The sequence below is a fragment of the Silurus meridionalis genome, chromosome 9 (genome assembly GCF_014805685.1).
Source record: "Silurus meridionalis isolate SWU-2019-XX chromosome 9, ASM1480568v1, whole genome shotgun sequence".
Taxonomy (NCBI): Eukaryota; Metazoa; Chordata; class Actinopteri; order Siluriformes; family Siluridae; genus Silurus; species Silurus meridionalis.
Genome location: NC_060892.1, coordinates 6,975,359 through 7,046,489, shown reverse-complemented (window position 1 = coordinate 7,046,489; position 71,131 = coordinate 6,975,359). Strand labels below are relative to the sequence as shown.

The window sequence follows — 71,131 nt, the reverse complement described above, 5'->3', positions numbered from 1 at the left end:
ACTTTTATTTCCCACTTAAATGCATCCTGGTTAAAGGAGTTTAGCAGTGTGGTGATGCTCAACACACACACACACACACACACACACACACACACACACACACAGAGTGAGAACGAGACAGATAGCTGGAGAGACAGACAAGAAATCAGACAGTAAGACAAACAGAGTGTGAGACTGAAATCATCAAATATCATGCAGAGATAACAGAAAGCGAAGAAAAGATTAAGAGACAGAGAATGAGACAGTGTGGAAAAATCAAGTAGGTCGTACTGATTGAAATAAATAACCCTCATTTTCTAATGAACAATCTCTCACATGCATTTATTGAAACTGTGTACATTTAGAGACAAGTTCTATCAAATGGTTGTGGTAGTTGCATTGAATGCTTTGCTAGCTTTTCAGGAACTGTCCAAAAACAAGTGAGAAATACTGCATTAGTTTGTTAGCTAGCCTTGACTATGACAAGTTTTTTTATTAGTACGCTTTTTGCAAATTTATAGCCTGGAATAGATAAAAAAAAAAAAAAAAAACATTGAGAAGTATATACATACTACAACATACTGTAACTGAGCCGATGCTAGTGCAGTCGCTTTATCATTTTTCCAAAGAATTCGGTGGTGTGCAAAAATATGCACCACATGAAAGGGGTCCAATAACACAGTGTTTTGTGGGAGAGGGGAAGACGGGGGTAAGGGGGGAGAGGCTTTCTACAACACAAAGTCAGGCATGTTTTAATAAAAGGAAAGTCTAAACACTGTTGTAAGCTTCACATCCGGGTAAATGGAAAAAGGAAAAATGCCGGTTGTGTGCATGTGTGTGTGTGAATATATATGTGAGGATGTTTTTTTATGTCTTCTCATAAATATATATTATATTATATGTATATACATTCCTTATTCTTATTAATTAATTATTAATGTATTTAATTAATGAGCAATTAATGAGCATTTAATAATTTATTAAAACACCACAAAATGTAGTAGAATGAATATTTAATCAATGACCGGACCCTGAAACATTGACCCTCTGCCCAATGACCTCTGACTTTCATTCCCCCTCTCTCTAGCATGTACCTCCACCTCTCCAGGCTCTTCCTCTCCATGCTCTCCAACCTGCTCCCTAGCCTCACCACAAATCACAATATCATCCGCAAATAAATTAGTCCATGGAGACTCCTGTTTGAACTCGTCCGTCAACCTGTCAAATCACCACTGCAAACAGAAAAGGGCTCAGAGCCGATCTTTGATACAGTCTCACCTCCACCTTGAACCAGTCTGTCTTTCCTACTGCACACTTCACTGCTGTCACCCTGTCCCCATACTGTCACACTGCCCTCATATCTTGCACCACCCTCACATACTTCTCTGAAACAGCTGACTTCCACAGACAATACCACAACTCCTCTCTACTTCTGACCTTATCTATAGTTCTCAATTAATATTTTTTCCTAAATTAATTTAACAAGCCTATTTTTAAACTTCAGTAGAAAATCAAAACATTGTATAAAAAGTTTCCTTTTTCCACTTTTATAGAATGTTTTAATTTTCTTTTTTTCTTTTTTACTTTTTTCTCAATTCATTACTTAACCAAAGACAGTATCAGAACATTACATTGTTTTTGCCACTTTTTATAAAAATAAATATCTTTTTTTTTTTACTTTATTTCTTTATAACCTACAGCAACCTGCAACTTTATTTGTATTGTTTATCAGTTATATTTCTATTTTTTTCTGTCTAGCTATAGTTCTGTCCATCCATCCATCTACAGCATTAGTCTCCTTTTTCCCTTAGCAAATATACTTACAAATTCCTCCATGTCTAAAGTATTTGTTATGAATTTCTCACGGGCCAAGTTTACTAAATTCCTCTTTCTTTTTTTGCAACATAGTGTGTCAATGGGGTTTAGTATTCTTGACAGTGTTGAGAAGGAACTCTCACATGATGCTGAAGACACACCAATTACCAGGTCTCCAGCCATTGTGGTGTGTGGTACCAGGAAAAATTAAATTAGCAGTATACAATACTGATAGCATGCTTTGGGCAATTAGCTAATATTGGATCCTATGGAGCCTTGATATTAAAATTTCTAACCACCTGAAATGGGGTTAAAACAGCCAGGAGATGGGTCTGCTTTTGGCACATGTTGAGGACTTAGGAGGAGCAGTGCTTGTGGAGAGTAATCTGAAATTAGCCATAGCCTCTTATGTGCTAACAGCAGCATCTCCACAGGCACATGCAGCACTGGGCTTTCATATAGACTTAAAAAAAACTATACACACACATCAAGTTGTAACAGCAGTTGAATAAAGTGTAATGAAATGTAATGTCGGTTAAACGAGCATTTATTAGCTGCTGTACAACAATCACAGACTGAGAAAAGTAGACAAACTTTTTTTTTAAATCCAGTTTGGCTGTAGGCTGCCCACCCAATCAGAACTTAGAAATGATGCTGGTATATTCTTGATTATTTCTTTCCATTAGCTAAAATAATAAAAATCAAACTTTGATTGGGTGGGTAAGGTGCAAATTTGGGTGGGTTAAGCCCACCCCTGCTGCTGGCCCTGACTGCAGATACTGTTTGTTCTGCCAACAGAGCATACAGAAAGGCTGGAATGGGATACCATTTTGACACATATTCTCGTTCCAAAGCATTCTGACCATAGAGGCAAAAGAACTTGGACCTGGATTGGGCTGGGCTCTTTGTCAATTCCAAAATCTTATTTGAAACTTGAGCTCCAGTTTCTCCTCTTGCTTCGGCTTCTCCACCATGCATGTGGAGGACTCTTCCTCCGGATCCTCCAAAATGTTTATATAGTAAAGCATTCTAAAAGCAGATATTAATTAAAGATTTATAATATAGTATGGTATGGTATGGTATGGTATGGTATGGTCAGCACTTTTTGTGTGTGATTGGTGGGTGTTCAGTTTGTGTCTGAGCAGGCTGTAAATAAGACAGGCCCCAAGCTCTACTGTGATCTATTAGATGATGTTTTGTTTTTAATCGGTTTCTTTTTCTCTTCATAAACAGCTCTTTGGGAAGCAGATCCTTCATACTGGAATGAACAAGCAAGGAGAATGCTGGATGGGGCACTTAAACTTCAACCACAGAATCACAGGGCCAAAAATATTATCCTTTTCCTTGGTGATGGTGAGTTATGATGTGTAAGTTTGGCTAAGGGGCGTTAAAACAAGGTGTGGCTTGTAAATGACTTTATATGAAATTGATCTCAATCAATGCATGATCTGAAAGCTCTGGCCCAACTTTCTCTGATTCATTGTGCAAAGGTCTACAGCAATTGGGTTGGAGGCTTTGGAGTCTTTTTGCATGGCATGGGCCTTTTGCTCAGCATTAAGTTTCTCTCTATCATGCTTTGCCCAACTTGAAGTTTCTGGCCAAAATATGGCTTTTCCCAACATGAAGCTTTTGCTCAACATGAAGCTTTGTCTAACCTAAGAATTCTTAACTTAATTGTGTTTTCTGAACCTAAAGCTTTTGTCCAACATTGGGTTTCAGTCTAACACAAGGCTCTTCTAGCTATGAGCTTCTTTCCAAAGTAGTCTACCCAGTGAAATGGCTTTCCAACAAAGAGCTTTTGGCCTAAATGGGGCCTTCGCCAATATGGAAGTTTTGAACAACTATAGTTACTATAACTTTGTCTAGTCACAATAATCTGCCCAGATATTTGCCTAAGGCATTGCCCAGCTGGATTCTTTGTTAAATTTAATTAAATTCCATTAAATTCAATTCAATTCAATCCATTTTTAATTGTATAGCGCTTTTAGCAATGAACATTGTCTCCCCATAGATTTGTTTGTCAATGGTATTATAAATAGCAATAAATTATTAATGTGCATGTGTACATCACAGTGTGTCTCTGCTTAGGAATCTGTATTTATATGTAAATAATTTGGTAAAAAAAATACAGAAACTGCTTATATCTTTCTAGAATTTATTAATTCAGACATTAATCATATACTGTATTTGCGTATATGTTCTTGTATAAGTAATTATTATACATCCATGTCTCAATGATTTGTCAAACAGGAATGGGCGTGTCCACTGTCTCAGCTGCACGAATCATGAGAGGACAAATAGATGGACAAACAGGGGAGGAGACTGTCCTCGCCATGGATAAGTTTCCTTACCTTGCACTATCAAAGGTAAAAAAAAAACGACATCATCATGATAATTATCAGTGCATTATCACTATTATCTTTACCAACATAATCATAATCAGCATCATCATACTCACAATTTATTTGTGAGTATGATGTACATCAGCTTCGTGTACATCAGCTGTTTATTTCATATGTCTGTGTTGTTTATTTTTACTGAAAAAAGTAAAAAAAAACTACTTTTATCATGACAAAGATGTGTACACAAGGAAACCCTGAGCACAAATTTACACAAGATTTTTCCATTTTCATTGTCTTAAAATAGCTGGTTTCCAGCTAAACTGAATCAGCTTATTTGTAGAAAAATTAGACTGAGATCTGTTTGACATTAACATGTTTGTGTTTGTGATGTGCAGACATACAGTGTGGATAAACAGGTAGCAGACAGTGCAGGCACGGCTACAGCATACCACTGCGGTGTTAAAGCTAACTCTAAGACGGTGGGTGTAAGTGCAAGTGCTGTCCCCTCCGAGTGCAACACGACTTTTGGAAATGAAGTTTATTCAGTCTTACACCGTGCTAAATTGCAAGGTATGCTAACATGAACGTCCTATATGCGCTGTCCCTCTAATAAACTCGTTTCTAATCGTGTCCATCCTTGTCACTCACAATGAAAATCTCAACATCTACAGCTCTGCTACCTCCAGTTTCACCTCTTGTCTGTTACTCAATGTCACTGTCTCTAAACCATACAACATCGCAGGTCTCACCACAGTCCTAAACACTTTCCCTTTCACTCTCGCAGATACTCTTCTATCACAAATCACTCCTGCCACTATTCTCCACCCACGCCACCCTGCCTGCAATCTTTTCTTCACTTCTCTAACAAACTCTCTATTACTTTGCACTGTTGACACGAGGTACCTGAACTCCTCCACCTTCTCTACCTCTTCTCCCTGCAACCGCACCACTTCACTGCCCTCCCTCTCATTCACACACACGTACTATGTCTTACTCATACTGACTTTCATTCCCCTTCTCTCCAGCGCGTACCACCACCTCTCCAGACTCTTCTCAACCTGCTCCCTACGTTCACCACAAATCACAATATCATCCACAAACATCATAATCCATGGAGACTCCTGTCTGACCTCGTCCTTTAACCTGTCCGTCACCACTGCAAACAGGAAAAGGCTCAGAGCCGATCCTTGATGCAGTCCAACCTCCACCTTGGACCAGTCTGTCGTTCCTACTGAACGCTTCACTGCTGTTACACTGTCCTTATACATGTCCTGCACCACACTCTCATTCTTCTCTGACACACCCGACTTCCTCATACAATACCACAACTCCTCTCAACTCCTCACAAACACACAATGCAACTCCTTCTGACCTTCTCTATATTTCTCCATCAACATTCTCAAAGCAAATAAGGCGTCTGTGGTGCTCTTCCGTGGCATAAAACCATACTGTTGCCCACAAATTATCACCTCTTCTCTCAGCCTGGCTTCCACTACTCTTTTCCATAACTTCATGGTGTGACTGATCAAATTTATTCCTCTGTAGTTACTGCAGGTCTGCACATCTCCCTTGTTCTTAAAGATCAGTACCAGCACACTCCTTCTCCATTCCTCAGGCATCCTCTTACTTCCCAAAATCCTGTTAAACAATCTTGTTAAAAACTCCACTGCCATCTCACCTAAACATCTCCATGCTTCCTTCGGTATGTCATCTGGTCCAACCGACTTTCCACTCTTCATCCTCTTAATTTGCTGCTCTCACTTTCTCCTTACTAATCCTATCCACTTCCTGCTTTACCATCTCCACACCATCCAACCTTCTCTCCCTCTCATCGATACTCCCTCCATCTTCTCAACACACTCTCCTCACTAGTCAACACATTTTCATCTCCATCCTTCATCCTACATCCCTCCCAGCTTGGTCTCTCTGCCTGGCCAATCGGTACAAATCCTTTTCCCCTTCCTTAGTGTCCAACCTCTCATACAGCTCCTCATATGCCTTTTCCTTGGCTTTCGCCACATCCCTCTTTACCTGCTGCCGCAACTCCTTGTACTCCTGTCCTACTTTTTTCATCACTCTGTCGATCTCTATTCTGTTTTGCCAAGCTCTTTCTCCTTATGCTTTACTGCACTTCCTCATTCCACCACCATGTCTCTTTGTCTTCCTTTTTATTTCCAGATGTCACACCAAGTACTTTTCTAGCTGCCTACCTCATCATTTCTGCAGTAGTTGCCCAATTATCCAGCACCTTCTCACCACCACAGAGCCCGTCTGACCTCTTCCATTAATCTCACACTACAGTCTTCCGCCTTCAGTTTCCACCAATCATTCATTCCTAGGTATCCCTTCTACCACTTCATCTAACTCACTCCAGAATTTTTCCTTCTCCTCCATGTCACAACCCACTTGTGGAGCATAAGCACTGATGACATTTATTATCGCCCCTTCAACTTCCAGCTCCACGTTCATCACCCTATCCAAAACTCTCTTCACCTCTACTACACTCTTACTGTACTCTTCCTTCAGAATCACCCCTACACAATTTCTCTTACTGTCCACACCATGAAAGAACGGTTTAAACCCACCTCCAATATTCCTGGTATTACTCCCTTTCCACTTGTTCTCCTGAACACACAACATATCTACCTTTCTCCTCTCCATCATATCAGCTCCTTCTCTCCCTTTACCAGTCATAGTACCAACATTTAAAGTACCAACCCTAACTTCCACTCTCCTACACTTCTCCTTTCCCTGACGTCTCTGTAGACGTCTTTCTCCTCTCCTTTTTCTCCTTCCGCCAACAGTAGCCCAATTTCCATCGGTACCCTGTTGCCTAACGTTACCTGTGGCGGTTGTTGGTAACCCAGGCCTCGACTGATCCGGTATGAAATTCTCTTCCGTTAAGCGCATATTTGATTTGGCGCATGTTTTATGCTGGATGTCCTTCCTAGCGCAACCCTAAGAGTGCACTGGCTTGTGCAACTCTAATTGCTGGGTTGGTAGGGTTAGAGCAGTGGTTCTCAAAATGTGCGGTGCGCCCCTCTAGTGGGGAATAAAAACATGACAGGTGGGGCGCAGGGGACGGAATGATTTTTATATTTATGTGAATTATTATTATTTTAATTTTAATTTTTCTTAATTGATCTTTTTATTCATTTCATTCTTCATTTATGATTTTCTCTATTAAAAATTCAGTTTATATACTCAAAGCAAACACACACAATCAATTAGGTCATTAATGCAAGTAAAAACAAAATCTAAGTAGGATACCTAACACAACTTCACTTTTATTTTTTCTATTTTATAACTTGATAACTTAATATTCCAGTAAATTAGACATTCTTAAACTTAAAATATTTCATAACCATTTTTTTGGGTGATGAAGGACAGGTAGGGCTTGAAAATCCACTTCCCTTTGAAATGGGGAATGAGTAAAAAATTTTCAAGAACCACTGAGTTAGTGTAAGTGATAGTGAGGGGAGGATTTTACAGTCATAGGTGGGGTGAGACTAAGAGAAAGGGATAGTGAGGGAAGGGTTTTACAGTGGTGGGTGCGGTTAGAGTGAGTGGAAGGGCTAGTGATTGAAGGATTTACAGTGGTGAGTAAAACCTGACTCTGAATTAAAAGTTCCTGTTGATAGTGCGATGCCAGTAACAGTAACAATCTAGATGTTGGAGGACAAAGGTGCCATGCTGATGTGTGTTTATACCCAACATTTATAGCTTGCTATCTATAATACAGGTGATTATGTAGACAAATACTGATAAGCAGCGACCAACAATTTTTTTATCTTTTTCTCATGTACATGATCTGGAGTTTTGTGCTCCATCTTCTTCTTTTACTAGAAAAATAAATTGAAACCCCTAATTACACACACACACACACACACACACACACACACACACACACACACACACACATGACTTTCCTAACATTAGGTCTTAAAATTTGCCAACTACCAGCACCACACTGCTATTTAATAATTCCTTCCACTGCTGCACAGTTAGTGTAACCACAAAAACACTGTGTGAGAGAGAGAGAGAGAGAGAGAGAGAGAGAGAGAGAGAGAGCAAGGTCTGTGTGTATGTGTACAGTTCCTCAGGGTGGCCTATGTGTGTATTTGAACAAGTGTAAAATATGTCAAAATATGCCAATTCAGCATTGGGCGATGAAAAACCTTGCTGTGCCTCAAACATTTTCCAGAAAACAGGAAAATGTTCTTTTATATCATGTGTTTGTTAAATAGATTCAGTGTGTGTGCAGTTTAGAAGAGCTAAAAGTATCACTGGTGTAGGAACCCTTGTGCATGGACTTTCTGAGGAAATCTGAAGCACCACCACTTGGTGATCATCTCTGATGTTCCTCTAAAATCACTTAAACTAGAACTTTTAAAAGTACTAGTACTTTTTAAAGTAACACCATAATGATTCCTTCGTTTGGATTATATGTAGACTGGAGAAAGGGTTCAAAACATTTAATTTGATATTAGGCACTAAAAATGATCTTAAAACCCTTTTAAGAACCCCTTAAAGAAGGTCTACCAAGTTCACCGGAAGCTAACAGGATCTTCTGACAGGTTCGTCAAGGCTCCTAAATGGTTGATAGCTTTAGAAAGGTTCCTAAAAAGATTCACAAGGGGTTTTTAATATATGTATGGTTCCTTCATGCAGTAACCTTTGATGTTAACAATCTTTTCTGTTGATTTACCCAGAACTTTTAATTGTTTCCTCATGCATATAGTTTTCAATCTGGAAGAGGGACAATGGCTTGTGTTTAATGACTTTGGTTTTTCGGCAGTTTCTGCATGACACTAATTGTTATTTAATGCTTTATTGTGTGTCTTTGTAGGCAAATCAGTTGGCATTGTGACTACCACTCGAGTCCAGCATGCGTCTCCAGCAGCAGCGTATGCTCATTCAGTAGACCGCAAATGGTACAGTGATGCTTATTTACCACCCCAAGCCCAACAAGACGGCTGTGTGGACATTTCTACTCAACTTATTACCAACACCGACATTGATGTATGACCTCAATGACACCATCATCACACACCACTTTCACCATCGTTACACTTTACTGACACATATGCATCTCATCACCCTGCTTGTGCTTCATGTAGTGTTTTCATAAACAGTACAGCCTGTTATGTTTTATTACATACATAACAGTATGATGTACAATATTATAAAAAAGCAGGAAGTGTCCGTTAGTAATGATGGTAAACGTGACATTTAATTATGGTGTGAGTATTACGAGAATTTTTCTATAATCAAATCAATTTCATTAATTTCTTTTTTTCCTAATCATAGTAAATTGCAATTGATTTTTATTATTTATTAAAAAAGCAACCTGCAGAGTGTTTTTTTGTTTTTTACACTTATTTATTGTTTACACTGGCGTACTATGTGTGTTTGAATGTCTGGACATTATCTAAATACCACATCTTAGTTTATAGCTCAATGCTATTTGATAACCTTGCTTCATAAGATGCTCAAAAGCCATTAATGGATCATGTATTACATCACTGCTGAATCCAGTGTTTATTATTTTTAGTCATTTTCGCATAGGCATGTAATTACTTAGGCGTTTAATATTATAATTATGAAATGTTCTTACGGTCTTAAACAAGCCCTATTATTCCTAATTCAATAAAAAAAACTTACTAACCATAAAATGTATTCTATGAGTTCAAACTAAGATCCCTTAGCTATCTTAGCTAATGAACCAGATTTTAAACTGTGTTAACATTTAAGCCACATTTATAGCATGGATCATACCATAGCATACTAATCATTTTTACATATGGTTTATGTGTGTATAAATGTATGAACAAACATACTAATACCAGATTTATATTATTAATAATTTTTTTTAACTTAGGTTATTCTGGGAGGTGGAAGAATGTACATGACACCAAAAGGCACACCAGATCCAGAATATCCCACTTCATCTTCACGGAAAGGTAACCGCTTGGACAAGAGGAACTTGATCGAGACATGGCTGGATGAGCGGAAGGTGAATTACACAACAGGAAAGTGTGTTTAGGTTTCAATCAGGAGAGTTTTGGAGAAAGACAGGATTTAATAAATATAGTATATCCCAGAGCCAGTTACCAAAAGTCTCTTACAGAACAATAATACAAATATATACTTGTTAGCACAATAAAGAATATCTTTCGGTTACGTATGTAACCCTAGTTCCCTAAGGGAACGAGACACTGCATCAAAACGTTGTGGGAAATCAGTGTTCAAACTCACGCCGATTTAGTTCACATTTTGTGAAAGTGCGGGGCAAGAGGGCAAGGCTAAACGGAAGAACTCGATACTAGTAAGCTTCATCCCCGAAAGTGAACCTCAGGAACTTCCGGTGAGAAGGCAGGATGGATACATAAGAGTATGCATCCTTTAGATCTACCGTGACAAACCAATCTTTGGATCTGATTTGAGATACAACCTGTTTGTAGGATGCAACCCTCTGTCCATTTTGGGAACTATGCAGTACCGGCTGTAGAACCCGGACTCTCGTTCTCCTTATAAACGAAATATCCCGGATAAACGGACCCGACCCCAAAAATGCTATTTTGTGTATACAGTACTGTACTGTATTAACATTTTACTGTATTTTCTAATTAACAATTATATTTTTATTATTAAAATTCATTATTTCAACATTCAATTCCATAAAAACAATTCCCTATAGGTTTTTCGGTCTATCGTGCTATCAGTGAGAGACCGGAAAAATCAGCGAAACAAATTAGTTGTGTGGCAAATGCAATTCGCGATAAGCCACGGGCACAAGATTCAAACCGCGGTAAAATGGGGTATTACTGTATAATATAAAAATCACAATTTACAATGATGACAAATTGTACAAAAGCTAATGTAAACTGTAAAGATAATGTGTCTTCTGTAAAGTTTTCTTTCTTTTTTCTCAGGACAGACGCTCTCAGTATGTTTGGAATAAAGAGCAGTTAAACGCAGTTGATGTGAACACTACAGATTGTCTCATGGGTAATGTTTTTTTTAATGTTTTTATTATAGTCTCCAGATATATATATACAGTATATATATATATATATATATATATATATATATATATATATATATATATATATATATATATATATACAGTGGAACCCGGTTATGTCGATGTCCTAGGGGGTCGCCAAAAAGCATCGAGGTAACCGATGATCGAGATAAACGAAAATCAAAATGGCGGCAGTATATTAACATGCTTGAAATTTCTTTATGTACATGATGTGCGTTAATAAATGAGAATGTGCATGCACGTGTTTTTGAAGGTTTTTTTTACACAACAGCGTTGCTGCGATTTGTTTGATGAAGGCATGCTATAAAAATACATACAGTACATGTTTATCTGTCAGGAATCCACCTGCCACGCCCCCTTCGGCCCCCTTCAGCGTGTCAGGTGCTTTCTCGGCCGCTTTCTCTGAAGCTCTCAGCTTCAATCGCGCACATATGGTGCTCGTTTAGCATCATCACCAGCTCCTATTTAAACTTCCACACTCTCACTGTCCGTTATTGTTGGTATATGTTGGTTCACCGTGGTCGTTGTTATCGCTCATGCGTATTCCGGTACGTGCCTTCCCACTGGCACTCTCTCAACGGCTGATCTTTTCTTTCCAAAGCGCACCGCGGATTCCCCCCCGATCCTGCCGGTGTTCATTCTATGCTTTTGCTGCTCATCCCACGTTCCGCGCCGCCAATCGCGGCTTTCGCCTCCCGTTCACCGCATAACATTTAACAACAAAAGGCATATGTGCACTAACTATGAACTAACAGCAGAGATTCACCAGTATACAATACAACACCTGTAGCAGCTGTAAGCCTTGATTTTTCCGCCACTTCCGCGAGTTCTTCTGCGGCTACACCGAGATAACCGACGTTAAATGGCAAATTTTTTCCCCCTTGTGCTCGAGATATTAGATAAAATAACCGATAAAAATGCTTAGAAAAAGCGAGAATTTGGCGGTTCCACTTCAAAAACGTCGACTTAATAGGGTTGTCGAGGTAACTGAGGTCGAGATAAGCGGGTTCCACTGTATATATATATATATATATATATATATATATATATATATATAAAAGAAATCACAAGTATAAATTCAAATAAGATTTTTTTTAAAGAATTTAATGTAAAAATGTTGGTTCAGTGTGCATTATACAGTACTGTAAATATCAGCTATTATTAAATAATAGTTTCATTATATTTTTCAACCAAAAAATTCTAAATTATAATATATGAACAATCAAATATTCACTCATAACAATATTTTTTTTTATTGCTTATGACTTTATTTTATTGGCTGCTGGTATTACTTTCTTCTATTTTATTTAATTTCTTTTACATTATTTACTTTTTAGTGGATGGTAATGTATTCTACTTGTGTTTTATTGTCCATCAAATCGTTAATTTTCAGAAATCACTGTTTCTCACAGGGCTGTTTGAACCAAAGGACATGAGGTTTGAGTACTTCAGGAACCGGACACGTGATCCGTCCATCGTAGACATGACTGAAAAAGCGATTCAGATCCTCAGGAAGAACCCAAAAGGATTTTTTCTTTTTGTTGAAGATGAGTAGTTTTATATAAAATTACCCAAAATAGTTATTGCATCCAAAATCAATTGCGTGTAAATGTATGGTGCAGGCAAGACACACCTTTGACAATTGTGGTATGGCACTTTTAAAAAATTAAATTTTTATAATTGCTAAAAAGTGTGCATGACTTTTGAAACATGATGTCATCACTGCAATTATAGCATGACCCAATTATGCTTTAATTTAATTTATAAATATTTGTTAATGGTTTTATTTCATCTTTAAGTGGCAGGATTGATCATGGCCACCATGCTGGCATTGCCAAACTGGCTCTAAAGGAGACAGTGATGTTCGACCAAGCAATACATCGAGCATCTCAGCTCACCAAAGAGTCTGAAACTCTCACCATCGTCACTGCAGATCACTCACATGTCTTCACATTTGGTGGAAACACACCACGGGGGAACCCTATTTTTGGTGTGTGACTCAGATTAGTGCTGACATTTCTATTTGTAGGAAACTGGAAAGTTGTTGTGATCATGTGGGTTTTTGTGTTGTTTTTTGTTAAGGTCTGGCCCCAAAGAATGCAGATGACAGACTTCCATTCACTAGTATACTTTATGCTAACGGGCCCGGATACGTGCATGTGAATGGGTCGAGAGCGAATGTGTCAGCAGTGGATTACAGTAAGTGTTTTAACAATATTATCTTTTTTTTTTTTTTTTTATATATATATAGCATTGGACACTGTATTAAAGCAGCTTAGAAGAAAAAAATTTAGAACAAAATTTACTAATATTTAAATGTATGTGTATATATCCCAATGAGCAAGCCTGAGGCAACTGTGGCAAGGAAAAACTCCCTTAGATGGTATGAGGAAGAAACCTGAAAGGAAACATACTCAAAAGTATGAGTATCAAACACCCATTTGGGTGACACCAGGAGTGTGATTTAACACATTACTAACACTGGAGAGTGATTATGAGTACCGTCTTTTTACAGTCAGTTTCAGTTGTGGAACCAGCAACTTTGAGCAACTCATAAATTAGCTCAACATAATAACATGAAGAAAAATAAATAAATAAAAATAATAATGATGATAATAATTAACAATATTGGACTAGCATTTATAGCTTAAAAAAAAAAAATCCCTAGATAACTTTTGTAAATTGCCTGACTTTCTGACTACTTTAGTTATCTAAGCCAACTAATGGTTTTACTGTTACAAAGTTGCTAGACTTTGAATTCCATTAAACAAATACAGAAAAGCGTTGTGTTGCAAATAGTGAAATGTACTAGTGCTGTTATACTAAATAGCAGCACACATCATTAGCCATAGTTTCCCTTTAACTAAATAACTAACTCTCCAAAACCAAACTAATGACCTGAAACTAGCCTAAAGCATTCAAGCATAGAAAAAGCACTGCATGGGATAAAAGGTGTGCATATGCAGCTGTCATGACGACATCTGTCGTCGTCAAGACCTTTGAGCAGCCGGTATTGGCCCACCTAAAAAGGTAACAGAACAGCTGCTGTATGCTCTACAGTTTGCCTACCGAGCAAACAGATCATTGGATGATGCAGTCAACAAGGGGCTGCACTACATTCTGCAAAACATTGTTTGTCGACTTTACTTCCGCTTTCAATACAATAATTCCAGGAATTCTCCAGTCCAACCTCCTAAAGCTCACTATTACCTTGTGCCATCTGTCAGTGGATCACCAGCTTCCTGACAGGCAGGAAACAACAGGTGAGACTGGGAGGTATTACAGGAGGTAATACCTCCCAGTCTCACCTCCTCAGGGATTTTTCCTCTCCCCACTGCTATTCTCCCTCTTAACAAACGACTGCACATCAAGTGATAGTGGACTTTAGGAAACACCCCGCAACACTCACCTTAATTATATTCCCTGCTTCATATCTATACTCACAGGTATATTGAAAAACACTGATTACCTCATTACAATGGCACCGCAAGTGGGGTGATCCTGGTATGCAGTGGTTAGCATCCAACCAAAAGTGATCCATGTGAGAACTGGTAAACCAGCAACAGGGTTTATAGACACCCATGCATGTGGAGAGTAATGGTATAGCCCATCTGGTGACTGCAGAGTGGTAACTGCAGAGTGTCAGAGTGCCCATGCTGACTCCTGTCCACCAGAGCTTAAGCGGCTACAATGGGCACTTAAGTATCAGTAATAGTCTATAACGCAATGGCAGAATAGGGCTTGAACTGATGGATCATCTATTCTTTTACATCTTTCAGAAGGCCAGGTGCTTGCCTGAGGAAAAGATGGCACCAGGATGAACTATCAAACAATGCAAGATGGTATTGGGATGTTCTGGACTGTGAGATGTTCTTGTTCTGCTGAAAAACCTGGCTCTGGATTGCAACATTACAAAAATCTTTGTGTTCCCTTTAAAAAATTTTAATTTCACAGTTCTCAATCTGAGCGTCTCTGAAATGTAAACAGGACAAACGAGTTAGATTCACGAGGGAACCAAATTCAAAGTTTAACCAGCTGCTACAGATTAACTTTTTAATTAATGGAAAAATCACGGCACATGATGTGATAACAAGTTTATCAGTTTATTGCTAGTCACATGTTTCAAGATAATGGCTATAAACTCTCATTTAGACTCTGCAGCAGACCATGTGATATCAGTAATCATAAGTGCGTCCTTGGCTGCACTTAAGTGATCAAGATTTTGGTCCACAACTAATTTGGAACTAAAGGTGCTATTATTGGCCACTGTTCATAGAAACTGATTTAAGGCCACTAATTTTCCCTCATAACCAAGGAATTTCCAGAACTAGGAAGTGTACAATATATAGCGGTTACTCGGAATGAAATGATTTGCAAATTTCATAAACCTACCAAATGTTTAAACTGAGAATACATACCATTTTAATATAATCAGGTAAAAATAAAAAGGTAATTTTGAATTTGATGGATGCATTAAATATCAAAGAATTTTGCATGTGGCAAAAAAAGTCTGGAAAACATTAAACAGTTATAAAAATATTTTGCAACTTATTTAGTTACTTGACAACAGGTCAGTAAGATGATTGGGTATAAATAGTGTATCTTAGAGAGGCAAAGTCTCTTAGAAGTAAAGATGTGCAAAGCTTCTGCAATCTGTGAAAGTCTACAGTCGACAGTGTCTACAAATTGTGGAACAATTTCAGAATAATGTTCTTCAACATAAAATTGCGAAACCGTTGTTAATTTATGAGATTTGCAAATCATTGCATTTTGTTTTTATTACATTTTGCACAGTGTCACAACTTTGCTGGAATTGGGGTTGTACACTAATATAGTCTAAAAAGCTCAAATAACATCCAAATAGTACCTCATAGTAGCAGGCTGTGGAGTGCTGCGGAAACTTGCTCGGATTTGTAAAATGTCCTGCGACTGAAAATGATTTTCAAAGGTTTGAACTAACTAAAGAAAACCATGTCTACATGTCGACTTTGCACCGGGGCCATCTTCTGCAGACTTATTTAAATATTGCACCTGAAAGACAGATCCAGATATCAGTTATCTATCCAGATAGAGAAATCAGTTGATGTTGCCAAGTGTAACCACGCCATGTCCTGATTGACTGATGATCTAATCTGCTTCATTGGATAACGGTGATCACAACGCCAAGTGTAAACACAACCTGAATTAAATAATAATGCTGCTGAAGAAGGTTTTGTGTCAATCAGATTAAACAGTATAAGCAGAGTCCGGTATGTACATTAACTATTCTTTCTTTTTTTAACTCTTTAGTGGATGAGGAATACATGCAGCAGGCCGCTGTGCCATTAGATGCCGAGACTCATGGAGGCGAAGACGTGGCAATTTACGCAAAAGGCCCAATGGCGCATCTTTTCCATGGTGTTAAAGAACAGCATTACATCGCTCATGTAATGGCATATGCTGCCTGCCTCCATCCCTACACCGACTGCCCGACTGAGCTTAACCACACCCCCAAACTTTCTCTCTCCCTGTCGCTTAGTTTAACATGTGCAGTGGTTTGGTTTAGCTCCAGATGACAGTGTTCCTTCTGTGCTCCAATACAGACTTTAATACACTCTCATTCACTTCCCTTGGAAAAGTCTAAGTTATCTTAAGAGCTTTTCCCTGTAAAAAAAAACATTTTGACTGAAACCTAATTGTACATTATTCCTGCAGATCAACATGAAAATGCTAAAAGAATACAGGTTTCAATTACACAACATGCAAATTAACAACATTAACTGCCTATATTCAATTCTGCCAAAATGGCAGCCATCTAACAGCAGTTAGATAGCTTAGCTGAGTTAAAGTTATATTTTATGTAAATGTATTTAGCCTAGTTAATTTAGGTGATGTTAAGTAAATTACTATACTGTGTAATTAAAAACTAGAAGCTAGCATAAATTTGCCATTATTTTACCTAACCACATTCAGAAGTGAACTTGTGAGGGGAAGTTGAAAATTGTTTGTTGAAGACTTTATTTGAAACTCAGGGATGATTTTGTAACAGATTCCCTTTTTTTTTTACTTTTTTAGTTTTACAATTATTTCACTCATCCATGATCAGCTATATAAAAAAGTGCCTTAAATGGATGTTTTGTTTAGGTTTGTTTCTTTTAAACGAGAAAAATGTATATGCAAAGTTTCATATGCAAATTTTAAAGTAGGAGTTTAGTTTAGTGTAGAGTTTATATTTACAGTACTGTATAATGCACACTGAACCAACATTTTAAATTAAATTCTTTAAAAAAAATCTTATTTGAATGTATACTTGTGATTTCTTATATATATATATATATATATATATATATATATATATATATATATATATATATATATATATATATATTCAGGATTTAGGAGACTTCGCACTGTCCCCTCTGGTTCTCTCTCTCATATTAGATCATCTTTCGCACTTTTAAACAAGGCAGAAGAATTTGCTGTGAATGTGATGCCAGTCCATTGAGTCACCACAGTTACACACTCATTCACACCTAGGAGCAATTTTCAATTCAATTCAATAAATGTTTATTTGTATAGCACTTTCAACAATGAACATTGTTTCAAAGCAGCTTTACACAGATAATGTGGTGATAAAAAATCAATATGTTCTTTATAAGTGTAAGTTTATCCCTGATGAGCAAGCTGGTGGCGACTAAGGCAAGGAAAAACTCCCTGAGATGGCATAAGGAAGAAACCTTAAAAGGAACCAGACTCTAGAGGGAACCCATCCTCATCTGGGTTGCACCGAATGTCCATTTATTGCAGATATACTATGTTGCAGGGTTCAGCGATGATGATCAGAAGCAAACTGTAGTTCTGAGTCAATGTAGCAGACTGTTAACATCCAAATCCATCCTCAAAGCTCCGTTCTTACTCTGGAATTTTATGGAACCACCCAAAACGTTCAATTTAACATGGCCGAGGCACCTACCAGCAGGTTTTTGGAGAGTAGGAGGTTTTTAAACCCATGTGAATACAGAAAGGACTTGTAAAACTCCACAGTGGACAAAAAAATCCACCACTGTAGCAATGCACATTACCGGAATTTACAATTATCCAGCCATAAATATATTCAAGCAAACATCAGAAAGTTGCTAGTTTTTATTTTATAATTAAATTAATTCAATTAATAAAATCTATGAAGATGATAAATTGTAATGACTTGGTTATTTTTTACATTGTTGAATTTAATTCAACTGAATTGAAAATAAAATTGTCAGAAATCACTTTTACTGATGTATTTTATAGCATGCAGTCATTGGCTGGATAATAAAAGAAAACCTTTGTGATTAGTAATGGGTATTTTAAAACAGACGCATTAGTCTTAAGGTACTTACACAGCACAGTAACAAAGTACAATTGCAATTTCCATTCCTGATTACAGTGCAGTAATGATGTTGGAGATTGCAAAAGTCCAGGTTACACTCTAATAAGTGGCCTCACTGTTCTCATCACCCATTATCAGTGGCTTTCATATCAAACATTTTACATAATATAGTTCTCAATGATAATGTGGCCTTAAAAACTTATAAGTTTGCTTAGGTTTGTATAGTTCCATCAGAATGTCCTTATAATACACACTTGGTGTAAAATTACTGCTCACACAATACACACATTGCAACTATAACAATTCTGGTTCTTACCAGTCCTAACTAACTGACTACAAACATTTGAATTTAATTTAATTTAATTTCTATAGTGTTAAAAAAGAACAATGTCATTAAGAAGCTTTACAGGAATATATCATATACATTTGTCCCTATTAAAAAAGCCAGAGACAACAGTGGTAAGAGAATAACCTGACATGAGAAAGAAACCCAAAGAGTAAAGATGACTGAAAAGGGAACAGATTCTTATTTAAATGGTGTGATTATAAATAATTCCCTTCTATAACTGTGTACAATATAGGTATAAAGTGCAATTGTGTACACAAGAACTTTAATTTCTGAATTCATTATCATATTAAACTTTAAGTTGGTTATGTTATAGTCATCATCTGTTCAGCGATGTACATTTGATTGCAAAACAATCCTAAGGCGTTCCAAGGAAGAACGTAAACAGCTATCTTTCTTTGTGATACCATCCACAGTAATCTCATGGTGATCTTTAGGATGTCCATGTTGCACTAACTTTCTTTCTAGATTAACCTGGTGCAACTCAAGCAATGAGGAGCTTGAGGATCTTTACTGCAGCTTTGGAGGAGATTTTTTGATGAAATATTAGCTCAATTAGCTTCATTTAAAAAATAGCATGGGAATCTCCTCCCATTCATTCACAAGGTTTTTTTCTAAAATCGTCCTTATATTTGGAAACCAAAACCAAAATGTACTTTGCAACGATTTAGGATCGAAATGTGTTAGCATCAGCCATGCAATATATTGGACTTCAATAAAACAAAGTAGTAACAATTTAGAAACATTTTAATCATTTAGATTTTATGTAATTTAATCAATTATCTATTGAAACTGCACACGTTTTATACACTGCTAGCAATTAACAGCAAGTTTGTATGGATAAAGTTAATACCATGCCAGCTAACATTTGATAATAGAGCTTTTTTTGCTAGCGTTAGCTAACAAGCTTAGCCAATGTTTACCCACGTTCCTTGCTGAAAATGATTTCAGTTTGCCATCATTAAGAAAAAAGAGTGTGTGATTAAATTCTGAGCGTCAGTTGTTATTTTTTATTTTCTGTTGCTTAATTGTATCTTAAATTTAATAATCTCTGTAACTTACTATGTTCCTACACTGTTGCCAGTGTTTTCCATTGCATTGCACTATTTACACATTGTCTCCACCTGTTTTCAATTAACCACAGTGAATTTAAGTCCCATTTCTTGACTCAGGTCTTTGCTTGGCTATAATTGTTTAGTGGTCTTTCTTTTGTGGTTTGTCTCCAGCAATGTCTTGAGTTACACTGTGTAAATGTTTTCCATTTTCCTTTTGTGTTTTTGGTTAGGTATTTTTGCTTAAGATCTTTTGGAAGATTTCTGTCATTCCCTTTTTGGATCTGTGGACTATGGCTTTTCATTTGGCCTCTTTGATTTATAAATAATAATTTAAACCGGTATGACTCTGCTTGGGTTTATATGCCCCACTCTGGCATACTGTTGGAGACCCCGTTAGAGATCATGTTTCTCACACAGCAAACCATGGTTCGAGTACCAACCTTGACAAAAATTAATCTTTTCATGTTCTTATAAATGTGAACAGATATTACAATTGAACTGAAGTTTTACAAAAATATATATATTTTTTAAAAAGTGGGAGAAAAAATAGTGTTTTTACAGTAGCACTGGAGCTTTATCAGATTATTCAGCCATAAATTGCAAGGGGGGTCAATTACTAAAGCATTTATCATAGCAGGTTATATGAATGTTGTGTAGAAACTTTTTGATGTGTAAGAAGAAATATCTGAGTTATTGGGTGAAACGATAAAAAATTGTGAACTGTTCGCTTCGTGGCTTAGCAACATAGCTAAAGGTTTAACGTTCCAAAGCTTGTATCATTAAGGGAAACACGGTATGAATACAAATGGGGAAATAAAGCTCCAAAGATGATGGTCTTACTGTTCAAGTTATTAGACCATTAATTAGTGATCTCTCTTCTTACACTCTAAAGTCAATTTATCCCCATAACAGAAAAAAAATATTTCAATGAAAAAGTAATTCTTCATCTCATGTCCATTTATTCTTTTCACACAGAAGCTAACGCTAACAGAAAAGCTACTCGAAGCACACAAAAAAACCCTCCGGTTTATTTGCAGTACAGGCATAAACCCCCTTTTTACATTATCACATAATAGATTAATCTTCATTAGCTAGACACAAAAACTTATTAAACTCTAATTTAGCACCCAACAGACAATTTCTACAGGAATGTGGGTAAAAAAATTCATTTAATCCATTTAACTTAAACACATTTAAATATTTCAATACATTACTAGAATTTACTCACATTTAATAACAATGTACATAAACTTAATAATTTAATGTATGTAGTAATTAATTAATTTAATTCGATATTAAATTCTTGCTTACCTGTTTATTGATTGAAGAATCCTTTACATTTATGCCTAAAGAAAGGAAGTGGGATACATCACATCTGATGAATAACAATCTATTTTATAATTATGTGTGTATCATTAAGCATGCAAATTATTTTTAATCTAATTTCTTTATATTTTAATCCTACATTTGCATACTGTATATCACTGTAAAAAAGAAAAGGTAAAAGTTCTAATGACACAGAAAATTATGGAAGTATTGTCTAATCCAACATGATATGTATAAATAAATATAATTTCGGTAAGACAAAAATATGTACGTTTAAAAACACATTGTTATCTGGAGAAACCGATCTGGGCACATAAAGTTGCCTGTTATAAAAAAAAATTATTTTGTATCATTCATGGACATAAAGGTTAATAAGTGATAAATTCAGAGTGTCCTCAAGTTGGGAATCATTATTGACCTTTGGTCCACAGGCAGGCTATAAACAGGAAGAAGTGGTGTATGTGTATGTCCCTTTATCCTTTAATCCACACCATGGCACTCCAACACACCCTTATATCAGGAATATTGATTTTATTGTTAATTAATGCCTGTTTTTCGATTATTCCAGGTAAGTTTTATTTTTTATATTTTTAATTAGTACAGAAACATGATTTTAGTTTTAGTTAGTACATAACATGATTTTAGTTTTAGTTAGTACATAACATGATTTTAGTTTTAGTTAGAACAGATACATGATTTTAGTTTTAGTTAGTACAGATACATGATTTTAGTTTTAGTTAGTACAGATACATGATTTTAGTTTTAGTTAGTACAGATACATGATTTTAGTTGTAGTTAGTACAGATATCTGATTTTAGTTTTAGTTAGTACATAACATGATTTTAGTTTTAGTTAGTACATAACATGATTTTAGTTTTAGTTAGAACAGATACATGATTTTAGTTTTAGTTAGTACAGATATATGATTTTAGTTTTAGTTAGTACAGATACATGATTTTAGTTGTAGTTAGTACAGATATCTGATTTTAGTTTTAGTTAGTACAGATATATGATTTTAGTTTTAGTTAGTACAGATACATGATTTTAGTTTTAATTAGTACACATACATGATTTTAGTTTTAGTTAGTACAGATATATGATACATGACATTTTCTGTATCATTTCTATTATTAGCATCAAATAAGTGGAATTAAAATCAGATCACCTAAATGACGCAATGCCTTGAATTATTTTGTCCTTATTAATTAGAAAAGTTGTTAAGAATAAGAATTTAACTGCCAATAAAACTTTTATCCGGTGTACATCATATATTGTGTGTGTGTGTGTGTGTGTGTGTGTGTGTGTGTGTGTGTGTGTGTGTAGTGGAAGAAGAGGATCCAAGATTTTGGAACATAAAGGGGAAGGAAGCGATCATCTCTGCTTTATCTCTGAAACCGAATGTTCATCGAGCCAAAAATCTAATTCTCTTCCTCGGAGATGGTAAGACGCATGAAAAAAATTCATAGAAATGAAAGAGAAGCAATAAATGTAACACAATGTATAATTGAAAGAAAGAAAGAAAGAAAGAAAGAAAGAAAGAAAGAAAGAAAGAAAGAAAGAAAGAAAGAAAGAAAGAAAGAAAGAAAGTGAACAAAAGTAAACAAATTGTATGACAGACAACAGCATTAAATAAATGAATAAATAGAAATTGTGCATTGCACCCTGTTAATCATCGTTAATTAAGTCTCTTTGAGTTAATCACCCTAAACACATCAGAAAAGGTGTTTCTGTTAGACATTGGTGGTCTTTTCTCTCTCTCTATCTCTCTCTCTCTCTCTTGTTATCAGTTCTACACCTATCTTAGGTATATGAACAGTGCCCTCAGTTATTTAACAGGAATCTGTGTGTGTGTGTGTGTGTGTGTGTGTGTGTGTGTGTGTGTGTGTGTGTGTGTGTGTGTGTGTGTGTGTGTGTGTGTGTGTGTGTGTGTGTGTGTGTGTGTGTGTGTGTGTACGCTTACAGCCTACACTCTTATCTTTGTAATCAGTCGTTAGTGTTAATCTCTGCAACAGTTCTCAGTTCTTTTCAGGACAGAGAAGATTTACTGATATGGCAATATGCTGCAAGAGTTAACGCTTCAGTTCATAAATAATATGCAGTCCGGCATTCTGGCAACAAAGCTCAAATATTTGTATAATACATTTTAATTTGATTTTAAATTTGTTTTTTCAATTCATAAAAAATTAGCAGTTTAAAGGTGGTGACATTTGTGTGTGTGTGTGTGTGTGTGTGTGTGTGTGTGTGTGTGTGTGTGTGTGTGTGTGTGTGTGTGTGTGTGTGTGTGCAGGTATGGGAATTTCAACAGTGACGGCTGCTCGGATTCTGAAAGGGCAGCTTGCTGGTAAAAACGGAGAGGAGACTCTGTTAACCATGGACAGATTTCCTCACCTGGCTTTATCCAAGGTTTTACACACTTTACAATGCAATTCTGTTTATTTCATTAAATTAGTTAAGTTCAGTTCAGTTCAGTATGTTAGTTTTATTGAGTAAATCAGATCATATCAGTAATTCAGTTTAGTTTTGTCAGTAAATCAGTTCATTTAAGTAATTTAGTTCAGTTCTGCCAGTAAATCAGTTAATTCCAGTGATTAATTTCAGTTTTTGTTCAGTAATTCAGTTAAGTACATTTCTTTTCAGTTAAGTATAAATAATAAAATAAATCAATTTATTTAAGCAATTTACTGTAGTTTAGTTTTGTTCAATAAAATCAGTTCAGTTTAGTTTTGTCAGTAATTCAGTTAATTCCAGTTATTCAGTTACATTTTATTAAGTACATCAGTACAGTTCAGTAAAACAATTCAGTTAAAAAAAAATTATTTCAGTAATTTACTGTAGTTCAGTTCAGTAATTCAGTTTAGTTTTCTTCAAAAAAATCAGTTAATTTGACTTACATACATGAATACAGTTCAGTTCAATAAATCAGTTTAATAAACATAGTAAATTAAAGGACTTTTTTTACAGTTAGCTTTCAGTTTTTCAGCTTTGCATTTATATTTTACTTAATACAAGTAATTGTAATTAATTTAATGAATCATAGAAATTAAGTTTCTTAATTAATCAAATGATTTCCATCCACATGCTCAATAGTGGGGTTCTTTAAATAAAGCCTAATCAATTGAGTTCAGTCTTATCCAGTTCAGCTTCAAGTTATCTAATTCTTTCTTTTTTAGGTTTCTTTTTTAGTAATTTAGGTTTGATGAGCCAGATTTTAAATCGCTTGCCCTGTTCTCTGCAGACATATAATGTGGATCAGCAGATGCCGGACAGTGCTGGTACGGCCACAGCGTATCTGTGTGGTGTGAAAGCAAATTATGGAACATTGGGCCTCAGTGCTGCGGCTCGGCGGAGTCAATGCAGCACCGCCAAGGGCAACGAGGTCAAATCAGTCCTCCACCGTGCCAGAGCAGCAGGTACTGCGCATTTGCTAATAATTAGCTGTTAAGCATCGGGGGTTGTGGATTTAAACATCAAAGCCCAAATGTTATGTATAATATTATAGAATGAAATTGTTATCAGAAATAAGACTTAACTCTGTTTTCAGCTAAACTTTAAAGTCTAAAATCTAATGTTTTTGCTGCCATCTTGAGGATATTAACGGAAACACAACAATGGTGATTTAATGATGATTTTTAAAATCAATTCAAAAAAGTGACTGCTGTAAATAAACTTAAAATAAAACTACAGCATCCTACTTCACCAGTTGTAGCTTTGTTGTAATTTTTTTTTTTTTTTACATATAATTTATTCTAAAACTTTTCTTCACATTTCAGTCACCCAGTGCTGGACATCTTCACACTGTCCTGAACATTTACAACTATGAACAATACATTACTACAAAAAACATTACTATAATATATTTACCAAACCATTTTCAATAATTTAATAATTACTAATAACAGACTTTATTTTATTTATTTTATTAAATTGTTATTATTAATTTATTATTTATAATTTTATTATTATTAATCATTTCTGTTTCCAGTCACTTTATTTTTGCATTTATATTGCTGATGTATTTTATTGATTAAATCATTTGTTCTGCATTTTCAATAAAAAATTTACAATTATTCCCTTTTTATTAATTCCCCCACTTCCTTTTATTTTACATTGACAATACTATATTTGACAATACTATTTTTATTCCACTTTTCTGCGCCAATTGTGATCTTTCAGTTGTGTTCACGTTCAAGCAGCAGCATTTTGTTCCCTTCATTTTTCTAAAGGGAAGTCTGTGGGTATTGTGACCACCACACGAGTTCAGCATGCCTCCCCAGGGGCAAATTATGCCCACGTTGCTGATCGAGACTGGTACAGTGATGCTCAGCTGCCTGCTAGTGCTTCGACCGAAGGCTGCAAAGACATCGCCTACCAACTCGTCCACAACACAGACATTAACGTAAGATCACTAATACTTGTATGTTTTAACTCGATATTATTTTGCATGTATTAATATAAATTCCTCTACAAGTATGAATATTGACTGTTAATTACATTATCACATGGTAGTTTTAAATATACAAGAAGTAACCAAACCATCATAATTTAGACATGTTTAAAATGTGTAGTTGTAAAAAAAATATATTTGTTTTTAGGTGATTTTAGGTGGAGGGAGACAGTACATGCTTCCTAAGGAGACTCAAGATCCTGAATATCCTACAGTCACTGGTGACAGAACGGACAAAACCAACCTGATCAATGAGTGGCTCAAAAACAAAACGGTACAAGTCCTTATTTAACCTTTTTCTCCTCTTGGTTAAATTATGCATTTTAGATGTAACTGCTATGAATCATTTAAACTGTATATGGTCAAATCTGCTCAAAACCAAGCCACAGGCAAATGACTTGCGTAAAAGAGAGAGTGGTTGGATCCAAAGTCTAGGATCACGTGATTTATATTTGCGCTTTATATTGTATGGAAGTTTAGTAGATCAGATTCAGGTGGCAGATCAGGCAGCATTTAGAGTTTTTTAATCCCATGCACATGAATTAAATAGTTTCATGGTTGATTTATGCCATTTGGCAGATACCCGTATCCAGATCAGCTTACATTTCATTTATTTAACTGAGTGGTATGAAGTTAAGGGCCTTGCTCAGGGGCCCAGGTGTGGCAGCTTGGTGTGGCGATGAATTATACAATCTCATGAATCAGACATACAACAGACAGTTTGGTGGATCAGATTTAGATGGGATCAGATAGTTTAATTAATTATATTTGGATGAATCAGACACAAGTTAATCAGTATTTTATAATTCAGATACAGATTAATTGGGCCTTTTAATAAGTTGCAGAAAGATTAATCAGACCGTTCTATGGATTATGAACAGAAATCTAAAATGTTTTATTAATTATATTAATATGAATTACACACAGATGAATCAGACACAGATGAAGCGCTATTTTATGACTTTCATTAATTAGGTGGAGACAAATGAATCAGATACACAGATACAAATAAATCAGACTATTATGTGTCAGATATGAATAACACTGACCTTTTATAAAACTGTTTTTACTGTACATTATTAATTCTGTTCACACACCTGCTAGTTGCACTGCAATGCTACTTGCCTGTGTCAGGTGGAAGAACGTGCCTGAAACCGAAGTGCAATTCACGATGTTTAATGAAGAACAAAAGGGCAAAGGCAGAAAATGGCAAACCAGAACTAAGCCCCAAGTGTAACTAAACCTGGTGAATGCTATGACCAGAGAAAGTGCAGAGAACTCAACAGAGTCCCGCAAACAATGATAAACCCAACTAGACACATAGCGTACGTAGCTTGAGTAGTCCAGCAATGTTCATCAGCCTAAACTGTAGAACGGACAATGAGCTGGTGGGGGGGGAACGGAGGTTATATAGTGTGGAGGCTGATGAGTGCCAGGTGTAGATGATTAGTAGGTAGGAGAGCTGCTTGAAGTGATAGGTGGGTTAGGTGAAGGTGTGGCTGGTGGATCCTTGACAGCCTTATAGCTCAATTTCACAATTGCTCAATGGCACAATGGCACACAGCAGAGGTGGATGAAGTACCCAAACCATGTACTTCAGTAAAAGTAGAGAAACAGTAGATAAAATATTACTCCAGTAAAAGTGTTCCTTTTAAACTTTCTCTTGAGCAAAAGTACAAAAGTATTTGCCTTTAAATGTACTTAAGTATCCTAGGTACTATGATTTAGATTTTTTTTTAATCAACTCAGTTTATGTGAGAAGAATCTAATGTTACTCTTAGCACACCAGTCTATTAGTAGAATGATGTTAATGAGTCAAACACTGATTAATATCTAATAAATTATCATAAACACAAAAGATTATTTTCAACAAATTTAAAAAGAATCCTGCAATTAAGACCACGGGTGATGTGGCAAGTTAGAGCCAGGAGTTTCTTCCATCATTTATTACTTTTAAAATGTTCTGCTTGATGTTGAAATGATGCTGAATTGTATTTTCATGCTAAGAAGATACTAAGGGACAATGGCGGTTCTAGCTTGAATGACGTCCTGAGTGAATCACGCAATTACCCAATGTCTCCCCTATTGATTAGTTTCAGCTTTGAAAACCTCCTCTCTGCTTCAGCTACCGTCACTGAATTAGTAAGACATATTCTCAGAGCAGTCCACAAGTTTGGTAACATTTCTGAGAGCCCCATTTCATAAATAAATATCACTCTAAATGTATTTATTGCACTATTAAATACACGTCATTGTACACAATTTATCAAACTCTTAAAACCAAGAACCATACAACTCTTAAATATAAAATACAATTAGCCAAATAAATTAGCATTTTAAGCTGCACTAAAGATTCCCCTTACTGAACTCAGTTCAGGACCTATTCAGTACAATCACAGAAAACCTTTATAATATCACCTCAATTAAAGGTAACCAAATCAATAAGTGCTATTTTAACTACAATTCAACCAGACTAGTTGGGCTGTAATTGTTTTGTTGCCACACACATTAAAATAAACTACATACTATAAATTAAGATGTTATGCAAGCTAAAATATTGTTGCTCTATGCATAAAAGCACAGCAGGCAACACAGCTATGAATGCACACTGCTATACAGATATTAGCCTATTTCATTAAATGCATTAGCCTTCACTATCCTCATAACAAGATGAGGGATAAAGCTGAATTTATCTTTTGCGTGTTTCCCTCCTACTTCTTTCCTTATTTTCTGATTTGATTAGACCATTTTTGTCATCCATAATTTTAATTTGGATTTAGGTCTCCTTACTAACGTGACCCAAACCTCACCTCTCCTTATGAGTGAGGGAATTTCTCCAGGTGGTGGGTGCACACTCCGAGTCCTGATCAGCTTCATTGAGTGTGCAAATAAGCGGTAAAAAGAATGGCCCATGTCGCCTCTGCCTTAATCCTCCACTGCCAAACGGCAATCAAAACGAGTTTAAAACAGAGCGTATGCTCTACCCTGATTGGTGGATTGCTGCTTGCTTGACCAGTTAAGTTTTTAGCTACTCAAATAAAAAGGATGTAGAAAATGTAGTTGAGTAATAAGTACGATATTTTACATTGAAATGTAGTGAGGTTAAAGTTAAATTCTCCTCAAATGGAAATACTACAGTAAAGTACAGATATGTGAAAAAAGTACTTAAGTACAATAATGAATTACATTTACATTGTTACTGTCTACCACTGCAATACAGTTGAAATAATGATCATCATGGAGATAAAAGGGAGGAAAATCTCAAAATGTGTGTCATTTGTGCTGTCTATGTGTTCTGTACAAATGCTTAAACTATGTTTACTTTTTTTTCCCCTTTTAGAATGCCCATTATGTGTGGAATAAGGCTGAGCTTAATGCTGTGGATGAGAGAAACACTGATTATTTAATGGGTAATTTAAAGATTGTTTGGGTTTTGCTCCATCACTATGCTTTATCACTATCATTATCTTTTCCGAATACTTTTTGTTTATAGTCCTAGTAAAGAAAATCACTTTTATGCTCTAAGCATACAGTGTTTAAACAAATCACTTTTCAGATGATTTACTGATATATATATATATATATATATATATATATATATATATCATAGCTGACTTAACTCCCTTACAAATTAGCCTACTATCATTGTTTATAGGCACTATTTTCTGAACAATTTGTGTCAGAGTATGAATCAGTTAATCATTTGGTGAGCTCCTCTCTCCTTTTGCATATCAGTATTCGAATCAGCGACTTATTTGGTCTGTGTTTGAATAAGTGAATTTATTAATCATAGCTGCCATTCAGCAGGTCACTGTTTGATTCAGTAAATTGTTTGGTCATTACAGAAATTCTCTTCCTTTGTGTGTTCAGGTCTTTTTGAACCAAAGGACAACAGGTACGAGTTAAAAAGAAATAAAGACACAGACCCATCACTCACAGAGATGATGGAAAAGGCCATCAAGATCCTCAGCAAGAACCCCAAAGGATTTTACCTCTTTGTGGAAGATAAGTGTCAATGCTGTATGGGATCATTTCCATGAGCCGCTCAGGGGGAGATATAATTACGATCTGTGTCTTTGAGTAAAACTGATTGGGTGTGCCTTTAAGAGACACAAATTGTGTCTTTAAGGGAAACAAATCAGTTGTGCCTTTGAGTGGAGAAAATTAGACATATCTTTATGTGATAAATGAAAATCCGTTATTGTAAAGGATAAATGGGCTTGTCTTTGAGCGAAACAAATTTGGAATGAATTTAAGTGGTGCAGATTGGGTATGTCTTTTAGTGGGACTAAGGCAAGTGTGTTTTAGACACAAATCATTGTAATATAATAAGAGATTAACATTTATTGAAATACCTTTAGTAATCAATATTTATTTTATGTGTGTGTATGTGTGTGTGTATGTGTGTGTTTTTTCTGTAAGTGGTAGAATAGATCATGGCCACCATGATAGTGAAGCTAAACATGCACTCTATGAAGCGGTAGAGTTTGACCGTGCCATCGCCCGAGCAGCCGAGCTGACCAGTGAACTCGACACCCTGACAGTAGTCACCGCTGATCATTCACACGTGTTCACTTTTGGTGGAAACTCACCCAGGGGCAATCCAGTAATGGGTAAATTTTATACAGCGTAAACACATTTGCTCATTACAGCATGTTTGTGAGCAGACGTCAGTGTATTTCAAGAAAAGATCGATGTGATCAGGAATCTCATTTAAACACAAACTCATTCACAGACAATCCTAAAACATATGCAATGAATGTAACATTCAAAACATTAGTTTATTCAAAAACAATATCATACTAATTTGCATAAATACATTTTATGCAAATTAGTATGATATTGTTTTTGAATTAGTGCAACCCAATTGTATGCAAATTTGCACAATTGTAGTTCTCTTCCCTCCTTTACTTTCTTTTGTTTTATTTTTGTATTCTCTCTATTTTTGTAAAGGTTCAATATCCTCTTGAGTTTTGTTACATGATTAAAACAAAATTATAGCAAAGCCTGGATGTGATTTGACGACCACTATGCATTATTTATTTAGGATTTATCAGCCATGAAAAAAAGAGAACTTGTAAAAATGTGATAAAATTTTTATTATTTATGTTATTATAATGTTACACCTTTCAGCTGGTTATTTTTCAGATTGCATTTACTCTTAATAATAAGCAACAATATACATGTGGGGAAAATTGTCCGCAAAACATTGTCTATTTATGTCCTTCAGGACTTTCTTCTAAATCTGGCACTGATAAGAAACCCTTTACCACCACTCTGTATGGGAATGGACCAGGATATATTGCAAATAAAACACGGCCGGATCTCAACTACACTATTACAAGTAAGATGAGTAACCTCTAATGGCCTTAATGTGCCAAGTTTCTTTTTCACTTTTTCTATCTATCTATCTATCTATCTATCTATCTATCTATCTATCTATCTATCTATCTGTCTGTCTGTCTGTCTGTCTGTCTGTCTGTCTGTCTGTTTGTCTGTCTAACATTTTGTACAAATGGACATTTACACATTGTCTCTCTCTCTCTCTCTCTCTCTCTCTCTCTTTCAGATGAAACTGGTTATGTCCAGCAGTCTGCTGTTCCTCTGTCATCTGAAACTCATGGTTCTGAAGATGTAGCCATTTTTGCAAAAGGCCCAATGTCTCATCTGTTCCATAGTGTTCAGGAGCAGAGCTACATTGCCCATGCTATGGCCTTTGCTGCCTGCATTGAGCCCTACAGTGATTGTTACTTACAGCCGATTCCCGAACCAGACCCAGATCATGCCGCTTTCAACCAGCTCAGTGTCTGTGCCATGCTGCTCAGCCTCTTGACTTTTTTCATCCATTTTCTCTAGGGGCTGCACTTTTACACTGAATGCATTATTTCCCCCAAAGACTGCGTAACATGGAGTAATATTTTACACATTGTATTAAACCAGTGTCCTGTGCATATAATAATATATTCATATGCATATAACGATAATAATATAATAAATGCTTATGCAATGTAATTATATTACTAATAAACCATTAGTATGAGCGATATTAGATGTATCTTTGTTTTTAACACATTGTAAAGAAAGTTCATACATTTCTGTTTAGAAAATTATAGTCTGGTCCAGACATAATTTTTTGAAAGCTAAAAGTAAACACTCCTACACTATGCAACATCAATAGTTTTTATCTGTAAATTAAAGCAAATTTTAATCTTATACAATTATAACAGTTTTTTGAGATGTCAGTATGCTGTATAGTCACTAACCATATCCTGTTTAAATGTGTAGGAATACCATAAAGAATACCATATATCAATTGTAATAAATATGATAACATTTATGAGGTATAAAATCCACTGTTTGGGACGGTCACATAATGCAACCGATTTGGGAGGATCTTCAATAAGAAATAAAATTATTTAATGTGTTCATTTAAGTCTAAAAAGAATAGACATGGTATAGAAAACAATGGAAATCAAATTAAGGACTTAAAAAATCTGTTGTAAATTGAATGTCATAAATGGGTTTAGAAAATAACTACCAATGTAGGTTGAAAGTCAAACTGAACTGTAAAGAAATGGATATGACCTGTCTGCAAAAAGATTAGAAGATTAAAAGGCTTTTATATTAACAAATAAGATTAAAAGAAATGGCATAGAACCTTTGTCTGTTTGTATTAAGAACTTAAGCCTGAATATAATCTGCCTTGAATATTGCTACAAATTATTTATTACCGTCTCTAGGTTATGTATGTAAACGCTGCGTCACAACACTTTGGGAACGCTTCCGCGTTGCTCGCGCTCTGAATCATGTGTGAAATCCGACCACTGGCAAAACGCGAAGTTACCGGTGGGGTGACATCACCACCAGGAAGCTACAAAATGCGCATGCAGTGAAGCCGGCACTAGCTTCTGCAAATGAGAAGGGAAGCACGGCAGGAATGCAGGGAGTGTGGCTCAGAGACACAGTGTCTAGTTCCCTCAAGGAACTAAGGTAAGATAAGTAACCTAGAGACATTCCCTTTCATCAACTCGAGCTGCGTCACAACACTGCGATTGAGTGTCCAATCATGCCACACTGACCAGTCTAGTGTCTAGTGTGTGAGAGCACAACCAGAGTGCAGGACAAAGGAGCTGGGAGTGGCTCTAAGATCAAGGCCGTAAAATCTGACAAAGGTCAGCGGGGTGGACCAGCCAGCAGCTTTGCAAATGTCCTAGAGTGGGACTCCTGCGGACCAGGCCGTAGAGGCAGCCACACTCCGAGTGGAGTGAGCCTTGACCCAGAGAACTCAGATGAAGATGAGATAGCATCCACAATCTACCTACTGAAAGTCTGTTTGTTGGCAGAAAACCCTTTCCTATAGGGGCCATAGCAGACAAACAGCTGCACTGACTTCCTCCATAGACTCGTCCTGTGGATGTAGTCGGTTTTGTTTCTCCTGGTCAGGGGCTTGAAAGGGAGGAGGGTAGAATGCCTGCAGCACGAAGAGGGTTGAGGACCTACAGGCTCTTTCCTTGGCTGTGTCTCTCCTGGAGTTTACCCCTGGCATGGCCACTGCCTGTAGGTTCCCAAGACTCTTCAGGGAGGATATAGCCAGAATGAAAGCAGTCTTGATTGACAGATACCTAAGGGCCACCTCAGCCAAAGGCTTTAAGAGGGGCTCTGACAGAGCTGCCAGCACGACGGCCAAGTCCCACACAGGCGGGGCACAGTAAGCCGTGATAGCGGACACGTAGCCCTTCAGGAGTCCGTGGGCTCACTAGCTTCCATAATCTCTCCCTCCTTGCAGGAAGAAATGTGTAGCGCCGCTCTGCTTGCGCCGGGGGAAGAAAACGCCGAAAGGCGTGCTTCCCCCAGTTAGCGAGCGCTAGATCTGGCAGGTGAAGCGGGAGAAAGGGATGCGCCTGTCCCCATGCTCTCTGTCAGATCAGCTTGCGAACCCTAAAACATCCATGAAGCCACGAGGGAAGAATGTTGTTTGTTGTTTGCTTGGGAGAGCGCATGTAGCCATGGACTTCCTCGAGAGCCTACTGAGCATGCTCCTCTCCCAAGCAAACAACACACAGTATCACCCCCCGAAATGAAACGAGGCAAGGAGAAACACACAGTCGGAAGTTCTGCTTGTTTTTCAATTTCATGCCTGCACAGATTCACATGCAAAGCGCTTACCTAAACAAACAGAAGCTAGCGTCAGCTCCACTGCATGCGCATTTTGTAGCTTCCTGGTCGTGACTTTACCCCGACAGTGACAACGTGTCTTGCCAACGCGTCTTGACTGGATTTCACACGTGATGCGGAAGCGTTCCCAAAGCGTTGTGACGCAGCTCGAGTTCCTGAAAGGGAACTATGTAGAAATCCCATATGTATAATATATATCGTGGGTTATTACATGTTAAGATTATATAGAAATTAATAACGTGTTTAATATGCATTCTAGTTACTCTCTTTTTTACTGAAAGGTTTGTGACAAATTGGAGCATCTATCTTGTACAAACTACAGCTTGTAGTGTCAGATACAACAAAATTTGAGTTCTCAATCTGTAAACCTCAAGTTTATATCCTAACAATGACATTAGCCATTTTATGAAACGCTATACAGTATAAATTCAGAATCTACCCAAACTAGATATGCACACATTGTTAAATGTGAATATTTGCTGTTGTCATACATTGTGTATTACCCAAAGTGCCCTGAATAGTGACTGCATAAGAGAAGTGATTCAATTTGTACCATTCAGATGATTGTGTAATGAAATAAGTCATGAAAATAGTCTCAGAGCTGGAGTACCTCAGTGTCTTACAGCAGGAGTTAATATTTTTAGAGGTCTTGGAAGAAGCATAGTGGGCAGCTGGACAACTCTGCCAGTGACAAGTACAATTTGCTGCACACCATAGACGAATATTTGAAAACGCTAGCATGCCAGGAGGACAACAGTAATGTAATTGCAGCATATTGCAAAAAATTGGAGCACAGAATGCGCACGCTGCCACCAAATTTAGTCACCTTTTCAATATGATGTGGACAACTATCTCTACAACTATTTAGTGGGACCAGAAGCATGTGCCAGCTTATACACATCTGTAGTGTTTGTGGCAACAAAGATGTATAATTTATTCATAACATATACACAAGTAATTCCTGCCCACTTACATTTTGTATAATTTTATACCCAACTCTGTCAAACATATCCATCCATCACTTCTGTTAATTCATGTGTGTATATGTATATATATATATATATATATATATATATATATATATATATATATATATATATATATATATATATATATTCAAAGAATTTTCTTTATTTTCATGACTATGAAAATTGTAGCGTCACACTGAAGGCATCAAGGGCTATTTGACCAGGAAGGAGAGTGATGGGGTGCTGCGCCAGATGACCTGGCCTCCACAGTCACCGGACCTGAACCCAATCGAGATGGTTTAGGGTGAGCTGGACCGCAGAGTGAAGGCAAAAGGGCCAACAAGTGCCAAGCATCTCTCGGGGAACTCCTTCAAGACTGTTGGAAGACCATTTCAGGTGACTACCTCTTGAAGCTCATCAAGAGAATGCCAAGAGTGTGCAAAGCAGTAATCAAAGCAAAAGGTGGCTACTTTGAAGAACCTAGAATATGACATTTTTCTGTTGTTTCACACTTTTTTGTTATGCATATGATTCCATATATAATTCCACGTGTTAATTCATAGTTTTGATGCCTTCAGTGCCAATCTACAATTTTCATAGTCATGAAAATAAAGAAAACTCTTTGAATGAGAAGGTGTGTCCAAACTTTTGGTCTGTACTGTGTATATATATATATATATATATATATATATATATATATATATATATATATATATATATATATATTCCATACTTATAGTCAGATGTTATTTTAATATACTCTTAAACTTATTTCTTTTTATGTTATTTACTCTTTTTTTAATCTTATATTGTCTCATGTTTACAAGTTGGACAGTCAAAAAGCATTTCACTATGTGTCATATTCTGTATGAATGTGTATGTGATAAATACAATTTTAATTTGACTTGCACACTCACTTGTTTGTTCTTTCACTACAAATTATCAGGGCCAAAACAATTCACAATTATTTCACAATATAAACGGCTTTTAGATTTTATTGTTCTAAAGAAATTAGCAGCAAAATACGTTGGTATTTATCGCTGCAGGTTTTATAAACTCAAGCTCTCAATACAGACTACTGCCACCTGCTGGTATAGAAGAGTTATGTTCCCTCATTTAATCGCAGAACGTGTATGCTGTTTAGATGTCGGCTGTAGTGTGTCCAGTGTGTTCTAGTGCAACTTTTATTTTTTTTGGCCCAATGCAGGCAATGGAAGGTCTGCCATGATACAGCGCCTTTGGAGTAGAAAGGAAATACAGCCTTGTTTAAGGGCCCAACAGGCGGTACTGGGGCTTGAACCCATAGGCGTAAATTTCATTTAACAGTAGGGAGGGACAATAAATATAAAATTTCTCATGAGCAATTTTTGAAGGGGACACAAATAATACAGTCACAGTGTCCCCACAGTAAAAAACTTAGCTTTTATCATTATTATTGTAGCATGGAGACTGCGTCATTATGGTTATTTGGTTATTTTTATGGTTAAGTTTTTCTCAGGTTCAATGACAAAGCAGAACAAGGAATTTAAAAAAAAAGGTTTACATTTTTATTTAAAATTAATTAAGACACTTAAGAACAGAATAGAAATTGATTATAAAAAAAAATACAGTGGGGTCAGTTCGGATGTAGCACAGTGATCATTTAGTAAATGCACAGATAAACAATATGCTAATTGTGTGTTAATGTTAAGTTAACATTATGCCAAGTCGCCCCAAACAAAACACTGCATGGGAAAAGGCTTTGGTGTGTTAGTGTCAGTGCTACAAGATATTGTAAACAAGCTAACGTTAACTAGATAAGTCATATTTTAATCGCTAATAGAGCAAATTCATGGAAAATTACATCGCTAATCAGCATTTTTGCCGCAACTAATTTATGAATGAATCTGCATCAACTACATTAAAGAGAATCGCTTTATTTTCACAGTCAAACCACTGTGAGGAAGGAGAGGGGGGAACTCAACTGTTTCTAAATGCATTTTTTTGCGTTTTATTTTTCTACTTACACAATTACTTAGGTATAATACATATATTTGTCACAATAGAGAGTGCGATATTTTTTAAATATTTTTTTTGGGGGGACAACCCTCCGGGGGGGTGGTGGGGGGGGGCATGTCCTCTCCGTCCCTCCCAGGATTTACGCCCATGCTTGAACCACTGAACTTCTGTGATTAGTAACCCAGAGCCCTAACCACACAGACCTGAGATCTTAATCATTTAGAAAAAAATATAACCCCATTAGGAATGGCATCCATTACAATTGCAAGCTGATCATCAGGACTGATTAACTGAGATATCAACCTAATATTAATGTTGAACCAATCTGAGACTTATTTAATGCAGAATATCTTGGTGTTTTGAATAAAAGGTGAAAGTGTTGTTACAGTACTTACAGTAAATACTTCTAAATGCAGGTTGAAATCCTGGAGCTTCTGTGTACTATTTTTTGGGCTGATGAGCAAAATCTCTGTTTTATCGGAATTTAATAATAGAAAGTTATTAGTCATTCAATCTTTTAATTATTTGACACACTCAGTTATCCAAGCCAATTGTGCTGTATCATCTGGTTTCAATGAGATCTATAGCTGGGTATCATCAGCATAACAGTGGATGCTAATCCCATCTTCTAATAATATTTCCCAGGAGAAGCATGTATATTGTGAAAAGCAGGGGTCCTAGAACTGAACCTTGTGGCATCCCATAATTTACTTGCATTGACCTGGCTAGCTCTCCATTTAAGTCTACAAAATGGTAACGATCAGACAGGTAGGATTTAAACAAGCTTGAAGCCTGTCCCTGAATTCCAATGTAATTTTGTAAGCGATCTACGAGAAGATCATGATCTATAGTGTTGAATGCAGCACTAAGGTCTAGTAAAACTAACAGAGAGATGAAGCCTTAGTCTGAAGCTAAAAACAGGTTATTGGTGATTTTAACTAGAGCAGTTTCTGTGCTATGTTGGGGCCTAAAACCTGACTAAAACTCTTTAAATATATTGTTTTCTTGTAAGTAAGAACATAACTGGGCTGAGACAATCCTTTCTAAAATCTTAGACATAAATGGGAGATTTGAAATGGGTATTTAATTTGATAGTGTTTGTATCCAAATTAGGTTTCTTAATGAGGGGCTTAATAACTGCCAACTTAAGGGGTTTAGAAACGTGACCTAAAAATAGTGAGGAGTTAATAATATTCAGAAGAGGTTCACGAGATGTATGTAACACTTCTTTCAGTAGTTTAGTTGGAATGGGATCTAACAGACATGTTGTTGATTTAGCTTTGGTAATAACATCATACAGATCTTCTCAACCAGTTTATCAAGAAATTTGTTATTTTAGGTAGTAGAAATCTACTAATTTGAAACCCCCATTTTCATATTGATTTATAACCACAGACTTTTTGGGTAAAGTTTAGCTCTAAACTGGTACGCTACTTCCGGTGACATACTTCCTGTTCCTTACTTCCGGCCGCCGTAACTCTGCACTTGAAAACCGAGCGACAGGAGTGTGTGACGGAGAGGTGTTGCAACTGTGTTTAGTCCGACATTTCAGTGCAAGACTGAGCCAAATCGGCTATTATTATTTGTGGATCCCTGGATTTGTAATTTGGATTACAGTTTTCTTTTACAAAGCCAGAGCCAGCCCGACCACACCTGACAGAGCGTTTTTAAAGCGTTTCTGAGCGGCAGTAAAGGGTGTGAGAGGGCATGGCAGCTCCACGGCCCATTAAAGGCATTTTGAAAAATAAAGCCAGCACCAAAGTATATTGTGAAGTTCCAGTGGAGAGCACAGAGCCCACAGGATCCGGCTTGACCGAGGATGATCAACAGTGAGTAACCTAAACCTGTCAGAAAAACAGAGGTCCTATCACAAATTTTGCGCAGATTTTCACCTAGTGCACTACGATGTTGTTATATCACTGGATGTCGTAGTGCGCCTACGGAGGGAGTATACAGGTATTTGGGATTAAACCGTTGTAAAGTGCAGTTAGCCACGGTTAGCCGGGGTGGTTCTGTCTTAGCTGACTCATCTTAGGTGTCGTTTGTTTTTTCGCATTATTTCGTACACGTGTAGGGCTTGTCGAGCAGTTTAAGGATGCTCACTGGTTAATCAGGAAGTTTTGGAGGTCATCATGTCAATACGAATTAGCTAAACGAGCCCGCTAACTGTGGATTCAATTGGATCGAGTGACTTTTTGTGACTTTGTGGGTAAATATAACTATTTCAGTGACAATACCCACCGACAATATATTACAATTATAACTATCTTTTTATGATTCAACAATATATGAACGCTAAGAATTTGTGCGGTTTTTGGATCCGAAAATAGGATGGTAAAAGAAATCAGGGCTGGTCGGTATGATTGACCTTTTGATTGAACATATGATATTAATATCGCGATGCATAACGATCACGTGACCAACGATATTTCGAGTTGTCTGGTGTCGCGTTTTTATTGCTCATTTGTGCACTCATTTTATGTAATAGTTTCTGTGCTATTGTTTTGCATTGTAATTAAATTGCGTGAAATTGTATTTGTTTATTTTGGGGGGGAATGTGAGGGTTTGTTGCAGTATTTGAAGGTTCTGTGCATCCAAAAATGGTTAGGAATAATTCTTGGAGAAAGATCGCGATTAAAATATTCATTCATACAAAATATGCGTTTTGGATTGGACAAATTGGATTTGACAGAGGAGTGAACATCTTCCATTATCAATCGATTTATGATTCAAATCCTGTTTCACTGAGTAACAGAGAAAAGTACTTGATAATTGCATTATTTTTTATATGCATTCAGTAGCAAATTGCAATTACATAACTAATATATAATATAATGCAAGACCTAAATCTGTATATTAAAAGACATATCAGGTCAGTGTCATATTCTAAATTGACTTTAAATGCTGCTTTTATTAATGACAGGTAAACATCTGATCTGTTCATTGCCCATGATGTTTTATTTGGGTAATTGTGACAGCACTTCTTCTCTTCCCAGTTTCGTCCATTTGTTTTTCTCTCCCTGAAGTGAAATTGGTCTATTCTTTTAAAAGGAATCTGGGTCATGCTGCAGCACGGTGTGTTTTAGTCTCGGGAGATGTAGCTGCCTTTCCATCTACACCAGAAAATTTGGACATAAAAAGAGAGAGAAGAAATCCTTAGGGCCTTTTTGCACAGCCAAGCAGCGGTGCTTCTGAGGATGTGGTTGATTATGTTTATTTTATAAATCCTTTTAAAGAAAACCTGTTATAAACCTTTCTACTCACTACATCTTATCCGAAAACCACTGCCAGTTTTGATCCATCATTATGGGCATTGTCCCAAACCACCCACTACTGGGCATTACAATGGTAAAGAAGCCTATTTTGACATTGGGTCTACTGTTTATTCAGAATCACACACATATAGAGAGACTGAAACATATACTTACTGTTTTGGTGTGCCTTTATATATATATATATATATATATATATATATATATATATATATATATATATATATACTTCAGTCAGTTCTGTCAATATTTTAGAGTTGAAATATTGGAGTCATTTGAGTGTTCAGTTAAATCATTTCACTGATTCATTCAGGTTTGTCTGGCCTGATCATGTCTGAGCATGAAAAATATTATCTAATTAAAAACATTGTCTTAAACTTGCAAGAATCGCAGACTTAAATCACTGTGTTGTTCCACATAACGACAGAGGAGCAAATGCTGGGTGCCACCAAAAATGTGCCAATTTCAATGCTGATCATTGAAGGACGGAGGAGGGAATCACTTCTCTTGCTGAAAGAGTTGCTGCTGATTCAATAGTCGAATCAACAACCGACAGAAACACTTTACAACAAGAAATGTCTGTTGTAATAACCGATTAACACAATGATTTGCAGGACGAAAGAATTGAAATGAATTTTCAGCCCTGGCTGTCAGATATACGGAAGCTAAGGGGAGAGATAACGGTTGATGTTCTCATTAATGCAGACATGAAGTGAAAATCGAACTGAAACCTTTATTAAATCTGTTTTTAATCATCATGTTTACTAATGCAAGAACATGACTCATTGCATGGCAGCGCCTCAGTTGGGAGTTTTTCGTGTTGTGAGGAAAATATCTTTCTATAAATAGCATGCGGCAGGATTTATTGTCTATATAGGTAATTGACTGGTTAAAGCTTCAAAGTGGAACAAAGAGCTCGTCTCTCGGGGGAATGTTTAGTTTGCCTCACTGCTAATGATTTTTGCCGTATTTGGACATGTCGTTTTAGGAAGAAGTCACAGAAATGGGACGAAATGAACATCCTGGCCACTTATCACCCAGCTGATAAAGACTACGGTCTGATGAAAATTGATGAACCGAGTACGCCGTATAACCGGTGAGCATAAAGAAGATGACATACACTGTCTATACACACACACACAAGGCAATTTATTTAAGAGTGAACATTATTAAATGAGAAATATTGATAATTTTCAACGAGAAATAATAATTTATACACAATAGATACATCATAAATCTAAGAAAAAAAAAACAAAAAAGATTTAAATACTGATTGTCTTAAGTTCTCTCATAATGTTTAATCTACCGACCTAGAGTGGATTTTAAAATGAATAAAAAAACAAAACAAACGAAACTCCATGTAAATTAGTACTGAACTTTTTAATCAAAATAAAATTGATAAAAATGTGCTAAATGAAATAAATATGAATATATTAATAAATATTAAGGAAAATAAGACATGCATTCCAAGTAAAACAGAAAGTACCACACCAAATAAATGAAAACATCACATCTAAAATGAATAAAAAAGAGACACTTTTTAAATAAACAGCACATGGCATTAGTGATTCACCTTTACTGTATAACACAACCTGGAAAAACTATCGGTATGGATTTTTGACTATCAGTGCCAACTAATGAATATAATTAAAAACTAAAACCAATTAATCAGTCAATCTCTATTACACATCATTAATTTCTCCTTAATATACACCCCATAAAATGTGACCTGTTGGTTAAGAATGGTAAGGACAAAAACCAATGTCTATATTCTATTTTTTTCCCCCCCAGGATGGTAGGTGAAGACGATGACGAAGAAGTAAACAGCGATTCAGAAAGTAACGCAGCTCTCACTGTGGACGACCTTACCAAAAAGTGAGTGTGTCAAATAAAAACCTTTTCGGCATCACGTCTTATCTCTAACCTAACACCCCTACCGAACAGAATGGATTGTTCCGCATTTAGTCTGTGATCAATACTTAAACGCTCAATATGCAAGCAAGGTGACATTAGGGTTTGTTCCTGTCCTCTGTTCTCCTTATGCCATGTAATTAAAGCTACTGAATGTACGGTTTGGGAATTCTCGGAACTTCTACTTTTCTGCGAGAGGCAAGTAATACACGTTCAATGAGAGCTTAGGGTTGTGTTCCAAACCACATTAAGTGGGATGCTTAATTGGTATAACACCAGCACTATTTAGTACAGTATGCCTTTTACAGCAGATTCCTGCAGCTCTGTGTTGGGGTGAGCCTTTTGGTTGTACTATATTTGGGCATGATGTAAGAGAGTGCATTTTTTGTATTTGCCAATTTGAGCTTCTTGGCTCTGATTATATCTGTCAGTGGTTATTCTGCAAAGATTTGTATTTAGATCACTTAGAGATATTTGTTTGTGTTTCTGTATTTATGATTTGGTGTATGTATGTATGTATGTATGTATGTATGTATAATTTCCGATAATAAGTATTCCACTGTTCCTGTGTGCAGACTGGCAGCAGCTGAAAGTTCGGGTCCTCGGTGTATGAGGGAGGAGGAAGAGGAGGAGGAGAGCAGTGAGGATGAAGAGCAGCTCAGTCCCGAGGAACAGGGTGGGTCATCAGGATTGCTGTCTCCAGTACCAGTATTGCATTAAATCCCAGTTCTAAACTGCAGGTTCAAAACAGAATAGACAGGGAAAGAGAGAGAAACAATATGTTGAAATAAACTGACAGATTTATGGATGAACTGTGAGCAGAAGAGACAGACAGCGAGAGGGACAAAAGGGACAGACAGGTTGAGAGTGATGGACTGGACAGTTAGGTGCCATAGGATAGACAGACCAGGTAAATATATAAATAAAGACCCCCTCTACTGTCTACTACAATCGAGGCATTTCTGCTGCTTATATGTAATTGAATGTAATTCATTCTGGAGTTAATGACCAGTGCACCCTCACAGCCAGCAGTGTGAAAATGAAATATCCTCTGCTGACTCGTTTGCTTTAGCCAAATGGAAACTGTACAACTCAAATACAAGTAAATAACTTTGGTGTTTTATTTTTCTTTTCCTTTTTCCAGCAAAAAAGAAGCAGTTTGAGATGATGAGAAAGATGCATTATAATGAAGGACTTAACATTAAACTGGCCAGACAGCTGATTGCCAGAGAGCTTGAGGAGGAAGAGGAAGATGAGGAGGAAGATGAGGAGATGAAGGATGACACAGAGACAGAGGATATTAATGTAGACCCTCCTCAAGATGGTAACCAGATTTTGATTATTAGTCAACAAGATTTATGGTGAGTTATTGGTAATAAACTCCTACTGGTAAGGGTGGTTAAGGCTTTGGGTTACTGATTGCAAAGTCTGGGCTTGTGCCGGGTATCACCAAGCTGCCACTCTTGGGACACTTGAGCAAGGCCCTTAACCTTCTGTGCTACAGTGTGAGTGCTCTGACCCCATGTTTCTAACATTGCTATGAATATGCAAAGAATTTCACTGTGCTGTAAAAAGTACACGTGACAAGTATAAAGCACGTTTCTTTCACCTTTTTCTTTCTATAATAATAGTGATTAGAATAATTACTAAGCAACCCTCATCTACTGAAACTTAGTTTATAGATAAATCATTATTGATTTTAAACTATATGAATAAATGCTGTTTTTGGATTATGAGATCAATATTGGCCATATCTGCTAACGTTAGGGTTGCCTCATCTCTTATAATTTAGCATCACACAGTGAATGTTTCCCTAAAAACATTGTGCAACATTGAAACTCCTCGATCATCATTACCGCTTCTATGTTCTTTATTTAAGCAGATTCGCTCGAGTCGTAGGCGAACAAACGTGATGCTTTGAGAAGAGTCTTGGAGGCTGTGATTGAGGACGTGCTGCTCCCTGATGTTCCTTTTGTATTCGACACGCGCTGCAACGCAAAACCACACCGACCCGCCGGCTGCTCCGCCTGTTGCCAAGAGTGTGTCGTGTTACTTTTGTCTCGCAAGAAACAAGGGCCTAAAGACTTATTAGAGAGGCAAAGTCATCAACGATAAACAAGCCACTGCTTTTACATTATAAATTGTACACACACCCACCAAAACTGCAGCGTTAATACAAGCAAACAAATCCCCACGTATAGTGTACTACTCCCGCCTGAAGATGGCGTAATCAGTATTTTTTCGTGTTAAATTGGCGTCTATACGCATAACTCAGCTTTATATTAATGTTTTAATCATTAAAATTTCATTTGAATTTGGATTGACAACGACGTCTCCTTGAGTGAACATGTCACCAGTCAGATGTCTCTACAAACACAAACAGAAGCTTTGCTCTCCATGTTAAAAAAATAATTAAAAAAAAAAAAACAGCTGTCAGTCTTGGATGGTGGTTGGGCTACAAAAAAAAACCCATCTAATGTACTAAAAGTACATTACTCAAAGCACACTAGCTGAATAGGATTTAAGCCAACGTGGGTGTTTAGTTGGCATTTGTACATTTATTTAAGCTTGTATTCCTTTGTGGCACCGCTGTATCACTAATAGTGAATCGGTTTTGAAATGGCGTCAAATATGGAATCATTTTTGTGCCAAACGTGTTTAGGCTAACGAGCTTTTTTTGTTTGTTTTTTTGTTTTTTTTTTTCCCCTCTGGAGCTTTTTCTAATGATAATTGGAACTAGCAAGTTACAAAAAAAAAAATATATATATATATATATATATATATATATATATATATATATATATATATATATATATATATACGTAGCATTTCAGCAATTGTTTTCCAATGATCGCAAATTAAACGTTAAAAATAGATTTTTATTTCAAAACTTTTCGAGGCTTTTTTTTTTTTTAACCCCCAGAAATAAAAAAACCTTTTTTGTTTGAATAAATTAAACATGATTTGCTTCCAGGAACATGAAATTTTGCATCCACCTCTTTAGATTTTGCTTCATGTCCAAATCAAGATGGCGCCTCACCATGTGAATTTGCCAATCCTGAAAGTGTGGAGTGATTCTTAAACCAGCTTTTTACCTCAGATTATTTCTATAGTAAAAGCTCATTCACTGGTGGGTTTTCCCACATAAACCGATTTAAAAGTGTGTCGACGTTGATACGATGATGTTTTCTGTGAGGAAACTTTAATTTCACTTTCTCTGGTGTCAGCCTTTTGTAACAGACAGAGATTAAGCTATATGTTTTCAGGAGAGAGATTTTTTTCCTGGTGGTTTATCTTTGTGATTTATCAGTAAAATGATATGGAAATGTCATCAGCTTAATTTAAACTGAAATTGATTTCCTGAAACACTGAATGTAACTATGAACTGATAAATTATGATGTGATGTACTTTAATAAATGCATATGAATTATTAACTTATGGTGAATTGCTGTGGTATAAGAGGAATGAAACACTAAGAGGGGAAAAAAATCAATTTTCATGATTGAATATTTTTGGCACTTAAATGACTCCATAATGAACTTTTGAGTGTTTGTGCTAAAAGGTTTAAACGTGGGAACTGTTCTTAAAGGTTGCTAGGTGTGCGAGTGAAATAAAAGGAACAGATAGAAATGACATGTACATGAAATCCTTTCGTTCTTTAGGTTTGGGAGATCAAGTTTTCTCCTCGTCCTTTGGCACTAGAGCTAACATAATTGATATGTAAACTAAACAGCAAGCCACCACTTTAGCATTGTGCATCCTGCATACCTTTTGAAAGGGATTTTGTGTACACTTTATTTTTGACTGTTTTTTATTTGTACTGTATGAACAGCTAATGAATTTTGTGCTTGATTACTTGAGGGCTAATTACAGCTGTGCCTGATCTTATGGATTTAATGGTTCATAACATTTGTCAAGGTTAACTGCCTAAACTGCTGAAGTTGAAAGGAATTGAAATCCCAAATGCTAGTTTGTGAGGATATCAATAGAAAAAAAAATAATTAACCTGACTGCTCAAACACACTGCTGTGTGTGTGTGTGTGTGTGTGTGTGTGTGTGTGTGTGTGTGTGTGTGTGTGTGTTTATGATGGAGAGATTAATACTTGCATTTGGAATGTAGCTGCTTTATCCTTAACATTTTAACTTTTTTTTTTTTTTCCATGTTTTACACATTGACTCTTTTCAGTCACACCAGTTTTCCTTGGCAATTGTTCAACAGCAGGTTTTCTTTTTTTTCTTACTTTATATACATTTTGCATTTAAGTCTTAATTTTGTGTGTACTGATATTTATTATTATTATTATTATTATTGTGAATGTTGGTTAATTATTTTGCTGGGGTTCTGATATATTGATACAAAGTGCCACAGTTTGCTCTCTAAACTAGTTTTTACCGCTAACAAGCTCCCTAAAGTATGACGGAATAAAACCCAGCATCTAACAGTTCCCCTGTCCTGCTACACCCACGTCACCTGGTGGACATGCAAGGGAGTGAAGGGGGGGAGAATGAGGGAATATATATGGGTGTGAAATGGGACAATTGTTCATTGAGTGATTGATGAAATGTCAGTTACTGTGTGACACTGTGTGAAAGAGGGAAAAAGAAAGTTGATAGAGGAAATGTTTAAAAAAGCAAGTCCATAAAGAGTCAATGAATGAGCAAAGGTAAAAGGACAAAGGTAGCAAGTGATTTGAGAGAATGTAGGATTAGGAGTACTTATTCAAATGAGTCTAAAATAAGGACCTTTTGTAGACTTCTCACACCGATTTCTGAATAAGACCGACTTTTATACTAAGACTATGTCCTGTCCATTCCTAGACCTATCATATCCTTCCTTTTTCTTCCCTTAAATACTTTCCAGGAAGTCCAGATGTAGTCAAGTGTATAGACTTGTCTAATACCTGAAGTGTTCTGCCTTTGTTTTGGCACAAATGTATATAATACATGATGGAAGTCAGTCAACCATCTTCACAGTGGGACTTTCTGATACTGACTGAAGTATGTATGCGTGTACCGATAATTCTGCATTATTTTATTGTGATGCCCTTTATCTTGGACAATTGAAGTTTGGTATTACTCAACCTGCTTAGGCCGCACATCTAAATTATTCTATTCTTAAATGTGAATATACTATACTATACACTATAAAGATTAATAAGGAGAATGGTCACTTGGACTTATTTACAAAAAACAGTTTGGCTGACTTCCATTAAGCTTCAAGAGCCTGCAGAATTGAGTTAAAAAAAGACTCAGAACATCAAACATGCCTGTAGTCTGAAGTCCTACTCAAGCATTGGCACTCAGTTTATAATAGCAGCATGTAATTCATTTGCCTTTTGGTATCCTAACACAGGAAACACTCATTGTTGTAGGTGTGCAGCGTGTGGGTGTATGAGAGAGAAGAAACAGCATGAAAGAGCAAGAACAATCTTTAGTGTTGCCAGTATTGCTGTAAGACACTAAAAAAAACACATTTATGAACTTAAGATCGAATAAAAGTGCAGGACACTTGAACAGATTAAGTTCAGTCTGAATTTCTGATCTTTATGAAATATTCTTTTAGTTTTGTTTTCTGTCCTGGATCCTGAAGAAAAAAGAAATCTGAAAAATGTTTATCCATTACACCAGATTTTCTAAGGTTTTGTGTTTGTGAGTGGATGTAAGGAATAAAATTGGATGTAAAATCTTGTTTAATTCTGTAAATGCTTATATCCATACTCTATATTTTTTTTACTTTTTGCATTGGTTGCCTTTTATCTTCTTTTGTCCCTCTTTTTATTTTATGTCCTGAGAAACAAAAAGTAGATATGCATATTTTTTTTTTTTTTTTTTATGAAGTGTGAATGCATGTCCATCATGACAAGGTGTTAATTATATGTCATTAATAAAATGTGTCAGTTTGACCTTTCAATTCCACTCATTTGATTTTGATTATTTATAGGAATTAATATTTTCCCAGAAACTGATATTGTGTTATTGTGATGTACAGAGATATTTTTTGGCTTTAATACATACAAATATGTTCAAACAAAAATTAAATGAGAAGGAAAAAGTCAAAAAAAGAGAATAGATGACAAAGTAATATGCAGATTGAACAGAAGAGCTACTGTAGCCCACTGATGAAGTTTCCACTGATGAAGTTTCATGCTTGCGCTGAAAGAAAACGAGGTGTATCCCAGCCAGATGCATATAGGGATGCATATCTGCAGACTGGTCAGAGTGCTCACACCACTGAAATCTTGAGGAACTTGACCATGAAGCAATAGAAGAGGTGGTCTGGTCTGATCAATCAGATTTTCTTTTATATCATGTGGACAGCCGGGTACCTAAGCATTACCTAATAACTTACCTGAGAAAGATATCACATAGCGGAACTATGAGAAGAAAGCAAGCTGGTAGAGGCAGTATGCAATGTTCTGCTGGGAAATCTTGGGTCCTGTCCTTCATGCCGATGTTACATGACGTGCCACTTTCCGTAACATCAGGTTACATGACAGTATTTCTTTATAGATGTGCCCTGCCACATGACAAAATTGTTCAGGTTGAGGGTTCAGGCTGTTGATTTGGCATCCAAATCTCCCAGATCTCAATCAGATAGAGTGCTAGTGGGATGTGAACAATCAAGTCTGATCCATTGAGAGCACTTGAACAATCTGGAGTAATGAGTCAAACACTGATGGATAGCTATTCAAATTATCATGAGCCCAAAACCTTCTTTCCAACTAATTAAAATATTTTTTGCAAACAAGGCTATGAGTGTTATGGAAAGTTAGATTCATGAGATTCTTTCATTATTTGTTCCTCTTCTTCTTCTTCTTTTGGCTTCTCCCATTAGGGGTCGCCACAGCGGATCATCCGTCTCCATACTACCCTGTCCTCTACATCTGTCTCTTTCACTCCAACTACCTGCATGTCTTCCCTCACCACATCCATAAACCTCCTTGGTCTTCCTCTTTTCCTCCTAACGTCCCTCCTCTGCAGATGTTCAAGCCTTCTCAATCGGGCTCTCTCACTTTGTCCCCAAAATGTCCTACATGTGCTGTCCCTCTAATAAACTCATTTCTAATCCTGTACATCCTCATCACAATGAAAATCTCAGCACCTTCAGCTCTGCTACCTCCAGCTCCACCTCCTGTATTTTACTCAATGCCACTGTTTCTAAATCATACAACATCGCAGGTCTCACCACACTCCTGTAAACTTCCCCTTTCACTTTTGCAGATACCCTTCTATCACAAATCACTCCTGCCACTCTTCTCCACCCACCCCACCCTGCCTGCACTCTTTTCTTCACTTCTCTAACACACTCTCCACACACTCCACTGCCCTCCCTCTCATTCACACACATGTACTCTGTCTTACTCCTACTGACTTTTATTCCCCTTCTCTCCAGCACATACCTCCACCTCTCCAGGCTCTTCTCAACCTGCTCACTACTCTCACCACAAATCACAATATAATCGGCAAACATCATAGTCAATGGAGACTCCTGTCTGACTTTGTCTGTCAACCTGTCCATCACCACTGCAAACTGGAAAGGGCTTAGAGCCAATCCTTGATGCAGTCCAACCGCCACCTTGAACCAGTCTGTAGTTCCTACTGCACACTTCACTGCTCTCAAACTGTCCTCATACTGTTACGCTGCCCTCATGTCTTGCAACACCCTCACATACTTCTCTGACACACCTGACTACCTCATATAATACTCCTCTCTACAACTCCTCTCTCGGTACCCTGTCGTACGCTTTCTATAAATCCACAAACACAAAATGCAACTCCATCTGACCTTTTATATTCTTCTTAATCAACATTCTCAAAGCAAATAATGCACCTGTAGTGCTCTTCCTTGTCATGAAACCTTACTGTTGCTCATAGATGGTCACCTCTTCTCTCAGCCTGGCTTCCACTATTCTTTCCCATAACTTCATGGTGTGACTGATCCACTTTATTCACCTGTAGTTACTGCAGGTCTGCACATCTCCCTTATTCCTAAAAACAGGTACCAGCACACTCCTTCTCCATTCCTCAACCATCCTCTCACCTTTCAAAATCCTGTTAAACAATCTGGTTAAAAACTCCACTGCCTTCTCACATAAACATCTCTATGCTTTTACTGGTATGTCATCTGGTCCAACTGACTTTCCACTCTTCATTCTCTTAATACCTGCTCTCACTTTCTCCTTAATAATTCTATCCACTTTCTGCTTCACCACTTCAACATCATCCAACCTCTTATTTTCCCTTTTCATCAGCTGTTCAGAATACTCCCTCCACCTTCTCAACACACTCCTCACTAGTCAACACATTTCCATCTGTATCCGTTATTGCTCTAACTTGCAACACATCCTTTCCAGCTCGGTCCCTCTGCCTGGCCAATCGGTAGATATCTTTTTCTTCTTCCTTAGTGTCCAACTGCTCATACAGCTCCTCATATACCTTTTCCTTGGCTTTCACCACATTCTTCTTCACCTGCTGCCGCATCTCCTTGTACTCCTGTCTACTTTTCTCATCACTCTGTCAGTCCCAATTCTGTTTTGCCAACCTCTTTCTCCTTATGCTTCCCTGCACCTCCTCATTCAACCACCACGTCTCTTTGTCTTCCTTCCTATTTCTAGATGTCTCTCTTATCACTTCTGCAGTAGTTGCCCAATCCAGCACCTTTAGACCTTTTATGTTATCGATGAAATATGATCAGATAGAAACTAACATAAAATCATACACTACTGAAAGCAGCACAACAGAGAGTAAATCTAAGATATGAGGAGAATTGACTACTGGGAATAATTTAATAGATATTCATGGGGAAATCCTTGATTCTGTCCTTGATTCTGAAAGTGTTTAGGGAAGCAGAGAAGGCCTTGCTCACCCTGACGGCCCACCTCTGGTTAAATCTAATAGTAGATGAATGTAGTGCTGTGGGGCTGTTTGTGATGCACTAATAATGTCGCTGTTTCCAAAAGACAGAGATTCTGAGATTTTATTATTAACAATAAGAAATGAAATGGGTAAGTTTATAAGCATTAACTTGTGGTGTGAAAGGCGAATAGGTCCCCACAATGACGTCACTCCGCCCTGCGAATTACCTTATTTATTTATTTGTATTTTTTTATAGGATCGCTTGGGGCTAATTGATCCGTACAGGAAACACAATTTGTACAGCGCATATGGACAAATGTATCTACTTCCTGTCTGAAGTATTTCGAAACAATTTAATGCAATATTAATAATACTGTACTGATTTACACTACCCGATGTACTGAAAATAATTTTTACTAGTGATTCTCTTGATATAAATACACATCTTTGGTGAAGTACATGAATTCGCGCACATGCTCAGTACAAAGCGTGTTTCCGGTACGAATCGAGTAGCCACAAGCCTCGCAATTTTAATGGATGAGGACCCGGATTCGAAGACGGTATTTAATTGGTCTACACAACTCCTCAGTTGTTTGTCGGGAAATGTAGTTTACTGGAATTTATTTTTTTATTTTTGAACAAGTCATTTAGACTGCAGGTAAAAATATTAGAGCATGTAATGTGTGCAAATAAATACTTACTTTTTTATCTGTTCAATATTTTTCATCATTGTAATTCTACTTGCTGATTAGTGGAATGTCATAGTAAAGAACTACATTTCCCATAATGTCCAATCGGGCTAGTTTGTCAAAGAGCTAACGGTGAGTGGGAGGAGCCGTTTTGAGGCGCTTCACCGTGCTGCTGCAGCGGCTCTCTTCCTATCCGAGTGCACACCAAGGCTGCTGGAGTGAACCACACGTGTGACTGAGCTACGGGGAAAAATCAGGTTCAACTAATTATCATCGTGTTTCAGCGAAACACATCGCAGCCATGGTGAAACTCGCGAAGGTAAGCATTTTTTTTTTATTGTTTATTTATTTTAATTGATATTGTGATTAAAATTCAAAATGAAGTCTTCGCATGTGCGTCTGCTTCACGTTGGAGTTTCAACTTCTCTCCATTTATCAGCTCCCGACAACTTCTACATACACGTGTGCTTTATTACAACAAAATATTTTTTTCCGTCTATTGAGTCAATTTAATATAAAATGGCTACTAAAAACCTCAATACGCCACCATATTGCACTGCAAAAAGAAAAATGGTGGATTCAGATGTAAGCGCTCTTGGTCATGTTGGTAACAAGCGAGGGCTGAGTAGTAAATGGCGGCCCGTTGGATAGTTAGGGCCCCTACGTAGTTTGTATAAATTGGTAGCTCGTGCATGCTATAGGGTACGTGAGTAGGGACTGGGCCGCCATTTGAGACTCGACCCAAATCTGAACGTTCTGAACTTAAAATGGCCGATACTGGGCCTCGGTGCTTTTTATATGCAGATTTAGGTTGAGTAAAACTTTAGAATTTATTCGAGAATAATGTGATTAAAATGAATTGTATTGATTTTAGGGGTTTATGACTTTACGATACGATAAACGAGTTGTAAAATGTCACGTTCAGTAACTGGTCTCTGGTTCGCAGCTAATGCTAGTCGAGGAACAACCTCCGTACGGCCATATTATTAATTTCACACGACGTTTACAATTAAATAATATATTTTTAAGAATATTCTAATTTTTTGTGAAATTTTGCTTCGTTTAAGGAGAGCCGCGATGACGTAAAAATATGGCCTCGTGCGCTTTCACCGGCGTGCGCGCGCGCACACACGTGAATACGGTGCACAATTTGGAGGTCTTTAGATGTGGAACATTATATATAAATATTATTATAAATATATTTCAGTGCGTATTAATAACCGACATTAACACTGTATATTGTGTTTTCGCACTAGTGTGCGGCTTTAGCTTAGCATGCGATGCTACGCCATGCGTGTCGTGTGCCCACGTGGGTTTGGCCGTGATCGCACGTGGCCTTTGTGCGCGGTCGTGTTTGACTCGAATTGTAGAACTCAAGATCATAAACGTGTAGATTATAAGGCACATCATTTTATGAATTGTGCATGTCAGCAATTTTATTTTTTTTACTATGATGGTAATGTTTCTATAACGTACATACATGCATATGTTTTATGTGTGTGTGTGTGTGTGTGTGTGTGAATAGATAGATAGATAGATAAAAGGCCGGCATGGGCCAAAATTTTTTATTTATTTTTTAATAAATTTTTTTAGGTTCATGGGCATGTTGCTAAAAATGATCTTTTGTTTGTTTTTTTTGCAGGCCGCGAAAAAACAAGCGCAGCCAAAGAAAAAGGCTCCTCCACCACCCAAGGAGGTCGAAGAATCCAGTGAGGAGGACAGTGATGAAGAAGTAGCAGTGAGTTTGAAATAATCAATTTTGTGCATATTGATTGGCTTGTTACATTGTCACTCAGTTCACTGTTGGGAATTGATTAAAGTAGTTAATAATAATTTTTTTTATTATTATTATAATAAAGGTGGTTCCTCCACCTAAAGCTGCAGCCAAGAAGAATGCAGCTCCAGTCAAGGCAGTGAAAAATGGAAAAGCCCCGGCCAAGCAAGAAAGTGAAGATGACGATGAAGAGGAATCAGGTTGGTTGTGGGATTTTATTCAATAAAATAGAAATGGTTCAGGATAACTGAGTGTCTGGGAAGATTATTTGCTACATTATTGACATGGCAGTAAGTATATTCTATGGTTGGAGTTGGAGTTGTTTTGTTCTGTTCCCCACACACTATTTTCTGTTGTATTTCATTTTAAATCATATAAATGTGCTTTCATTTTCAATCTAATTGTTATATTCCAGCATGAATTATCCATTGAGCATCTTGAATTTTCCCTCTTTCATCTTAATAGAGGAAGAAGCTCCTCCAGCTAAAGTGGCGAAGGCTCCAGCTGCAAAAGCAGCCACTGCCAAGAAAGCAGCAGCAGCAGCTGAGGAGTCGGACGATGAGGATGAGGACGATGATGAAGAATCTGGTTTGTGTCCTAACATTTAAAAATAGTTTACTCTATTCTAGAACTTATTGGTTCTAGTCTGATATGTTCCATCTACAAAATACAAGTTGCACTTGTATAGCTAATGTCTATTTTTATTTCATCTCTTCAGAGGAGGAGCCACCCAAAAAGGCTACCCCTGCTAAATCAGCTAAGGCAACACCTGTGAAGGCCAAGGCAGCTCCTGCAAAGAAAGAGGAGTCTGAGGATGATGATGACGATGATGGTACTGTACATGGATAATTGATGATATAGAAATAATTATTCTATGTACATAAGTGTTTATTTTAGTGGATTGACCCTGGTTAATTTGAAGTATTTAAATTGGTTGACAGATGATGAATCAGAAGAGGAGGAAGCACCGCCCCCTAAAAAAGCTACCCCTGCTAAACCTGCAGCTAAAGCAACCCCTGCTAAACCCGCCGCTAAAGCTACCCCTGCTAAACCCGCCGCTAAAGCAGCTCCAGCTAAAGAGGAGTCTGAGGAGGAGGATGGTATGTGGATTAAATCATTTTATACATCACAGGAGAAAAGTGTTTCTTGCAGTTACTAAATATTTGGTAAAAAAAAAATCTCTACACCAGTGCACAGATGATGAGTATTTAGGGACTTAATACTGACTATGTGATGTGGTGTTTGCTCTGATGTGCGTTTCGTCCTGTTTCACCTCCTGTTTTTGTTAAATCTGTGCATTCGTTAACATTTGCTGATTTGAATACAGATTCAGAAGAAGAGGAGGAGGAAATGGACACAACACCTGCACCAACTAAAAAAGCAGCAGTGAAAAATGCCAAGGAAGAATCTGAGGAGGAAGATGAAGACGATGAGGAGGAGGAGGATGACGATGATGAAGAGGATGATGATGAAGAGGATGAAGGTATAAAAAAAAGTGCCCTTTTTTGGTGCTTTTCTGTAGTTTAGTTTTACTCCTAGTTATTAATTTTTGCTGATGCACAGATGATGAGACTCAAGGGACTTAATTCTGATACTTGATGATTTTTTTAAAAATCTGATGTGCTTAGTATGTTTAATTTTGTTGCAAGTACATGGTTTTCTCTTATTTTTGCATTTATGCATCTATTTATTTTTACTGCAGCTTCTCCGGTAACACCAGGAAAGAGGAAGGCAGAAGACAAGAAGGATAAAGGAACACCACCCTCTAAAAAAGCCAAATCCGATGGAGAATGTAAGAATCTTTTGGAGTGTTTTTACTAAACCATGATTAATTCAGAGAATTTATTGATTAGTTGAACGTTTTTTTTTTTTTTTTTTTTTTCCCCTCTATTTTCCAGCTTTCAGTTTGTTTATTGGTAACCTGAATGCTGATAAAAGTTTTGAAGAAATTAAAGAAGGCATCGGAAAATTCTTTAAGAAGGAGGGTCTTGTGATTCAGGATGTCCGTGTTGGAGGTTCCAAGTAAGTAAATTTTTGATTATCAAGGTAATTTTTTATATTTTTTAATGTTCTCACATTGGCACAAATAAAGCATGGTAAGTAGTTGCCATATAGTTGAGTAGAAGTATTTGCCTATTTTCGCTGCTGCTCTTGCATGTAGTGACAGTAGGTCCAGCTAAAACTTGTATAAAATTAAAGCAACTTTACTGGAGGAGTTGATATGACTGTCTCAAATTAGATTTTTTTTTAGCTCTTAATTTTCCTTAAAAGTGGAGCGATAATAGGGATTTAGTTTTTATAATTGTATATTTTGTTAGAATTGTAAGACTAAACATTTCCAATAAATTTTTTTGTACACTGTTGTGAAATTAACCAAATTATTTTGACATTTACAGCAATTTGTATTGTAATACAAATGATCCGAGCATAGACATGCAATGATTTCTTTCCCTTTTCTGGATTTTCTATTGCTAATTCTAAAACTCTCTTGCAGGAAGTTTGGTTATGTTGACTTTGCCACAGAAGAGGAGTTTCAGCAAGCCATCGGTCTTAATGGGAAAAAGTGTATGGGTCTGCCGATCAAACTGGACAGAGCAAGAAGTAAAGAGGACTCTCAGGAAAGCAAAAAGGTAAATCTTCTATTTATAGTAACATTAGACATGCTGAAAGTCATCTGGTGTGTACAAAGTGATGAAAAATATTGGTTTTGTCAGCATGCTTCTATTCAGTAAAGAAACCAGATATGATGAAGCTTTTTTTTTTGTTTCCTGAAAGCACTTTGTGTGTCTGTAGGGTTTAAAGATAGTCAAGTACTGATCTGGTTTCACAGTGGCTTAATCTGATTGGCTGTAAACAACACTTGGCTGATTTTTATTTTAATGTGTGCAGAGAGAGATGCCCGAACGCTGTTTGTGAAAAATCTGCCATATTCTATCACCTCGGATGAGCTGAAGGAGATTTTTGATCAAGCTCTGGATATCAGGATACCTGTCGGCCACACCGGCACTAGCAGAGGGTAACGCACAATGAATCTAGAAAGCTCTAGTGTTAAAACAACAATCCAAAATACTGCACCTGGTTTACTTTGAATGCACAAATAATTGACTCGGTTTATTGTCTTGGGCAGAATCGCATATATTGAATTCAAGACCGAAGCAATCGCTGAGAAAATGCTGGAGGAGACACAGGGTTCAGATGTTCAGGGCCGATCCATCATGGTGGACTTCACAGGTGCCAAAAGCCGACAGAGTGGCAAAGGACCAGGTGGGTTTGGCTTCCAAACATGTGCACATTATTCTTGATTTTCTTCATATATTTGGGTTATTCATCTACACATGCAAGTAGTCACTTGTACTCAAACAATTGTGAAACAGTAGGATGGGAGTATACACCTGAGCAGTTTTGTACTTATCTTTTGTGTGTAAATAGATTAAAAAGCTATCTGAATGGAAAGCAATTTAAGCTAAAGGGCATGACACCTATTACAGTACCCTGTAAAAACAGCTATTCTGATTTTTTTTTTTTTTTTTTTAACTAACCATGAAGGTTAATTGAATTTCATGCTCCTACTTTAGTATTCTAATGTAGACTTTGAAATTTTAAGATTGGAATCACTGGCTAACTGTTCAGTTGCCAACCAACTGTTAATGTACCGCAGGATGAACACTTTGTGTGATTCCCTATGTGGCTCTTTAAGATAGTCATGTCCTGATGTGGCTGCATGCAGTTAGCGCTAAAAACAACTGCGTTCTCAGTGGAACAAGGGGCAGAACATCGTTTTTGGACATGAATTGCATCAATAATTGTTCTAATTTTCTCCCTTTAGCTTCAGCTCCTGCAAACAAGGTTCTGGTTGTAAATAATCTGGCATTCAGTGCTACAGAGGATTCTCTGCAGAGTGTGTTTGAGAAAGCAGTCTCTATCAGAATACCACAGAATAACGGCCGGCCGAAAGGGTAAGTGCTTCCAGAATCTAAATTTTAACTCAATTTGATTAAATTAAAAAAATCTTTACAATTTGCCATCACACAACAGGTAATTGAACAGTAATGCCACATATGATGAACATTTTGTCTATCTGAATTCCCATGTTGCTTTTTACGATAGTCAAGTACTGATGTGGCATTATACGATCATTACACTGTAAATGATCTGCAGTTCTGTCAGTCTTCTAATGAACAGATCATAATGCGTGTGCATTTTCAGGTATGCCTTTGTTGAGTTCGAAAACACAGATGATGCCAAGGAGGCGATGGATTCATGCAACAACACAGATATTGATGGCAGGAGCATCAGACTGGAGTTCAGCCAGAGTAGAGGAGAGGGAGGTGGACGAGGAGGATCAGGTTAGTGTGACCAACACCTGTTCTCTTAAGGAAATATATTTTTTGATTAAGAAAAGGTTTTTATATATATATATATATATATATATATATATATATATATATATATATATATATATATATATATATAGCAATAAATCTGTATTACAGCAATAAGCCATGCTGATTTACTTTTATTGTTTAAAAAGTAGGATTTGTTTAAATGCACATTGGTTTATTTTTTACCTGTGATATAAGCTGATGGCATTAGATAAATAAAAACGTTTTTCTTTCTTTCTACAGGACCCACAAAAACTCTGTTCGTCAAAGGCCTGTCAGATGACACAACAGACCACACTCTGAGGGATGCATTTGAGGGTGCTGTCGCTGCCAGAATCGCCACAGATAAAGATACAGGATCCAGTAAAGGGTAAGAAGTCTCATTTTATTATTGTAGTTGCACTTTGTGTTCTTTATAGACCTGCAGACCCCCCCTTCAAAAAATATAAAAAAGGTAGCAGAAATGAACTTCTCTGTTTTTATTGTACCTGTGCTTGATAATTTAGTTTCCTGCTGATTTTACCCTGTTAGTGTTAAATTGCCATTATCTTCTCATGAGCTCCTCTCTGTCTGATGGTGGCTGAGTATGGATTCGCACGAGAAGTAGATTCACATTCACATTACTACGAGTCTCTCCTCTATGCTGGGAGTTGCTTATGTCTGATGTGAGACAACTGACTGTAACACATTTTACTGTTCATAACCTGTGCATGTTACAATGCAGCTGAACCATGTTGTTGAATTTATTTCCCACCAAATCAGACTTGCAACTCCCTGGTTTATAGTCAATTTTTTTTTTGTAGAAGTGGCAAATTTTACAAGGTCTTGCACAGTGAACATATTAACAAAAAAAACCATACCCTGGTATGTTATCAAGAAAGATAATTTTAAACATCCTACTTATTATTGACTACAAAAGACAAATATATGCCAAGGAGATCGACTGTTTATAGATACAATAAACTAAAATAACAAGGGCGGTCTTGAATTAAAGACGTTCCACAACCATGAATGTAACCATAAATGGGCAGTGTAAGACGAGTATTAGGGGACTCTTGACATATTGTAAATAATTAGAAGAATCAGCTTTGGGGTGGTAGCAGCACATTGCAGCTGCTGTCAACATACTGAGATGTAACCAAGGGTTTTTTTTGTTTTTGCAGGTATGGTTTTGTTGACTTCGACAGCGAGGAAGATTGCAAAGCTGCAAAGGAAGCAATGGACGATGCAGAGATCGATGGAAACAGAGTGACTCTGGACTATGCCAAGCCCAAAGGAGAAGGAGGACGAGGTGGTGGACGAGGAGGTTTTGGTGGTGGTTTTGGAGGAGGATTCGGAGGAGGATTCGGCGGTGGCAGGGGAGGACGTGGAGGATTTGGCGGTAGAGGAGGAGGAGGAAGGGGGGGTGGATTTAGAGGTGGAAGAGGTGGTGGAGGACACCGTGGTGGAGGAAGAGGAGGCTTCAGAGGTAAATGTTTACACACTACATTATGAATACTTAACTATTTCCTCATGTTTTCTCCATGTTTAGCTTTTGTAGTTAAAGTATCTCATGACAGATCACGCTAACTTAACTTCAGCAAGGGCCTAGAAATGAAGTATTTTCAATGGCAATGTGGCAGTAAAATGACAAATATTTCAGTATATTTGACTGTCTCTAATGTAACGTGATATAATTTTCAGGTGGCCGAGGTGGTGGTGGTGGAGGCGGAGCAAAACCTCAAGGAAAGAAGATCAAATTTGACGATTAAAAACTACTTTTTTTTTTTTTTTTTAATATTTCCAAATAAATGGACTATTTCTGCTTGAATGGTCTTTTGGACATTCCAGTGTCTGTCCATCTGCCACTTCTTGCATTCTCAAATGTTCATCTGCACGCATCTTCATGTTTTCCCCAGTTTTGTGGGAGAAAAGTTGAATGTGAATGTTCTTTTTCTAATTTGTTGTTTTTCCATTTTTACTGGTTTTGTTAAATAACCTTATTTTTTTGCCCCTCCCTTTTTTTTCTTTTTCTTTTTTTTTTTTTTTTTTAAGTTTGCTTTAGGTGCGTGTTTTACCATAAACTGTACAAAGCATATTATAAGAGGAACGATTAAACATGCCCAAAATGTGGTTGGGCTTTTTGAAATCTAGTTAACTTGTGTACTGTCTTAAGTCTGTGTGCGTGTGTGTAGTTGCTTTGATCAGAAATGCCTCGAAGGTGTGTAGAGATCAGTGTGTGGATTATATCTAACTACTTCAACAAATTTTTTACTTGTTGAAAATTTTAAATAAACTAAATGATTTGTAAAATTTGCGCGTCCAGTTTTTGTTAATTTATGAAGTGAGTGCCTGTGTGGGCAATTAAGTGCAGTTAATTATAAACATATTCATTGTAATTGTTTAACGAGTTGGTTTGAAGGGAATTAAATGCTACTCAAATAAAGGTACTGTTACATCAATGAAGTGTGTTCTGTATAAGTAAAAGCCTAAAAATCTAAAGGCGAATTAAACATCCGCGTTTAAAATGTACACGGTTACTATTTTTAACAGCATGGGCGGAGGATTCGGGTGTTTTAATTAAAGTAGCGCCTTTACAAGGAAAAAGTTATTTATGATCGAGAGAAATCACAACAGCAGATTCAGAATGTGAACAATGCAGTGACTCTTCAAAACTATTTTGATGGACACTTTTCTTTCACAAACGTGTAATTGGCAGTGGTGGGAAAAGTACACATCATGTAGAGTAAAAGTAGATACAGTAGGACTTCAGTAATAGGAAAAAAAAATACTACCTACAAAAGTACTTAAGTATCCAAAGTAGTAGTAGTAGTAGTATGACTGTCACAGACTCTTTCTGCTTCAAATCAGCTTATATGAAAAGACGTAGCTCACCAACCTGTTAATAGAATAAAATACTTCAGTTAAGTATAGATACAGGAAAAAGTACAATAATTAATTAAAAATACTTTACGTTGCTGTCCACTACTGGTAATACAGTGGTTATATTACTGATGCTGATGCTCAAATCTAATGTAGCATCTGCAGATCTACTCTAAGATATAACATCTTTTTCATATAACACAATAATAGAGTCCAACACTGGTGCTAACCAACATTAAAAATGTCACAATGATGCTACGCAACAGTACAACAATTATTTAAACTAAAGATATAAATAGTCTTCACTTAGCTCAACATGCCTGCGCAGGTTTAATGTGGTTTTATAAGCTGCCAGTTCAGTCGCCTTGGGCAAACACAGTTTATACTGCATGCCAAAGCTGTGGCCTTTCTAGCATTTGAAGTCAAAATGGTCGTTTAAATATGGCCAGGGGTTTGTTTTATTAAAGCTAGACGCTTTCTCTTTCAGCTGCTGGGTCTGCATCACTGGAGTCTGTCCCCATCGTTCTTTTCCTTGAGTTTAGCTCGTTTGTTCTTCGCCTATTGATCATTAAGTGCAGTAGTTTCCAGGGTGATGTCCACATACTTTTGGTCCTATAGTATTAAAGGAAAGGAAAGCTGAAAATGTAGTACATTACAAAATATAATCATGTAGGTTAAATACATTACACAATAAGATTACACAGAGATGTTACCTCATCTGTGATATAAACAATTATGTCATTTTCAGCACAATCCACTACAGATTTACTTTATCCCAAATGTATACTCTTCCAGCTTTCAGAAGTACACAGATCACATTATTTATTATAAAGCTGTTTGTAGACCACCAGGGACCCTATTAATCAAACTTGTCTATTCAACCTAATCTATTGCTTTCCCTATAATTTAGAAATGTCATTCATAGGACGTGTTCTAGCCAATAACGTGTCTAAATTGGTCATGTGACTCTGAAGGCGCGACTTTTGGTCCAATCAAAAATCTCTTCTTTGCGTAACTGGTGCATCCAACCGTTTATATTCAATTCTTAATGACGTTTAACGTTTGAAAGGCGAGTCACTTGCTGCGTCTGAAACCACACCCTCCTGTATAGTGCACTTTATTGGGTGTCCATTTTTCTAGCAGTGTTTGAATTAATCTGTTCTTTTATTCACTTGTTTGTACCCTCAATGTGTACATTCTTTGTACAATCACTAACAGACTATTGTTTTTTTTCCCCACACTGCAACATGACCTGGAGCAAAAGAAAATCTTCTTATCAGGAAAAGAGGTACAGCTGTCTATCATGTGAGGCTGTTAAAACATACTTCTTCTTGTTTCGGCTTCTCACATTAGAGGTCGCCACAGCGGATCATCGATCTCCATATCCCCAGTCCTCTACATCTGCTTCTTTCAACACAACTACCTGCACATCTTCTTTAACCACATCCATAAACCTCCTCCTTAGTCTTTCTCTGTTCCTCCTTACTGGTGGTTCCATCCTCAGCATTCTCCTACTGATATACCCCATGTTCCTCCTCTGCACATGTCCAAACCATCTCAATCAGGCCTCCTTCACCTTGTCTCCAAAACATTCTACATGCGCGGTACCTCTAAACTCGTTTATAATCATGTCCATCCTCGTCACTCCCAACGAAAACCTTAAAATCTTCAGCTCTGCTACCTCCTGCTCCACCTCCTGTCTTTTACTCAATGCCACTGTCTCTAATCCATACAACATCACAGGTATCACCACAGTCCTATAAACTTTCCCTTTCAGTCTTGCAGATAACCTTCTATCATAAATCACTCCTGTTTCACTCTTCTCCACCCACTCCACCCTGCCTGCACTCTTTTCTTAAATTTTCCAACACACTCTCCATTACTTTGCACGGTTAATCCCAGCTACCTGAACTCCTCCACCATCTCCACCTCCTCCCTGCAACTGCACCATTCCACTGCCCTCCCTCTCATTCACACACATGTACTCTGTCTTACTCCTTCTGCTGTTCATTCCCCTTTTCTCCAGCACGTACCCCCACCTCTCCAGGCTCTTCTCAACCTGCTCCCTACATTTACCACAAATCACATCATCATCCGCAAACATCAAAGTCCACGAAGACTCCTGTCTGACCTCGTCCATCAACCTGTCTATCACAACTGCAAACAGGAAAGGGCTCAAAGCCAATCTTGATGCAGTCCAACCTCCACCTTGAACCAGTCTGTCAATCCTACTGCAGAGGCTGTTAATACATACACCACCCTATATTGTGCTGTGTGTTGGTGAAATATTGTGTGAATAACTTTAATGAGTTGAATTCATATGCTGGAAAAATGGAATACTAAGACAAAGTTCTGCTTCTGTTTCAATAATGAGATAAGAGGTTGAAAATACTTGTAGTTGTCTTTAATTGCTGTATTTCAATACTATTTAGAAAATATTCATTCTTACTGAAGTGCATTGGCTAATTAGCTAGTAAAAGTGTTCCAATTGTTAAAGCCACTTTAAAATTTATGAATAAATAACCAGTTTTGGCTTCCTAAATATCTTGTGTTTTTAAAATAAGTTAGCATTTTTGCCTACACAATTTTACTCAGGCTTAAGTGAGATACTATAAGTGAGCCAAAAGTGCTTCCAAGTCTTTATAAACACATCCTCATGGTTCACTACGTTCACAGAATCCCAGAGTGCCTGAGAGGTCAATACAACATGAAAACAGCACCATTGTTATGAGCAGAAAAGCATCTCGGATTCCACTTCGGTCAGCAATGAACAGACGTGGAGGTGTTGAAATGGTGTGTTTCTTGCCACACATTGGGCCTGTTAACCAAAAATGAAAATATTCCAAGTACATATTAAGTAAGTATATGTACTTCAAAGTACAGTAACAGAAGAAAATATGATCCAGTATAGTATTAAACCTGCTGATCATGTTTATCTTTTCATGGTTGGGGTTCGAGTCCCAGCACCATTAAGCTGCCTTTGTTGGGCTCTTGAGCAAGGCTCTTTACTGTCTCTGCTCAAGGGGTGCTGTATTATGGTTGACCCTGTGCTCTGACTGTAGCTTCCTAACAAGCTTGGATATGCGAAGAAAGAATATCACCGTGCTATAATGTACAATATATAGACAAAGGTTTGTGGACACCTGGCTCGTACTTGCTTTCTAAACGTCCCATTCAACATTTTGTCTCCATTTGCTGTTATAATAACAACCACTCTATTGGGAAGATGTACAACTAGACCTTGGAGTGTGCTTTTGGAGATTTGTGCTTATTTAGACACAATAGTTTTAGAAGTCAGATACTGATGTAGGGTAAGGATATCAGGGGTGGAGTAAAAATTGCAGTTTATCCCAAAGTTGTTCAGTAGGGTTTAGGCCAGAGCACTAGATTCGTTCAAGATCTTCTACTTCATCCTATGTAAGCCATATCTTCATGGAGCTGGCTTTGTGCACAAGGGCATCGTCATGCTGGAACAGGTTCAGGTCTTCTAGCTCAAGTGAAAGAAAAATTTCATGCTACATTTAAAGATATTCAATACTATTATGTGCCTGAAACTTTGTCATATGGCTAAAAAAATCAAGTGTTTCGATATTTTTGTACGTCGTGTTCCTCTGACAAAGTCTTTTTCTTTCTTTTATAATCATATTGTACTCAAACTCTAATGGCTACTTAAAGCAAAATCATGCACCCTGTCACAAAGCAAACGTTATCAAACTTTTTTTTTTGTATCTTAAAAAAGACTCTTTAGTGGGTTTCCCAGTCAGTGGCTCTGAATCCAGTGGAACATAATTGGAACAGGGTTGAACCTGAGATTAACAGGATGAAAGTGCACCCTAAAATATGCAGGAATCACGTGATGTAATAATTGCAACAAGGACCAAAATCACAAAATAATTTCGTTAATATTTTGAGGAATCCATGCCATGAAGTATAGAAGCAAATTAGTAACCAGTTTAGAAGTCCTACCCAGTATGTGTAGTTTTCCCAGTGCTCGATGAGTGTATGTATGGTACATTTGTAAACTGCACATCTCACTCTGAGCCACAAGAGGGCAACATGCACTACTTTTTTCCTATTTAAAAAAATAAGTACACTTTTTAGAGGTGTTTAATTTTGTTCAGATTTTCAAAAGAAGAAGAAAATGACAAAATGCAAGACTGATTTGAGAAGATATAAAAACAATGATCCAATTACCACCCACTGATCCCTTCATGAATGAATGACGGCATACATGATAGAATAAACAAACAAACAATAAAACAGTAAACCTTGAAAAAGATAGGAAATGTTACTTACAACCTACTGATCACAAACTCAGACATATTCTCCGATTTGTTGATCCGATAATGCAGTAGCATGCAAATTCATTAAACGGTATGGATTAAATCATGAAAACACATTTTTGAAAACATAGCAAATAACAAAGAGAACTGATAGTAAAACACTGTTGGTCTACACAAGACTTGGCTGAGGAACGACACTGGGATTTTATTTGTGGTCACAGATGTACAAATAAAATCTCTCTGCTCCATTACTGATCCGATTTACTCTATTTCTCTCATCGCTGCAGTCATAGTTTCCTCAGTCCCATTCTACTGTGTGTGTGTGTGTGTGTGTGTGTGTGTGTGTGTGGTCAGATTCCCACTGTGAGGCCGAGAGTCACTGCTGGAGTCTTTTCCCCTCCATAAAAGAGAAATGTGCACAAGAGCAAAGAGGCCGTCGAGCTCTATTAAACTCCACTGACAAAACAGTATGCTGCAGTGTATCTTCAGCATCTCAGCCTCCTTATCACCTGGCTCCTCCACCTGGATTAACATTCCTATAACGGCACATCCCTGAGTGCTTTAATCCTCTTACACCAACGCAATTTGACATCGTATTGTTTATGGTATGTTGTGAACTCTCCAAAAAACACATTCTCACGTATTTAAAGCAGCTACAAACAGAGACAAAAAAAAAACCCAGCTTGTCTTTCTACCAAGAGTTCTACCAAGTTTAAACTGCTCTGTCCTAAGGATTTATAAAATTGGATCTCTTCTACAACTTTACCACTGACTCTAACCAAGCCCTAACACTGGAGTCTCCTTCCAGTAATGTTAACTAAAATGAATCATTTTATGAAACTAGTGGAAATAATGGATATACTTTAATAAAATAGAAAAAGTGTCAACAGCTTCTAGAGGGGTAAAGCAGATAACATAATGAAGTTAAAGCATCTAAAACTTAAATAATCTCAAACTCCTGGATTTCTCAGAGAAAGTGAGACAGAGGTATAAACATTATTGCTCATTAATTATTATTAAAAATGAAGAACTCATAGCTTATCCTCTCTTTGTGGGCCACCCACTCACCTCACCATTCATCTTTTCCTTTCCTTGTTCTGTGTCCTTAACCATGGTGACTGTTTATTTCTCTAGCCGTTTCCCAGAATGCCTTGGCTTTCGTGTCGTGCATCTCCAGACACTTTTAACTCACCCTTGGAACCTCGGAAATCGAAAATCTGCGGCTGGAAAATGTAAAATGTACCGTAGTCAAGATGATGAGTCTGGAGTCCAGCTGTGAGAAGAAATGTAAAGCCAAGGCCGAATGTCTTCCTCCATGTGACCCCCACTCAAAAAACAAAAAAAAACCAAACCAAAACGGACAAACGCATACGCGCAAACAGGTCCGGCATGAGATCAGACGGTCATGAAGGAGATCAGATTAGCAGAACCTTCACACCCTGACATACAGCCATGTCTATTTAGTTTTTAATCCCAATATTTGGTCTAGTGACTGTGGGGTACATTTGTAACTTGATGCTAGCTCATCTAAAGTTTGTAGAAAAAGGAAATATAGTTAAAAAAAAAAAAAAAAAAAAAGGATTTGTAAAGGAATAAGCAAAGTAAACAAATGTAATAAAAAAAAAACAGGAATATAATACAGAACTAATTATTGGTGAAAGATGAGTATACATTTACAAATTTATTTAAGAACTAAAGAGCCTAAGCATTGGGGGAATTCTGTCACTATGTTTTAAATTTTTTAATCTATTTTTGTCCCTTTAAAAAAGACGAGTTAATTGGAACAGTTGGATCTTTCAAAAAATAAACAAACAAATAAAGAACAGCCTCCTCTGGTGGACAAAGATGGTATAACATTGATATACACATTTGCATTTATGGCATTTGGCACACGTCCTTGTGCAGAGCGACTTACAATTCTCATTTATACAACTGAGCAGTTAAGGGTTAAGGGCCTTTCTCAAGGGCCAAACAGGTTAGTGGTAGTGGGATTTGAACTTACAACCCTTTGAAGTCCAACATCTTAAAATATATCTATTTTTTGGTTTGATTTTATCTTTAAATTTCCACACATTACAAATGATACAATTATTTAAGTGTTTAGAAAATGTAAAGTTTTTGAAGCCAAGAAAATAGAAATTTAACTTTGTTCTTTAACAATAATATTCCCTTTGTAAGGTATATTTGTCATTGGATAAACAATTTCCTCCATATTAATTGCATTGTTTTTGCACATATTTAGCTCTACGAGATGACTAATACATGTAATAAATTAAATGTATTTTATTTGATATTATTAATACCCACTGTTCACTTTGGCATGTTGCTCTCTGGCTGTTTATTTCACTTTAATCTATTGGCTGTTGGTGTTAAACTGGCTGGATCCCAAAATTGAGACATTAAAGTTAACAAAATGTCCCGTCAAATCATGTGCCAGTCGTTTTTAATCTGAATCTCAGTAAAAACAGATCTCACACACACCTGAAAAAACAGAGAGTCGACACAGAGCCGATGCCTTTCAACACGCCTGAGCCTTTACGTAAATGCTTACACAACTCGCACTCAGGCCTTGGACTCAAATATTTAATACCACGATACCATCAAGAGCAACGTGGTTATCAAAATAAGCAGCTAAAACACAACTCGGGGTCAAGCAGTGTGTTCTTCGGGGTGGTCTAAAGAAATTAAGGCGCACAAATGAACACCAGCATTTTGAAAACCAACACTGAGGAGTTCAGTGGATGAAACAGAAGAGGTGACGTGAAGATCCAAACCTTTAGTGATAAGTCATTCATAAAAAAAAATTCAGCTCTTTCGGATAAATGATTGAAGCCAAGTAGGTGTATTGCAGGGAAATTCATTTCTATATCTTTCCCGATTTCACCAATTTTTTAAGCAGGTTAAATAAATTCTGATTTGCTGTTACATGAGATGGAGGTTTAAGATGCGAGTTGGCGGACTGATGTGATGAAATATCATAAATAGCATGATTCTCAAAGCCTTTTCTACAAATACACAAAAATACCTTTCCAGCCATATGTGGTTCTTCCCTAAACTGTTACCACAAAATTGGAGACACTCAATTGTAAAGGACGTCTTTGAATGCAATAGAATGAAATATTTCTTTCACTTATTTCTTTCACTCCTGTTCCTGCAGGACAATGTTCCTGTGCACAAAGCCAGCTCCATGAAGATATGATTTACTTGGGCTGGAGTGGAAGCTCTTGTGTGGACTGCTGTAGAGCTCTGACCTCAATTCTACTGAACACCTTTAAGATTAATTGGAAACCAAATCAATGCTAAACTAATGATGTTTGTGTGCTTTATTGATTATATCTGCAGCTAATGTGGAGTTGTAGCGATTATAGTGACTTTTAAGTTATTTAACTGAAAAATGTACAGAGGTTGTTGTGGAGGAAACGTTACCCGTCTTTGTAGTGGCCTTTCAGCTTCACTTCTCCAACAGATTTGTAAATATCATATCAGACAGCATCATGATTGTAGAACTGCTTAAACATCAATTCAATTCACACTTTTAACAAAGGTAATTGTCCCAAAGCAGCTTTTTACAAAGATAAAAATGTAAAGTATCTGAAAGAGTAAAAGGGAAAGTTTACAGGACTGTGGTGAGACCTGTGATGTTGTATGGTTTAGAGACAGTGGAATTGAGTAAAAGACAGGAGGTGGAGCTGAAGGTAGCAGAGCTGAAGATGTTGGGATTTTTATTGAGAGTGACGACAATGGACAGGATTAGAAACAAGTTTATTAGATTAACATCGCATGAAGGACATTTTAGGAACAAAGTGACAGAGGCCCGATTGAGATGGCTTGGACATGTGCAGAGGAGGGATATGGGGTATATCGGTAGGAAAATGAGGAAGAGGAAGGCCATGGAGGAAGTTTATGGATGTGGTGAGGGAAGACATGCAGGTAGTTGGTTTCGAAAGAGGCAGATGTAGAGGACAGGGGGGGTATGGAGACATATGATCTGCTGTGGTGACCCCTAATGGGAGCAGCCAAAAGAAGTCGTTGTTGTCCTATATGTGTATCACTAATGAGAGAAACTTTGAGAGGAACCAGACTCAAAAGGGAACCTTTCCTCACCTGGGTGACACCAAATGTTAATTCTTTATAGTTTTTTCATTGTTGGGGTGTACTGTTCAGTAAACTGTTCACTAATGGGCTCTTAAATGCAGAACTGTTCATGCCAGTTGTAGTCCTAAGCCATTGTACAGCCTAAATATCTTTTTTTCTTATTTTGAGTTTTACAACGTCTTGACTGTTGGAAACAACCCACAGAGGTTCAGTCATCAGTTCTGAGCTCAGACACTTTCATTGATGTAATAAAATTCAATAAGACCAAAGATGGTAAGGCGTCTTTTGTCTATTTGGACCCCAGCAAGTGGTTTACTACACACACACACACACACACACACACACACACACACACACACACACACACACACACACACATACCTGTGTGTCTTTCTCCCGTGGTGTTCCAGTCTGCTGCAGTTCTACTGACAAACCTGCGATGACAGAAGCTGAGGAACGTTAGACCCAAAGCTGTGTGGCTCAAAAAGCCAAGCAGGACGTCACAGCTTTGTCTCTACAATTTTTAAAACATGGTGATTGAAACACACAAAAAAAAAATGTTCATGCTAAAAAGCGTGATTAATAGTAATTGATAAACTTATCGGGGCAAATGTATGAATTTACAACGTAGATTTATTTCTGTATATCTGCTTAGAACCAATATTTGACCAAATTTGTTATGATGTAATTATTCAATTTAATTTGAAATTAAAATGAATAATTACTTCATAACATGGCTGAAATCTGGACTGTTATTGGTCAGAAAGTCTTGGTTAATTTTCTATGCAGCATCTCTGACAGTAGTGCAGCTGCAAACAACAGGTTTAGGTTAATGTGCTCGTTCTAACACATTGTAAATGTTACAGTTCTTTCACAAGGTAACAGTTTATTAACAAGACTTGCATGTTGAACCCTCAACGAAAAAAAAAACATCTAGGTGAAAAAAATGGTGACGTTTTCCATAAGGAGTCACTTAATAATAATACATTTAATTTATAGGCACCTTTCTCAACACTCAAGGACACTACACAATAAGTTACAAGGCAAAGCATGATAAACAACATATAGAAACGATGTATACGACTTACGATGTATACAAAACAACAAATACAAAAGACTTGAGAGAATGAATGTGACTGTAACTGGGCCAATTAGATGTAGGACGAGTGAAGGAAGGAAGAAAAGCAACAGCAGAAAGCCCTATGCTTCATGGTGGCAAAACGAGCAGAAGAAACAGAAAGAAGGAGAGATGAGGCAGATCTAAGAGAATGAGAAGGAGCATGAATATGGAGATGATCAGACAAATAGGAAGAGGCAAGACTGTGAATAGCCTTAAAAGTGAGAAGAAGGATTTTAAAGTCATTGTGAAGCATGATTAGAAGCCAGTGAAGCTGCTGCAAAACCGGAGTAATGTGGTGAAATAAAGTAAGTGAGCTGCCAATATGAAAGATAAACAAGAATATGAACAAGGATAGCAGTAGCATAGTAAGTGAGGGAAACAGTTGATATTACGTAGATGAAAATACGTTGTTATTAATGTGTGATTGAAATGACAGTGTACTGTCTAGGAGGACTCCCAAACTCTTAACCTACATAGAAGAGGAAACAAAAGAATCATCAATTGAGAGGGAAAAACTCTGATAAAATTGATTTAGTACCAATTAGAAGAAATTCTGTTTTCCCGCCTTTTAATATTTGCGGAAAGACTTTGTCTAACTTTGGAGAAAGAGAGGTGGACATAAGCTATAACATAAGCGAGAACATGAACCCTACATCAATGACATTCCCTCAAGATTGCATGTATTAAAATGTGGGGAAAATGGCAAATTGCTGTATTACAAGAGAAGGAAAAGATGTAAAAACATTATAGAATAACTCAAAAATATAAGACATAAAAGCAGTAACTCTGCATTGTTTACAGTGGTTTTACTGGTCATATAAACGTACTATACACTTTTTTATTTATTTGCATTATAAGACAAGGTCGCGTAATGAAAGAAGATTGAATGTGCCGATTAAAAACCTTGGACATTCTAATATAAAAAAAGTTTATATTGTTAAACAATGTGTGTTTTTAATGGACAGATCTCTCAGAAAGCTGGAACTGGCGGAAGAATTTGGTCAGAAGTCGAGCAGTTTTATGGTGTTACGCTTTAATGACT

The 71,131-nt window shown here is 37.0% G+C and overlaps 4 protein-coding genes and 3 non-coding genes across 8 annotated transcripts in view; all 7 read left to right on the top strand.

Moving 5' to 3' along the window:
- Positions 1–17,373, top strand: part of alpi.1 (alkaline phosphatase, intestinal, tandem duplicate 1) — an 18,295-nt gene extending 922 nt beyond the window's left edge. The window contains exons 2-11 of the mRNA XM_046858431.1: positions 3,028–3,147; positions 4,045–4,160; positions 4,532–4,706; positions 8,986–9,158; positions 10,018–10,152; positions 11,072–11,147; positions 12,597–12,731; positions 12,983–13,174; positions 13,267–13,383; positions 16,474–17,373. Coding sequence (XP_046714387.1) covers positions 3,028–3,147; positions 4,045–4,160; positions 4,532–4,706; positions 8,986–9,158; positions 10,018–10,152; positions 11,072–11,147; positions 12,597–12,731; positions 12,983–13,174; positions 13,267–13,383; positions 16,474–16,739 — 1,505 coding nt within the window. The 3' untranslated portion in view covers positions 16,740–17,373. The remainder of the gene's footprint in view (positions 1–3,027; positions 3,148–4,044; positions 4,161–4,531; positions 4,707–8,985; positions 9,159–10,017; positions 10,153–11,071; positions 11,148–12,596; positions 12,732–12,982; positions 13,175–13,266; positions 13,384–16,473) is intronic.
- A 4,352-nt stretch (positions 17,374–21,725) lies between these two features.
- alpi.2 (alkaline phosphatase, intestinal, tandem duplicate 2) lies at positions 21,726–32,360 on the top strand. Its single transcript, XM_046858433.1, has 11 exons — positions 21,726–21,827; positions 22,583–22,699; positions 23,547–23,662; positions 24,495–24,669; positions 25,483–25,655; positions 25,852–25,977; positions 29,044–29,113; positions 29,574–29,708; positions 30,125–30,316; positions 30,934–31,047; positions 31,273–32,360. Exons 1-11 carry the CDS (start codon positions 21,752–21,754, stop codon positions 31,557–31,559), a joined length of 1,581 nt encoding a protein of 526 aa, XP_046714389.1. The 5' UTR covers positions 21,726–21,751; the 3' UTR covers positions 31,560–32,360.
- Positions 32,361–38,291: 5,931 nt separating this feature from the next.
- Positions 38,292–47,939, top strand: ppp1r2 (protein phosphatase 1, regulatory (inhibitor) subunit 2). 2 transcript variants are annotated; one of them, XM_046858058.1, is made up of 6 exons: positions 38,292–38,673; positions 41,105–41,212; positions 41,908–41,991; positions 42,603–42,703; positions 43,172–43,351; positions 43,910–47,939. In XM_046858058.1, the coding sequence occupies exons 1-6, from the start codon at positions 38,552–38,554 to the stop codon at positions 43,924–43,926; spliced, it is 612 nt and encodes a 203-aa protein (XP_046714014.1). In that variant the 5' UTR covers positions 38,292–38,551; the 3' UTR covers positions 43,927–47,939. The 2 variants fall into 2 exon arrangements, with proteins under 2 accessions (XP_046714014.1, XP_046714013.1); XM_046858057.1 differs by having other exon boundaries at positions 43,907–47,939.
- Positions 47,940–51,737: 3,798 nt separating this feature from the next.
- ncl (nucleolin) lies at positions 51,738–60,021 on the top strand. The gene is made up of 17 exons (XM_046858244.1): positions 51,738–51,892; positions 53,216–53,311; positions 53,433–53,547; positions 53,813–53,935; positions 54,066–54,179; positions 54,289–54,447; positions 54,675–54,830; positions 55,050–55,139; positions 55,246–55,369; positions 55,842–55,977; positions 56,236–56,363; positions 56,475–56,611; positions 57,174–57,303; positions 57,554–57,693; positions 57,973–58,099; positions 58,893–59,197; positions 59,413–60,021. The coding sequence occupies exons 1-17, from the start codon at positions 51,875–51,877 to the stop codon at positions 59,478–59,480; spliced, it is 2,166 nt and encodes a 721-aa protein (XP_046714200.1). The 5' UTR covers positions 51,738–51,874; the 3' UTR covers positions 59,481–60,021.
- LOC124391751 lies at positions 54,538–54,603 on the top strand. Its single transcript, XR_006927039.1, has one exon. It is a non-coding gene; the product is annotated as a small nucleolar RNA SNORD82 (small nucleolar RNA).
- Positions 54,904–54,971, top strand: LOC124391750. The gene has a single exon (XR_006927038.1). It is a non-coding gene; the product is annotated as a small nucleolar RNA SNORD82 (small nucleolar RNA).
- Positions 58,276–58,405, top strand: LOC124391749. The gene has a single exon (XR_006927037.1). It is a non-coding gene; the product is annotated as a small nucleolar RNA SNORA75 (small nucleolar RNA).
- Positions 60,022–71,131: the final 11,110 nt, after the last annotated feature.

Bases quoted from the DNA above. Each gene is read 5' to 3' on its own strand.
- alpi.2 (XM_046858433.1), top strand. From the start codon at position 21,752: ATGGCACTCCAACACACCCTTATATCAGGAATATTGATTTTATTGTTA. The intron at 24,670-25,482 runs GTACTGCGCATT...ATTTTTCTAAAG, and splicing joins CCACCGTGCCAGAGCAGCAG to GGAAGTCTGTGGGTATTGTG. The intron at 31,048-31,272 runs GTAAGATGAGTA...TCTCTCTTTCAG, and splicing joins TCTCAACTACACTATTACAA to ATGAAACTGGTTATGTCCAG.
- ppp1r2 (XM_046858057.1), top strand. From the start codon at position 38,552: ATGGCAGCTCCACGGCCCATTAAAGGCATTTTGAAAAATAAAGCCAGC. The intron at 42,704-43,171 runs GTGGGTCATCAG...TCCTTTTTCCAG, and splicing joins GCTCAGTCCCGAGGAACAGG to CAAAAAAGAAGCAGTTTGAG. The intron at 43,352-43,906 runs GTAACCAGATTT...TCTTTATTTAAG, and splicing joins TGTAGACCCTCCTCAAGATG to CAGATTCGCTCGAGTCGTAG.
- ncl (XM_046858244.1), top strand. The intron at 54,180-54,288 runs GTACTGTACATG...ATTGGTTGACAG, and splicing joins GGATGATGATGACGATGATG to ATGATGAATCAGAAGAGGAG. The intron at 54,831-55,049 runs GTATAAAAAAAA...TTTTTACTGCAG, and splicing joins TGATGATGAAGAGGATGAAG to CTTCTCCGGTAACACCAGGA.